At 37.5% G+C, this 72,089-nt stretch overlaps 2 protein-coding genes across 2 annotated transcripts; one reads left to right on the forward strand and one right to left on the reverse strand.

Annotated features, from left to right (window-relative positions):
* The first annotated feature begins 35,034 nt into the window (after positions 1–35,034).
* On the forward strand, positions 35,035–35,942 carry LOC145819624 (uncharacterized). The gene has a single exon (XM_082913560.1). The coding sequence runs from the start codon at positions 35,150–35,152 to the stop codon at positions 35,903–35,905; it is 756 nt and encodes a 251-aa protein (XP_082769686.1). The 5' UTR covers positions 35,035–35,149; the 3' UTR covers positions 35,906–35,942.
* Positions 35,943–37,018: 1,076 nt separating this feature from the next.
* On the reverse strand, positions 37,019–42,431 carry LOC114296737 (glyoxylate/succinic semialdehyde reductase 1-like). The gene is made up of 5 exons (XM_082915067.1): positions 41,035–42,431; positions 39,563–39,644; positions 39,311–39,481; positions 37,939–38,112; positions 37,019–37,586 (listed from the first exon to the last, which is right to left on the reverse strand). Exons 1-4 carry the CDS (start codon positions 41,070–41,072, stop codon positions 38,041–38,043), a joined length of 363 nt encoding a protein of 120 aa, XP_082771193.1. The 5' UTR covers positions 41,073–42,431; the 3' UTR covers positions 37,019–37,586; positions 37,939–38,040.
* Between the last annotated feature and the right edge of the window lie 29,658 nt (positions 42,432–72,089).

The following is a 72,089-nucleotide window of genomic DNA, read 5'->3' on the forward strand; positions in this document are numbered from 1 at the left end:
GGACCCGCCAAGGGGCGCTGCCCCCTGGACCCCCGCGAGCTGACCGGGCAGCTCGATCCCCGTCATAATCAGCGAAGTGGCAATCTTGAAAACAATAGCATCACAAACTTCTCTGAATGGCACAATTCGGGTTGGATTCGCATCTAAACACTCATAGCCTCACTGAAATAACAGTGCGAAAATAAATACAACTGAAAGGAGTTTTGTCAAACGGGATTGCCAAGAAATAAAACCTAACAGTCATGTTGGTGATGTGTAAATATATATATATATATGAAGTTTTGTGGCTGTGGCTATGATTTGATGTTGCATTTTGTAATGGTGGTGATGAGTAAGGTAAGGTAAAGTAAGGTTTGGGATTGGAAGAGAAGTTGCAAGGGATGAAAGGATAATTTTGGCATTTTAAATCTTTCTTTTGTTGAAGTCATCATTTTCACTTTGGTTAACTGACGATTTACTAATAAATGGACCTAACTGTTGTACATATTTTAAAAGGGAGGGATGGCGGTGAGATTTTTATGATAAAGAGGTGTTAGTGTGATTTTACAGAAATAGAAGGGGTGTCAATGTAATTTGCCCTTGACCCAATGGTAGCCCTTTCTTTTCTAGTTTTGACATCTTGGTAGGTATCTTAATCCGGACTGCCTATAATTTATCCCCTCTGCGGCTCAAACCGCAATGCTACACCCATCTGATCCCATATTCATATAGGTGTTTCGTATTCCGTACTCGGCATGATGGCTAACTCTAATACCAAATGATACAAACTCCTAAGTAGGGTGCGTACTCAAAAGACTTCTAAGTTATATGGATGGGATTTGTGCAACTGATTTCATGTTTCCACAGTGCTCAAATGTTTTTAAATTTGGACTATGGCATTACATATATTCCTTGTATTTCTATGTCGATAGAAGCTTTTGTGTGAAGTTTTCAAAAGGAATACATCCGGAGCAACCAAATAAGGGATATAGGGAGACAAAAAAATATATGAGACCCACCTCATATTATATCTAGTCCCATACTCATATCTAACCTTTATATCCAATAAACAAACGGGGCTTAGGATTAATATATTATATCTAACATTAATAAATATGCCCATGGATTCCATTGGTTGACGAGTACCATTCACCAAACATTGTATAGAGTTAACATTACATTTAAATAAATGTCATTGAGAGTGTTCACATCCCATTAATTTGATTCTGGGGCAATTTTATGGTATGTCGTGCATATCATATTTAAGGTTTTATTTTTTGGTTATGTATTTTTTTTTTAGTTATATAATTTTGTGTTTATAGTTTTACATAGGTGAACTTCCATTTCACTAATATTAAAATAATAAATTATATTATAAATATGTAAGTGATCTGACAAAAATGGGTAGCACAAATTCGAGTAAGTGATCTTAAAAAATTTGAAACAACACAAAATCACGTAAGTTTTCACAAATTCATGTAAATAATCTCACAAAAATGCGTAAGTTAACACATTTTTTGTAAGTGATCTCATAAAATTTTTGTGGAAGAAAAAACTACGTAAGTTTTCACTAAATCACGTAAGTGATCTCACAAAAATGTGTAAGTAACATAAATTCAAGTAAGTCATTTGAGAAAACTTTGCTTTCAGAAAAATACACAAGTTTTCACAAACTCCTATAAGTGATCTCACAAAAGTGCATTAGTGAACACAAATTTTCCGTAAGTCATATCATAAAAATTTTGAAAAAATACAAAAATGCGTAATTTTACACAAACTCATGTAAGTGATCTTACAAAAATGCGTAAGTAACACAAATTCAAATAAGTCATTTGAGAAAATTTTGATTTTACAAAAATTCGTAAGTTTTCACAAAATCAAGTAAGCGATTACACAAAAATGAATAAGTGAACACAAATTTCCTGTAAAGCATCCCATAAAAATTTTGAACAATATAAAAATGTGTAAGTTTTCACAAACTTATGTAAGTGATCCCACAAAAATGAGTAACAAACACAAATTCGGGTAAGCCATTTGAGAAAACTTTGATTTCACAAAAATACGTAAGTTTTCAAAAACTCACGTAAGTGATCTCACAAAAATGCGTAAGTGAACACAAATTTCCCGTAAGTCATCTCAAAAAATTTTGAACAACAGAAAAATACATAAGTTTCACAAACTCACGTAAGTGATCTCACAAAAATGAGCAAGTAACAAAAATTCGAGTAAGTCATTTGAGAAAACTTTGACAAACAAAAAATCAAGTAAGTTTTCTGAAAATCACGTAAGTGACCTCACAAAAATACATAAGTAACACAAATTTGAGTAGTTATTGGTCAATTTATTCAATCAATTGACGAATCTAATTGATTGGCCAATTGATTGGTTGTGTCCAAGCCATCTGATCAATTGCCAAATCGATTGGAGTGGCCAATTTTTCCAATCGATTCTTTTGTAAAATTTTAGATGTGCAATCAATTGTAAAATCGATTGGTGGTGGTCAAGCCTTCCAATCAATTGGAAAATTGATTAGGGTGGCCAATCCATCCAATCAAATGCACAATCAATTCTTTTGCACGGTGCTGGACTGTCATCGACAAATATTCAAGTTGGAGACAGTAAGTGTTACCTGAAATAACGAGGGCACGTCAGTGGATGTCGGTGTATGGTGACGTTTGTGCAATATGATGGATAGATTGGTGATCTGATGGAAAAGAGGCTTATAACCACTTAGAAATATGGAAGAACTATGAGCTAAGGGAGAAAGATGTCGCTAGTGGCTTCGTTGTTGAGTAACAAGTGATTGTCACTAGATTTTTAATTAGTTAAAGATAATTTCATTTTTTTTAATTATTTTGTTGTCTAATTAATTCTAAAATATTAAATTACTAAAATTTTGATATTGTGTAATTAAAAGTTGATAGTAATAATTATTTCATTGTCTTCAACTAGTGAAATTTTATTATCTTTAAATAGTGAAATTTTATTATCTTTAAATAGTGAAATTTAACCTTAATATTAGTAACAAAGTGAAATTTCTACTTAAGGAGTAAAAATTATAAAATTAAAACCAAAGATGGACTAGCGAGTAAATGGAAGAACTATGAGTTAAAAAGAAAGATATTGCCAGTGATTTCGTTGTCGAGCAACAAGTGATTGTCACTAGATTTTTAATTAGCTAATGAGAATTTAATTTTTTTTAATTAATTTGTTGTCTAATTAATTCTATATTGTGTGTAGTTACCAAAATTTTAATATTGTTTAATTAAAACTTGATAGTAATAATTATTTCATGATCTTTAACTTGTGAAATTTCATTCTCTTCAAATAGTGAAATATAGCCTTAATCTTTGGATGAAATTTAACTATTAGCAAGTGAAATTTCTAGTAAATGAGTAAAAATTATAAAATTAAATGTCAAAGATGGACTAACGAGTAAATTAGTATATTTATTGAAGGGTTTAATTGTATCACTTTATAGTTTATATAGTAAAGTAATAATTCATGATAATTTCAGTAGAGAGGAGTAAATTGATACTTCGTGATAGCTTTAGGACAGTCAAAAAATAGCAGAAGAGAGGCCTACAATGACGTAGAATAGCAAAAGAATCATGAGTTTAATGAGAAAAAAGTATGTTTTGATCCCTTTGACAATTGCCTCTACAAATTTGAATTTTTCCATTGACAAAATAGAGACAAAGAGACGTAAAGAGAAAGGTAGAAAAAAAAAATTTTAAGGCTCGTGATGGATCTAGATGAGTGTTAGTAGATCTAAAATGTTATTGTTGCAACAATGGTGATGGACAATCATGAGAAATAGTTTGCATGGTATTGGATTATCATGAGACAGAGTTTGCATGGTGATACACAATCGTGATGGATATACAATTATTTATTTATGAAAATAAAAAAATAATATATCTATTTTTTAAAAAAAATTTGAAAAACTAATACTATGTTTGATTTAGAATTGCAAAAATTATTTTTGAATTTTCAATACTTTTTTTTTTGTTTTAAGTGAATTCTATTAATATTTTAATTTTTAAATTCAGTTAATCTAAATATAATTAAAAATTAAAATATTTATAAAAAAATCTATAAATACAAAAAATATAAAAATAATTGATTTTTTTTTGTATTTTTAAAATTTATACTTTTAAATGTATCTAAATTTTGTATTCTTTTTTCTCAAACTGAGTATAAAAAATATTTTCACCAAATTTTACCTTAATTTGAAATTCCTACTCAAATTTTGGAACCTCTCAAAATTTTTCTCTAATCCCTCCTACGTTTCTCATGTCTCTCTCTCTCTCTCTCTCTCTCTCTCTCTCTCACACACACACACACACACACACACACACACACACATACTCACAACAACTTCCTTGCATTCCTCCTCCCTCACAGACGATTTTGTTTTGGTTCGGTATGATGCTTTATATTGAATCCTCCAAATATCATTACAAGAAGTGGGTTGAAAATTCATTGATTTAAAAGTTCATAGTTTGGGGAAGGTTTATAGTTTAATTTAGATGGAGTAGTTTAATTCACAATGAACAAATTCTTGGAAGTGTTTGAACTGATCAAAGTAATTTCGATTGATAACATCATCCTTCTTCATCTTACATCTCTACATGTAAAGGCATTGCATTTCGCTTCTCTTTTCTTTTTCTTTATTTTTATTTATTTATTTATTTATTTTTATAATGGTTCCCACGATTAGAATTGCTTTCCATTTTGTGATTATTGATTTACAGGTGTGGTGTGAGCACTTTGAGGTTGATGAATGAATTATAGCTATAAAAGGTAAATTCATAAGTTAATTATAGTTGCAATTTTTTATTTTATTTTTGCAAACTAGTAACTAAGTTTTGCCATTTCATCTTTTTATGGTATTGGTTTTTTGATTCAAAAAAAAAAAAAAAAAAAGGAGTTTGACTATAACTTTTGTTTTTATCTCTACTTTTGATTTAATTTTAATTACATTTGTGCCAAGAGATTTAACAAAATCAAAAGTAGAGATTTATCTCGACTTTCTATTTAATTATAGTTGCAATGTATGGAGGGATTGCTTTTCGGAGATGATTTGGAGTAGTGATTAATTATGTATGGAGGGGATGAGACACTAAGTATGGGAGGGATTGATTTTGGGGTTGTAGTGATCATAAGGTAGTAACGGTGAGGGGCCTGAGATTGCAACCAAGTGGAGAATGGTTGGGTACAGGAGGGTAGTAAGGTTGCAACTGTTACAGATGTATATACATATATTTTGTGTGTCTATAAAAATGTAGCTGTTGAAGCTGGATATTGTAGAATAAAATTCTCTTTAATTATTAAAGCTTTGATATGCATACATATATTTGTTTTAGTTTAAAGCTCTTTAATTGTTGAAACTCTCATTAATTGTTGAAATTAGATTTTGCCTTTTGTAGTATAGAATTGGATGGTTGCCTGTTGCTAATTACAAAGGCAATGATTGGAGTTTTTTGTTGTTGGGTTTGCATGCTTACTGTATATTCATATACACTTAAGCCTACTGTGTTTGAAGCTCTGTAAATTCATATATTCATAGAGCTTTTGTGTGAGACAGGTTTAGACAAAAATCATGACCTTCTTGCCATTCTCATCCTTTACCTCTGTTTGAAACCCTTCTCTCTCTTTCTCTCTCTCTCTCTCTCTCTCTCTCTCTCTCTGTGTGTGTGTGTGTGTGTGAAACCCTTTTTCCTTCTACAAAATTTCTATATGGTAGTTGTTTAATTTGATGGTGGGTTTTGTCATGTTGGTGATTTGTATATATATATATATATGAAGTTCTGTGGTTGTGGCTGTGATTTGATGTTGGGTTTTGTAATGGTGGTGATGTGTAAGGTGTAAGGTTAGGGATTGGAAGAGAGCTGCAAGGGATGAGAGGGTGATTTTGACATTTCAAATATTTCTTTTGTTGAAGTCATCATTTTCTATTTGGGTGATTGATGGTTTACTAATAAATGGACTTAACTGTTATACATATTTTAAAAGGGAGGGTGCACAATGAGATTTTCGTGATAAAGGGGTGTCGGTGTGATTTTAGAGAAATAGAAGGGGTGTCAATATAATTTGCCCTTAACCCAATGGTAGCCCTTTCCTTTATAGTTTTGACACCTTGGTAGGTATCTTAATCTGGGTAGCCTATAAGTCGTCCCTTCCATGGCTCAAACTGCAATGCTGCACCCATCTAATCCCATACTCACATAGGTGTGTCATATTCTATACTCGGCATGATCACTGACTCTGATACCAAATGATACAAACTCCTAAGTAGGGTGCGTGCTCGAAAGACTTCTAAGTTATATGAATGGGATTGGTGTAACTAATTAATTTCACGTTTCCAAAGAGCTCATCTAAATATTTTTAAATTTGGACTATTACTTCACACATATAACTTGTATTTCTATGTCGATAGGAGTTTTTGTGTGAAGTTTTCAAAAGGAAGTGAATGATATAAGTAATAGAAATGATTATATATCATGGATAAGAAAAAGCATATCATTATAAAAACTTGAGTGATCAACAATAAACATAGCACTAACAGGATGAATAGGAACTAGATCATAGACATCAATTGATCCATAGAGGAGAGAAGTTATCAAAATCTGTTTCATATACAAAATAAAACTATCTTTTTAAGTCCTAAATAAATAAATTGAAGTACTCAAGTACGGCTAATTTTGCTCCGAAGGCAGTTTTCTTTGCTGCTGCCTCGCACGCTATATGCGCTTCCATTTTTGCTGAATCCCAAAGGATTTTTGGAGTGCGACGATGAACAATTACGCTTGTGAGCTGCAAAGTGTTCTCTAGCAAGTATGTGGCAAGTTCTAGCCCAGCTCGATGCCTAAAAAGCCCAACTAAATTTATGTCTCAAGGCACTGATAATGCAAACCTTGGTGGTGTTTTGATTCCAGAGGGAAGTTGGGGTCAATTGTGTAGTTTAAATCCTGCTGTAGAATAGAGACAAATGATGCATATCTGTAATATTTGGGTTTCTTTATGAAACTCTTTTATACATTTCATTATCAATAATACTCATTGCATAGATGACTGTAGACACCCCATTTTTGACCGTCCTCAAGACTTGGACGTCACCGTTTGAACACACCGTGATCTTCCATGTTTGTGTTCGTTTGGAGTTCCCGGAGGTCTTGGCTCGCGCGCCTTGCCTCAGGATCCCCGAACTCGACCGTTTAGTGTCCGGTTTCACACCGAACACTTGTGTTTTGCCTTGGAGAGGCAGGGTAGGGCTTGTAGACCATCCCCACCCACCACCGGCAGTGGCTAGAGGCCACCGGCTGGTTTTTGCTGCCACCGGCAATGTATATTGCCGGCCGGCACTATTTGTTGCCGGTCAGCACTATTTAGTGCCGGCCGGCACTCTTTTTGGCCAAGATGGAATTTTTGGCCGGCCGATTGCTGTTCATCTGCTTTTGCAGATATTTTTAGACAGCTGTCTTGCTTTTGCTCCCCTCCATACACGTGTATGGAGGGATCTCCCTCTTGTAAAGCTTGTCTTGTAAGCTTTACAAGACATATAGAGGGAGGCTCTCTCTTGCAACAAAAAAAAAGGCTAGAGAGGTTGGCGAGTTGAGATTTTGGAGAGCAAAAACAGCCATTGTTGAGCTCTTGTTCTAGGGTTTGAGTTAGATACACTTTCTATCTCTCTTTCCCTCTCATTTGTGCACTAGGTGTTTTGTGTCTTACTATTGCACACAAACACCTAGTGTTTCACCTTCCTTTGGCTCTTGAGGTTCTAAAGGACTGGTTTTGAGGTTTTGGTGTTGGATTCAAGCTAAAGGAGGCCATTGGAGCACCATTTGTGAAGAAGGCTTCAAGGGTGAGAATCTATCCCCATTTTCCCCCATTTTTGCATTGATTTTATACCTATCTTAGAGCTGTTTTTGTGCTTATTGTATAACATAAAAAAGTTCTGTTTTTAGGCCCTCTTTATTGTTTATTAAGAGTGTTTTGTTGTTTGAGGGTTGTTGACCACCCTTAGGCCTTAAAAGGCCTCATTTTGAGCCATTTTGTGCTAGCTCCGAGATTTTGGTGTTGGGGTCTCTTCACCACTGAAATCTTGAGGGATTTCAGTGGTGAAGATGATGCCTTGAAGTCCCAAGAAGGAGAGGGCCACCCCCTCTCCTTGTTGTCCTTGAAAAGGGCATATTTTGGCCTCTTAAGGAAGCCTATGCTTGAGTGTGTGTTGAGCATGTTTAGGTTGTTTTTCATGCTTATATATCCATAATATAACATGATTTTAAATTGGTTTTGGTACTCCATGCACGTTTAGCATAGTTGCCTTGTAATGCCTTGTTTATGCCTTAATGTGCCTTAGGTTGTTAGCCTTTGTGGGAGCATGTTTTAGGCTTAGTCTTGTGAAGATTATGTGCTTATTTTGCCATGTTTTAGGTCTGTCCATAAGTGTTTGGGTCGATTTTGGCATGCTTGATATAGCTCCTTTGTATTTGGGCTTGTTGGCCTTGAGTATGTGCATGTGTAGCATGACATCTTTGCATCGAATTGGTGATTTGGGGTCCCTCCACATGTTATTTCAGTCCCATTTCCATGCTTGTTTGATTGCCTTGCATGCCTCTTTAATGCTTTGGAAGCTTGTGTAGCAATGTTCCATGTTTTGGTGTCTATGTATGCCTTTGTATTTGAGCCACTTAGATGCCATCTAAGGGGTCCTTTGGCCTTGTTTTGACATGTTAAAAATCTGTTTTAGTAGTTTAATGCATGCCATGTTTGTTGTGATAAACATGCTTCAAAGCCTCATGACTTGCTTCAAGTACTTGGACCATGCTTGCATGCACTTGCTTGTCTTGTTTAATGTGATTTGGCATCATTTTAATAACATGATTTTAGAGCTCGCGTTGCATGCCAATTGTTCATGATCGCCTCTTTCAAGTGTGCTTGAATGTTGCTTGCTTTGTGCCTAAGTGTTGGGCCTTAACATGTGTATGTGTGCATGTATGTTTAGCCTTCGTTTTTGGGCATTATGGCTACTGTTTTGGGCCTTTTTAGAGCTGCCTAATCCATGTATAAGTCCATCTTTCCATCTATTTGCATTGCCATATGTATGCTTGTATGCTTGCATAAGTTTGTTGCCATGCCATGTTGCATCCTTAGCTTGTATGCCTAGGTTGCATTACATCTTGCATGCATGCCTTGTTCCTTGACTAGTGATAGGAATTGGGCCTTGTTTGTTTGATTGGTTTGCATTACATTTGAAATCAAAGTTGCATACTTGGTCTTTGGGCCATCATGCATGGAAATGCGTGATTGGTGGTCCGAAAATCGAGGCACATGCCCCTTTGAGTCATTATCATGATAAGGGACATGGTTGGTGCATATATGCCTTGAATTGTGCTGCCATGCTTTGTCTTGCCCTCTGTTGCTGTGAGTTGCAGGTTCTGCAGGCTTTCTTTGCCGACCGGCAGTGTAAGGTGCCGGTCGGCAATCTTTTCTCTGCCGACAACTTCAGTTTGTGCCGATGGCTACATACCACTGCCGGTGGTAATTCCACTCAGCCGATGGTACTCCCCAGTGTCCAGGGATGTAATCCTGAGGTTTTGACAGCCTCCAGAGGAGTGAAGGAAGGAAAACAGAGGCAGCTTATGCATGGCGGCGCGTTTCCCGAGACGATTTTCCTGTTTTAATTAATTTATTTAATTTGTTAATTAAATTAATTAATTTATAATATTAATTAGCTTGCGTAGTTAATTAATTTGTAATATTTATTTGGTCCCTCCGAGCGAGGGCAAATCTGTAATAAGTGTGCGTGAGTGGTGTGTATGTCTTCCAACCACACTTCTTTCTTCCCTTTTACTTACCTGCTTTGATGGTTAGTATTAGGGCACGTTTAATTTAGCATACCTTATGCTGCGCATGCGTGCATCCATACATTTGTATTGCATACATTAGGCTCGGTACATCATGCTAACTGCATTTGTACTTCAAATTCTAAACTGAATATGTGATAGTTGTGCATTTCTCACATGCCATGTTTAGGATAGCCGAGCCTATTCTAGCAACACTTTGTATGCGATGCATTAGGCACTTAACATGGACTTGGATCATGCATGTTTGCTAACGAGTTCTTTGTTTTGGCACGGTGTACGATGTAAGTATTTCCGCTTTAGCATATCGCATGAGTGTGAATGTTGCCATGTCAGCATGCTTAACATGTGGCTAGATGCTTATATGTTATAAACTGCTTGGATGCCTGTGGGTGAAGGTTGGATTGTTTGAGTTGGAAGAACTCATTGAAATCCGTGTTTTAGCCTACTTGCGAGTAGCAAATCCAAAACATTTTCCAAAACAAACGGATATGCAATGCTTGTTTCCAAATTAGGCAATCTAGTCTATACTTGTTTGCTGCGCGCATAACATAGTAATTCTAGGCTAATAAATGGAATAAGAACACATAAAGTTTTCAAATACGGATATCACGGTTAGTAGAGGCTGGTCTTCGGACCGGGCGAAAGGGGGTGCTCATAGCTGACCTTCCCCGATCGTACCCAAGCTCCCGAGCCGAGACAACTCCAGTGATGACGGACTTGTGGCCTTCGGCACTGAGTCTGGGTTTCCTAAATTTCCCCATTTTAAAATATTTAGGTGGCGACTCTGTATCTGGCAAAGCAGTCCATGTTTGGCACTTCTTTTCAAAAAAATCTGTTTCTCAAAACGATTTGCCGGATTTGGACTCTTTGGTTCAGATTAAGAACCGTGATACAAATCGAGAGTCCGAACTGTAGCGAGGTTCCCTCGCGGACTTGTTACAATGACTACTTGCCAACAATTATCAATCAAGCTAATTAGCAACAATAAATTGAAAAAAAAAAAACGGTGATAAAATTAGCCTAAATAAGTAACTAAGGCATTATGCTAAGAGCTTGGACGCAGTGATATGAAAATTTTATATTGTTTTTCTTTTATCACTGATTTCAAATTACTTTTTTAAATTTGTAATGCTTGTGTTTCCAAAGTGTTTTTAAAGCATATCTAAGTGTAGAATTTTTTTTAAAAGAAGACATGTTTAGGTAAGCGGCCTTCAAGTGTTGAGCAGACCAAGAGACCAAGAGGGACACGTGTCTCTCCTCAACTTTTAGGAAATTATATTTTTAGCTTAAATTTTGAAAACATTTTATGTGTATTTTTATTTTTTTGTGGACATTTTTAATATTTTCAGCAATTTATTTTTATATACTTTTTATACCCATTTAATTTAGATACACTTGAAAAATAAATCATTAGTGAAAAAAAAAAATCTTTTAAAAGAACACTAAATACTAAAACATACAACAATATTAATATATTTTTGTATTTATTCAGTATACTTGTATCTATGTTATGTGCATTTAAAAAATAAAAAATTTACTCAAAGTATTAAAAAAATTTACATAAAACAAGAAAAAAAAATCAAATTATTTTTGAAAACTAAAGTCAAAACCAAACATAGTATTTCTTAATGACCCAACCAATGTGAGAGTGGAATTGAACTTAGCACTCCCTATAATGATCTAATATTAGCCACTGGCATCTACAAACTTGAAGGTAATTTTATTTAAACATTTAAAAGCAATAACAATCATATTGAATTTTTTTTCAATTATGACTTTGAGGGTTTGACGAGAGAAATTAAAAATATATATATATATATATATAAGGAGAAACAATTGATAAGATTTGAATTCTGAGAAATGGAAAAAGAAAAGAGCCAACTATCCTCCAAATACAAAAAGTGCGATAACGTTTCCCCCTCACTTTTTTTCTCTTATATTTTCCATTATAATCAAACAAAAAATAAGATTACGTTTCCTTTTTCTTTTCATTTTTCTCATCAAATTCTCAAAGCAAACACAGCTTAACATATTATGGATGAGGACAATGTGGATGGAGCATAATATTGCACTGCTCACATTTGAAGCTATTTTACTTGCAATGCGTTTTCTTACAGTAAAAGCTCTCGTCTGTCATTGAACATGGATGAGATGGCATGAGGGATTGTCAAAGTAAAGGGGATAGATTCGATGGTGTGAGGGACGGTCGAAGTTATGGGTTCTTCCCTACTTAATATTTGAACTTCCTTTCTCTCTGCACAAATGCATTTGGCACAAGCAGACAGATCACAATGGATGTAGTGATAGAACCACCACTTTGGGTCTATTTCTTCCTCACAAAATTCACAGATATACTCATCGGGTCCATCCTTAATGGGTGCATAAATTAGGGTGAAGGGATGATGTTCATCATACCTATGCTTAATTGTATCTGGTAGCACGACACATGTGTAGTGTAAGTTGAAATCGCAAATGTCACATCCAAATGAGAATATATAAATCCAACGATCACATGCAGCACAACCTGTGGCGAGACATTCTTCCTTTATGAAGAGGGGATGCTCATGAACTTTATGAATGATGGCTTTAGGTAGGAAAGCACACTTAACATCGAGAAAGTAATTATTGGAACAATTCATCTCCATACATCTGAAGGCAAATCCATTGCAAAAATATCTGCAGCCGAAGCAAGTGAACAATTCTCTAGGTTCAAGGGGTTTTTTGAGGAGGATGAGCCGGTGTGGGTGACACAGATGCTTCACTTCATTTGGTAGCCTAGCACACCATTTGTGTAAAAAGATATCACATAGACCACAACTGTAAAATGGAGCCAAAATTTTTCGCACACATGCATTGCATATTTTTGTCCTTATTCAGCTCATTCAAGACAAGTAGTTCGTTCTCATAGCACAAATTATTGTCTCCTTGCGCATCGAAAAGGGTTAATGGATGATCATGACTAAAATGTTTGAGCTCTGCTTCTCTCTTATTGTCTCCGATGCGGATTTGCTTCAAAAATAGGTCAATTGCACTAATTGAGTCATCAACCATTGGCAAGTGAATCAAATTGGCCTCGTCACTAATCTCGTCCTTGATTGCACTTTCTCTTTCCCTAAATCCACAAAATAACGATAGAACACACATCAAATGAGGAGAAAAGCATTGTCAGTAAACTTTTTTCTTGTCAAAAAACAGAGAATAAAAATCAAAATCAGGGTCAATGTGAAAGCATACTTTGTCTTTGTTGAGAAATTGAAATGAATGCAAAAATGGCATCCTATACAAACATATAACCAAAACCTTTCTCCCCGCCATTGAATTTTCACAAATTTTGCACACGTATCGACTAAACTTGGAATGATATTTCTCACTAGGATAGATGAGGTGAGAGCGTGAATGTGATTGTGGTGTTTGAAGGTTGGTATTAATGAAGCACAATCCTTATGGATCCAAAAACTGCATGTGTCACACATATAAGACATGCCGTCACGCTTTGTGCCACAAGCATGACATTTGAAGGAGGCCGAGCTGGACAAGAGGCTTAATGGGTGTTTCTGACTTTCATGTTTAAGCTTATGTGCTTTCAAAGCACAACATATGTCAAGGTCGAAATTGCAGATCAAACAACGATAAATCAATTCTTTCAAACCTATATCATAGCCATCACATCTGAATTTATTGGCCACTTCTTGGAGGAGGGTAAGCAGGTGCTTAGGGTGCATTGGGTGTTCCATCTCTACGGGTAGTTATGCACAGAATTTGTGCAGATAGATAGAGGGAGAGCAATTTGTGCATTTGTATGCTGCTGAACCTGTGATCTGCTACATAAACACATCGCAAGAAACTCTCCCACCGTCATCTTTCTTCTTTTCTTCATTAAGGATCATCAACTGATGTTTACTGCTAAAATGTTGGCCTCTAGTAGCACATGGGGCACCCACGTTAAAATTGCAAGGCGAACATAGATAGTACAATCCACGTAATCCTTTGTTACAAACAGCACATATTGTAGGAGACTTTGATTGTTGGAGCATAAAGGAATGGGCGTGGATCGGGAGTTTCATCTCCTTTGGAAATTCAGCACACAATTTGTGCCAAAAAAAAAAAAAAAATTTTCCAACTGAATGCAGAACCAGAGATCTTTTCGCAACACACATTGCAGACAATTGCCTCACCATCGTCGTTCACTTCACCGAGGATCAATGGATGTTCATGGCTAAAATGTTGAAGCTCCATTTCTCTCTCTCTATCTCTCTATCTCTCTCTATATATATATATGTGGGTTTTTGTCTGTGTTTGATGATGGTAAGTTCAGACCAATAAAAGCTGTAGTGAAAAAGCACAAGTTTAATTTTCCAACAATTCTTGAGAGCTATTTTCCACTTGGCACTGTCACGCCCTCAAAATAAACCCATTATATAAATATCATTGACATGCAATATTTAAAGAAAACAATTCATTAATTCATTCATCAGAGTATTACCAAATAAAAGCATTCCATGTAACATCAAATTCAATGCCCTACGGGCTAACATCATTCCAAGCCAACACTTGGACACAAAAATATGAGTTCTAACTCAAATACAAGTAAAGTCCTAGGCTTGAATGTTTACATGTACTAACAAATAAAAACAATTAACTAAAGATAGTCTTCAAACTCCAAAAGCCAAATCCTCCCAAGCTAAGTCCTTGGAGGTAACTTATCACCTGAACCTGAAAATGATGTTCCCGTAAAGGGTGAGCCACAGCCCAGTAGAAAAATACTAAACCAAATATAAGCATTGAATAAAGCTATAGCATTCAATAGATGGTTAACCAAGATAATCAATTATAACTTAACACAGTCCCATTATAACTTAACACAGTCCCATAACACTAATGTCTATGACATGTTTCAATTCCCATTATTATCAATATGGCTCAGAATCTGGCCAAACTTACAACAGTGAACTATATATCATATTCACATTACTTCCAATATCACATTACTTCCAATGTCAACAACACAGATGAGACTCAGGCTCATATCAAAACACTTCATACTTCCCGTTTGATACACATTGTAGTGCTGTATCAATAACATGTAAAAACACTTCAATATAATAAGCACACATAATAGTCATGCTAATGGAGTCCATCCCCTATCTCCTCCCAAACAAAATCCGGTTTAGAGGTCCATCCCCTATCTTCCCCTAAACCGTGGAGTACATCCCCTATCTCCTCCCAAACAATATGCATATGCAATGCTCAATCAATACATGTAATTTCTGTATTAATTCAATAGTCTAAATTTATGACTTAAACAAATTGATTAGTTTCAATTTTCCCTAATCCACATGCAATGTCTACAACAAGCACGACTATCCTCCACCGATAGCCCAAACAGTTATTTCTAGACTGGAAATAAATATATCAACAATTCATTAGGCGAGTGATTTTAATTATCCAACTACACCATTTAATCAATGAATTCCTCAATTTCATGCATTTAACCAATTTTCCCAATTTCCTTAAATTAATTATACAAATTAATTTATTAATACAACTAGGGTTTTTCCCAAAATTACCAAAGTACTCCCAACATATCAAAATACCAAAACACCAAAACTTAGAACAAAACTTATAGGATGGAGTAGGAAATGCCTACCTCGAAGAAAATAACCCGAATGGAGAAGACGGAGATGATGACCCAAAAACCAAAGTGCTCCAAAACTACAAACTCTCAGATTAAAACGAAGCTCTTGACTCACTCTATCTTTTTAATAAAGCAACTAGGGTAGAAACACCCTAAAAGGTGATGAAACCTAAGAGAGAAGGTGAGTAGAGGGAGAGAGAACTCGGAACTAGGGTTTTAGGATCAAAAGAATGTAAAAAAAAAACGTTTTAAAAACCGCTGCTGCGTATATAAACCCGACAGGCTCGCTCGAGCGAACACTTGGTCGCTCGAGCGACCAGACACACGAAACCCTTGCTCGAGCGAAGAAAAACTCGCTCGAGCCAAAAACTCGATGCTTCAGGTTTACAACCCAGAAGCTCGCTCGAGCGACTAAATTCTCGCTCGAGCGAAGAACCACACCTCGCTCGCTCGATCAAAGAAAAACTCGATCAAGCGAAGAAACACTGCTCTCAGGTCTATACTAGACGCAACCGCTCGCTCGAGCGACCAACCCAAAAACTGGACAGCAACACTTGGTTTCCAAACCCAACCAACCTGAAACAAACCTGCCCAACACATCTTATAACTCCAAATGAGAAAATAAAGGACGACAACAACAATTATACAATGACAGAATCTACGGAACCTAAGTCCGGATACAATAATCAAATGGGAAAAAGCCGGGGTTGCTATAGGCACAATAATTGCAATGTCAAGTTCAAGGCTTTGTTTCGGAAGAAAAAATCGGGGGTTTTTGTCTGTGTTTGATGATGTAAAGCTGTGTGAAAAAGCACAACTGAAATTTTTCAGGTTATAGTCTCGTCGCTCAGAACGGCTAACAGGACACCCTGGTGATCTCTGTAAGGGGTGCTACCTTAGACCTACGGGAGGATAGGGAGGATTTTCCTGTAACAAAAAAAAAAAAAAAAAAAAGAATTATGGGTTCTTGACAGCTATTTTCCGCTTGGCACAATAATTGCAATGTCAAGTTGGTGTTTGTATTTGCCTTACCAACTTGAAAAACAAAAATGCTACATACCACTAAAAGTGGTGCTCTAAAGCACCACTAATGAGTTGGCATCCACTTAATAAAAAAACAACAACAACAATGCTATGGCAGTGAATGGGGCCCATTGTCACATCATTAGTGATGCCACTAATTAGTGATCTCAAGTATTTTTGCTTGAACAATTAGGGAGGAGATATGGAGTAAAATGAGAAAATCAAAGTAGAAGAGGATATAAGAATAAGAAAAGGAGAAACTACACATCTGTGTAATTTTTCAAAACAAAATTTAAATCAATGGAAAATTATATAAACATTAATAATTGAATTTATAATTTTTTTCATCAATATGTAAATATTTTGTAAACTTTCCGCTGATATGTAATTTTCTCTTAAGAAAATGGGATAGTCTGTGATGAATCTTTTTTTTTTCTTTAAAAAAAATTAATAGAAAAAGAATAGTGATAAAAATGGGAGAAGTCTACAACTTGCATCTCCCAAAAGGTACGCATCTTATATTTTTTGTGACAAAAGTTATAAATATCTGTGGTATGTCATACGATCTTGTGGTAGAGTTATGGATAGTAAATTTATGTGCACTCTAAAATTATTAATAGTTAAATTATGACATTTCAATATTTGAATTTGATTTTCTATAATAAGAAAAATTGTGACATTTTTCTATTTATGTTACTCAGTTTTGTGCAATTGTTTGTATGTTTTTGATGATGTAAGTTGAGGATGGTATCAGAGCAACAAAAACTTGAAACATGAATGAAAAAGGAAAATAAAAAAAAAAAGAAAAAAATTACAAAAGGAAAAAAAGAAGAAGCAAAAGCTAAAGTTAAAGTGGAAAAGAAAGAAAGAAAGAAAGGAAAAAAAAAAGAAGAAAAAAAGCAAAAGCTAAAGTTAACATATCAATAAATGGGTAAATTATATATTTGATATTTTTCATTTTGTCCTTTAACTTTTTATTTTGCCTCTTCATATTTCAAGTTTTTTTATTTTTTGTTTTATTTACTCTAAAAACTAACTTATGCCCAAAATTAAATAATTCATCATCATTCTAACAATATTCTTGTAAAGATTGGTGGCCCATCCATGGCTTCCTCTATTATTATGTAGACTGAAAAAATAAAGGCAAAGATAGAATATAACAAGAAAATAATTATTTTACAACTATAGCATGAAGGATTTTAAATAATCATTTTACATTGTTATTTTAAATTATCATAATCCATCAAGGTAAAATTTTCAAATTCAATCTTAAAATCCATCTCAACTATGTGTTTGCATGATTATTACTCAAATCTTTTTATTTTAAACCATAAATCTAAACACAACTCTAAATTTATTTGTAAAAACTATTGGATGCATGTATTTCTTAAATCGTCTCATAGGAACAAATCACGTATATTTATTGTTGGACCGAGTTCTATTATTTCTCTTAAAATGAATCGGTAAAGGTTTCACTTATCACTACAACAAAATGCACTTTTGGCGACCAAATTTGGTGACAAAAAAAAATTTAGTCGCCAAAAGTTGTGCAATTGGTGACCAAAAAATTTTTTAGTCGGCAAAAGTACAATATTTAGCTACTAAATTTTTTTTAGTCAAGATATATTGATTATTGGTGACTAAAAAAAAATTTAGTAACCAAAAATGCCACAATTGGCGACTAAAAAATGTTTTAGTCGCTGTATGATTAGTTTTGGCTACTAAAATTATTTAGTCGTCGAATGAAAAACAAAAACTTACTTTTTATCTTTGGCGACACAAAAGTTTGGTCACCAAAAGTGTTTTTTCAGCGACTAAAAAATGTTTCAGTGTTTGTATAGTTAGTTTTGGCTACTAAAATTATTTAGTTGCCAAATGAAAAACAAAAAATTACTTTTTATCTTTGGCGACCAAAAGTTTGGCTGCCAAAAGTGTGTTTTCAGCGACTAAAAAATGTTTCAATCGTTGTATTGTTAGTTTTGGCTACTAAAATTATTTAGTCGCTGAATGAAAATAAAAATTTACTTTTTATCTTTGACGACCAAAATTTTGGTCGCCAAAAATTTGTTTTCAGCGACTAATAAATTTTTTAGTTTCCAAAGAACTATAATATTTGGAGGGAGACATTTCAAATTTTTGAGGGATTTATAAAATTAATTGGTGAAAAAAAAATTTGGTCACGAATTGTGTAAAATGATATATATTTTCAGCACCTCTCTCTTTTTATTTTCAGCGTCTCTCTCCCTCCCCCCTCTCTTCTCCTATTCTCTTCACCTCCCATCGGCATCGATCTTCATAGATCTGAGTATCGACAATCTTTGCATGCCGCTTCCTTCTCCTTCTCCTCCGCCGATCTTCACAAATCGACCACTGCCACTGCGAGATCCAGAGGCTTCATCGCGGAGAAGAACTCTACTCCGTTGATGCTCCGTCTCGCATATGTTTTCTCTCTCTCTCTATATATATATATATATATATATGTATATATGTGTATCTATAGATCTTCGACTGAAAATTGATGATATGGAACCTATGTATAGCATGTTTTTTTGATCTATGCTTGTAATTGTTGTGAATTTTCATCCTCTTCTTCTTGTCTATTGTGCAATGAATTTAAACTTGTCTATTTCGAGCTCTTCTCTTGTTCCTCACAACTGTTTAATGATGTGCCCACCATGTGCTCGACCATATGCCGAAATGAAACACACAAATTGACAATCAGATGTGAAACTTTTTTTTTTTTTTTTTTTTTTTTTTTGGGATTTGATGGGGTTGTGGGAAGCTTTTCTCAATTGGCATCGGAGTTAAGTTTTTCATTCACAATTAAATAATTTGATTTTGATATTTTTGATTTGTTGCTTCACAGTTTGATCCCCAAATAAGTTTTTTGGCATTGGGTGATGTATTATTGGATTCATGGCATAATGGGTTTTTATGTTTGATGAAATTCTGGGTTTGTCTCAGTTTGGTCACTTAGAAACTGTAAGAGAAGAAATAAATTTAATGAATTTTTGATGTGGGTCAATGGGTTTGTTGATACTGATGTGTTTAACAAAGTTTTGTTATATTCACATTCTATTTGGAGTGTTAGAGCTGCATTCTTTTGTCTGAAAATTTAGACAGGTTTCTATTTCTAGATTTATATATGCATTTTCCACATATAATTGCTCTTGCAACTATTGATTCAATACAAATACCACGATTAAAGTTACCATATATAGTTGATTTACGCATAATAATACTTGAAGAGTTGGAGAAAGTTTAAAATAATTCTAAATTTTATTAATCAACAAGCTCCCTTATGTTAAACCATTGCAGTACTTGGTTTTTATAGAAAAATCAATCCTAAAATCCTAGGTATGTGCTTCTACATCAGGTACTAGTATGAGAATAACAGAGTAATGGATGTTTCTTCTCCTGATGTGAGCTCACCGTTACAATATCAGCTTTATGGTAATGGAAAAATTGAACTTGATGTGCCTTCAAAGGGAATTCAAAATCAACTTCTTGAAAGACAAGTCATTTTTTTGGGGGGTAGCCTATTATATGCATTTGTGCTGCTTAGCTTCTTTCATTTGTAGTAACTATTTAAGCATCTTCTTTCTAATTTTTCAGAACTCAATTAATTAGCATTCTTTTGCTCATCTTGCTATCCATTTGTTACTCTGGGTGGTGGTTCACATGTTTTATTTGAAGTTTATGTTCATGTTTGTGTCATTGGATTTCTTCTTAATCTTTTTCCAAATTTGGATTCTTTGCTTAAAACATTTTTGTTAGATGAGAAATTAACAGGTAGATGAGAACGACGAAGAGTTGCCTGATTTTTGCAAATTCTATGAAAAGTGTCACAAGTTGAAGAAAACGAATGACTGGATTGATCCTCGTTGTGGTGACCTACATGTAAGAATTCAACAATAGATCAATTGTATGTAATGATAGTTAATACAATTGTTTATCTTATTTTTTTTTTAAATTTATTTTTTATTTTTATTTTTACAATGACAGAATGAGATGTTTACCTTATTCTGGATTTGGGATCGGCCCACGACCCATTTCTATCATATCCGAAGCTGCATTAAGAGCACGTGATAAGGAGATGGAGACCCTGAGATTGGAGATCCGAAACATGTACACTCGGTATGTTTTGTTATTAAGATTTTATTTAATTTGGATTTTAATTGTTGGTTTGGATAGTATATGTATTTGTTGGATCATACTATTTTTATGGATTCTTATTTTCTTTGATATGTACGGCTATTAGTTAAGTTTTGTATATGGTTGGAAATTGAATGCTACAGGTTGTGGAGAAATATTTTTATTGAATGATAGAGAATTGAATGAATGTATGAATGGATGAATAATTTTGTTTATGCACAGGTTACAGGTGGCGCAAAAAATATTATAGAACAAATTATAAAAACTAAATGAGACCTTTTGGCAACTAAACAAATATCATAGGTTGCCTTTTGGCTATCAAAACTTTAGTCGCCAATTGTAAAAAAGCGAAACTTTTGGCTACTAAACTTTTAGTTGCCAATTGTAAAAAGGAAACTTTTGGCTACTAAATTTGTAGTCACTAATTCTCAAAAAAAAAAAAAAAAAAAAAAAAAAAAAAAAAAAAAAAAAAATTGGCTACCAAATAGTTAGTTGCCAAACATACATGCTCAATTGGCTACTAAATAATTTAGTCGCTAAAAGTAAAAATATATATATTTAATTATTTTTAAAAAATATATCGCCAATAGGTCACTTTTGGCTACCAAAAAAATTTTAGTCGCCGATTGTCTTCCCTGACTAACTATTGGCGACCAAATATATTAGTCGATAAAAGTGATTGGCGACTAAAATAAGGCTTTTGGTGACTAAGATTTTAGTCACCAAAAGTAAAATTTCTTGTAGTGTATGTCTTTAATGATATTCGATATTGCGCTCGACACGCTTATTTTTAGATCGTGATGATGCTTTTGCGCATGAACCCATGACAGCTTGGCTCTGAAATCGCTTACTGAATCGAGTTCCACCATCTCTTCTAAAATCAATTGATGCTAGGGAAGCTTTCACTCATGCCTTTTATGACATTCGATATCACGCTCCACATGTCTATTTTTAGAACAGCCATAGAAAGCAGCATTGTGCACTAACAATATAATTATTAATTGTGCAACATGGAATTTACTTGGATTCTATTTAAGTTGAAGATATTATGTTAAGAGATTGAGCCTAGATAAGTTACCAATTGTTGTTTGAATTAGTTTTCAAGACAATTAAATTTGTTTCGAGTGCACAAGTTGCCTCCGTTCACTAAAGTTGACTATGGTGATGGTTGAAGGTGGCGGTTGGGGTATAGCATATAGAGGGACTGTTTGTTACATCTTTTTGGGGGTGATTATAACTTATTTTGATTTGGGAGTTTGTGCCAGACTGTTTGAGGCAGCTTCTACTTATAGCTTATTAGGCAGAAATAACTTAAATAAGTTTAAAAAAAGCTAATTATTTGAAAACTGGGGTAGGAGTACTTTTAACTTCTGCTTTTTGATTATCAGTTTTTAACAAAAAACAAACTCCAGCAAATAGGGCCAGAGTAGAGTTAGGGTTTGAAAGAATACAAATGTAACATTGTTGGAAAATCCTCATTTAGCGGCGTTTAAAAAATGGTGCTATAGGTGTAAAAAAACGTCACTAATTCTTTTTGTGATGTTTAGTACCAAACGTCGAAAACGTAGTCGTCGTTATAGCTTTATGGCTTTTAAAAACGTCGTTATATTAGTAAAGGCGACATTTTTTAAAATGCCGCCAAATGTCCTACCTAACAATTTCATGACGTCACTATAATATTTAGCGACGCTTTTTAAACGCCGTAACATCTTTTTTAAAAAATCTGACCGTTAGTATTTAGGGTTTAAGTGGCGTTTTAGAGATGCCGTGATATCCTCTTTTTTTTCTTCTTTTTTTTTTTTTTTGAAATTGTGCTAATTTTATGTGATTAAACTAAAAAAATACTTGTAATAAAATTGAATAGCACTAATATGAAATAATAACTCCCATTCAAATATCAAACGTATCATTAATTCACTTTTCCATTCAATTTAATATCCAATCACCATTACCCACAAAATAACATATCCACAAATGATGTTTTAACATTACCCACAAAATAACATATCCAAAAATCATGTTTTAACATTAACCACAAACTAAAATATGCAAAAAAACATGTTTTAGCATAGAAGTTGTAGTCTTCACTGGTCTACATGCCTGCATCAAAACATAAACTGGAATCAAATTCATCAAAGTAAACACAAATTGAAGAATTTTTACCCAATACTTATAAATAGTACTTAAAACTTGAAGAAGCACTAACAAGAAGATTTCATCGCATAACAAGAAGATTTTATCACATAACAAGAGCTAAATAATTAAACTTAATTCTAATCAAGTCTAATTAATTTATTTTAATTATTTTGATTCAAATAAAGTTTTAATTAAATTTGACATATAGTTCTAAATATTCTAGTTAGCCTATTGAACCAGAAGGAAAGAATCCCAAAGCTAACTTCCAAAATACGTACACATGATCAGGGCAAGCCGTTACTCTTTGATAGAATTTGCGATGAAACAAACAAGCCATTGAGAAAAATCTACACATCAAATTTCAATGCTTTCTAAAAAATGAAAACATTAAAAAGAAAAACAATGTCAAACAATATGCCGAGTATTTCTCTCAAAGCCTTTATTCAGATTTAGCAGTATCTGTAGAACTTGGCAAGCTTTTGTTTACGTAAAACAAATGGAAAGATTAATGTATCACAAGTTTTCAAAGATGCACATGAGAATATACAAGCAAATTTTGTTATACTATTTGGGACTTGGGAAGTAAAAAATCATTTTACTTTCCTCTTTTTCTTTTTTTTTTTTTTAATCAAATTCAAGATCCAAGGATAATATTAATGAAATATAATTAATTAGAATAAGTAACCCAATTAATTATCAGGTCGGATTTGGATAAAAATGGATCCATTGGCAGGCATACTTGGCTCCCTAGATGCATTAGAAAATATATTGAGCTCCAAAAGCAACCATAAGCTACTTATTTAGCAGTAGCACCAACATAAATTTGCAATGTCATTGAGGTAGTGCAATGGAAAAGGTGATGGTCAAATGCACCTGCATATATCACATATCATTTTCACTCTCCTTCTCCAGTTGAGTCTTTTCTTTTTAGCCCACTCACATGGATTAAATGATACAATGATCCCATTTCCATGTATTCAGTCACCATGGACAGCCGAGGAGGCTTTGTGCAAGCACCAAGGAATAAAATAATTGCAAAAAAATGTATTATTTTCTTCATATCACTGCACTATAATTATTTCTGATATGAACATCAAAAGAAAAAAATTCAGTGTTTTTTCCATTCACAAATCCTACAATGTAAAGTGTAAACATAATATGGCAGAGTTAAGTTGATCAAACAAATGCAGGGCATTACCGTTTGGGTGGCATAGCTGGTTGTGTATGAAAAGAAGAAAAGAAAAGAAAAGAGAAAGTAAATCGCATGGACAAGAACAAAGTGGAGGAGGGGAAATATGAGAAGCTACGATTGCAAATAGATCAATTAAAAAAAACCTTCGAATAGATATTTCATTGCAGAAGTCTTCGATGCTCTCAACAGTTAAATCTTGTTCAAGAAAAACTTTAATGGAAACATTTGTCCCATTCCAAATGCCACAAAAAACTTCTCCAGAAAACCCTAGAAGATTCAAAAAAAAAAAAAATTCTGAAAGTTAAGTACCTAACACAAATGTCACATTTTGATGTTTATAGGTTGCCAAAAATCTATTTATGGGGTTAAAGGTTTGGCGTTGAATTCAAGTTTTACGAAAATAATGCGGGCTCATTTGAAAGGGACATAGAGGACCAGGATGATAAGCAACAAAATCATGTTTCTTTAGTGAGAGAGTCACAAAGTAGAGACAGTTCTAATCACCAAGAGACGACGCAAGAATTTAATGTAGCTGCCGCCAGGCTGTCTTAATATATATGATGTACAAGTATTCTAGAATAAAAACATGGACAAAACTAAAATACAAACATGGACTTAAATGTGAAGTTCTCCATTAAAATGTATTTTGTATAGTATAATTAGAACTCTATTAACATAAGGCGATTTAAAATTGAAATGTGAAGTGGAAAGGTCACTACAACATATAAGAGTTTTAGAGATCAAATTTATTGGTCTCTAAAGTGAAAATTTTGTTACAAAAGACATTTAGGGACCAATTTCTATCGTCGTAAGGATAGTTACTAAAAGGTCGTCCTGAAAAGTCAGAGATAAGGCTTTTAGCGACAAAATTTTGAAAATGTCACTAATAAATACACTTTTAGAGACAAAATAATTTGGTCTCAAAATGATTTATTTTTTGAGACAAAAAAATTTGGTCCCAAAAAGATAATAATTCATAACTAATGTCCAATTTTCATTGCTAAAAATATAATAACGACACTTTTTGCAATAAAAATATTTGGTCCCTAAAAAATAATTTTGTCCTTAAATTTTAGTCTCTAAAACCTTAATTTTTTTGTAATGGGCGGTCTTAGTAAAAATAATGCACGAGTTCCTAAAATGCATTTTTGTGTGCAGTATGAAGTATAATGTAGTCTCATCAGTTGTAGACTATACAATAATAACAAAAATAGTGTATTTAATATAAGTGTTTTCACAAATTTTAGATTTTCTTTGCAGACTTTTGATAGGGCAGTGCATACCAAATTTTTGTGTTTGATAAATAATGAATAAGTAGCGTTTTTTTTTTTTTGATAAGTAAACAACTTTATTGATGAAGAAAGTAGAAAATATTCCACCTTACAACAACAAAGATGGGACAAAACCCAAGATTGGGGAAGAACCAATCGAAACAGAAAAAAAAAGAAGAAGAGAAACAAACATAGCAGTAATTGTAAAGCACAACTGTAGAACAGCAAAGGCAAAGGCAGAACAGCAAAGGAATGGCTGTTGAAATCTAAGCAGCTAATGCAAGGGAGCAGGTGTAATATTTGGTTCCTTATGAAGATAATGACATGGAATGTTAGAGGTCTAACAAGACCAAAAAAAAGGAGGAAAATAAAGGCAATGATAAAAGAGGGAGGAATGGATGTAGTGTTATTACAAGAAACAAAAAGGAGTAGCATGGATGAAGAGTTCATTAAGCAGATGTGGCCATTTGAAAAGATGGAGTTCATGGGGGTGGATGCAGAAGGTACTGCAAGAGGTTTGTTATGCATTTGGAATCCAGATAGATTCAGACTTGAGGAGTGCTACAACTCAAGACAGTTTGTTATGCTTTCAGGAATTGCTAGAGTGGATTTTAAATGCACTATAGTCAATATTTATGCCTCAAATGATGTAGTTAAGAGGAGGTGTAGACACCCCATTTTTGACAGACCTTAAGACTCAGACGTCATCGATTGAGCGCTCGATGGTCGCGCATATTTGTGCTCGTTTTGAGTTTCCGGAGTTTTTGGTTGAGTGCCTTGCCTTGCCTCCGAGCCTCTGAACTCTTTGTGTTTTGGCTCGGTTTGTGGACCAAGCCTTGTTGACCTTCCTTAGAGGGAGAGAGAGAGGTCTGTAGACCACTTTTCCCTTATGGAGACTAGTTTTCGATTTCCGGAGCCTTCAGCCGGGCGCCTTGTCCCGGGACCGCTTAACGTTCTCCTCTTGGCCTGGTTTTCGGACCATGCCTTGTTGCCTTCGTCTAGAGGGGGGCACAGAGGTCTTGTAGACCACTTTTTGTGGCCGTAGACCACTTTTCCCTCCTGTAGACCACTTTCTGTCCTCGTAGACTAGTTTTCGAGGCTTCCGGCTGCGCGCCTTGTCCCGTGGACTTTCGTCTTTCATCCTTTTTGGTTTCTTTTTGGCACAAACCTTGTTTTTCTTGCTTGGAGGGTGGAATAAGGGTTGTAGACCAGTTTCTCTCCCTGAAAACCACTTTTCTTCCCCGCAGCCAGTTTTCTGGTCAGCCAACTCGTCTTGGTGGTCTTTGGACCACCTCGGCAACCATGCCACCACCTTGCTTTTTGTGTGCAGACCACCTTCCTCCCCCACTGCTGACCAGTTGGTCTCCCTGCAGACCACTTGTGGTGGTCGGCCAACCAGTGTAAGTAAGTGGTCGGCAACTTTTCTTCAGTTTCCTGCAGATATTTTCCTGTCAACTGTGATAGCTGGTGAGCACAGAAACCTTCCTCCATGCACGTGTATGGAGGGATGGCTTGGAGCTCTTAGCTTCCTCAACAAGCTTGTTGCTTGATTTTCTATGAAAGGGAGGTCCTCTCTCCCTTCTCCAGGTTCAGAAAAAAGTTGGCTAAGAAATATACATACATCTTTATCTCTATATTTCTTTCTTGCTCTACATTTGTGCTTGAAAGTGCCTTTTCTTCACATTTTTGCACACAAACACCTACTCAAACACCATACTCTTGGAGCTAAGGCACCTAGAAGCTGGTTTTCGTGTTTTTGGATTGTTTTTGGTCAAAAAAAGTTGCTGGAGTTGCAGCTTTGAAAGTGTTCTACAAGGGTGAGTTTCTAACCCCTTAAACCTTTGCTTTTGATTAAGCTTTTGGCCCTATTTGCATGATGTTTTAGGCCTAACTTCCTACTGCAAAAAGTTCTGATTTTTAGTGCTTAACATGTTTGTTTGAGGTCTCTTTGATGTTGGGGGTGGTCTACCCCCTCTTGTGCCTTGTTTGGCTTTGTTTTTGTGCTATCCTTTTAAGCTATTGGGATCACCTCTTTTTGGCCTTCTCACCACTGAAACTCAGAGGAATTTTAGTGGTGGAAAGGGTGTTTTGAGGTCCCAAATAGGAGGGGGTCATCCCCTCTGCTTGTATCTTGGTTGCTTGCCATTTTGGCCTCATGTTTGAGCTTGGTTTTCTAGCATGTGATGGCTTGTTCTCAACTTGTTTTTGGGGTTATTTTGACATAGCATACCTCTGCTTTAGCTTGGTTGAGTCACGCCTTGCATGCATTATACACTTGTAGTGTAAATTTTGCATACTAGCTTTGAGTGCTTAAGGTTTTAGCTCACCTTTCTAGCATGTTCTGGCCCTATCTCAGCATGTTTTTGGTGTTGTTTAGCCATGCCTTAGCTCTGTTTTGGTTTGGTTTGATAGCCTCTTGCATGCTCCTTGCACTTGTAGTGCATTTCCATTCACTAGCCTAACATGCATCATGCTTTTGACCATTATTCTAGCATGATTTTGGCTCTACTCCAGAAAGCTTTCACTCATGTTTTACCATGCTTGAGCTCTGTTTTATGTTGTTTTGTTCATGCATGCCTTGCTTTGTATAGCCATAGTGCATTCTAGCTCATTAGCTTTGAGTTTCCAAGCCACTAGCATGCATCGCTTGGGCTATTTACATGATTTGGAATCATTTGATATGTATTTCAGTATGTTTAATGTGGTCAGACATTCACATCTTTCACTCTTTCAATGCTTTGGAGGGTTGGTGCATTATGCCTTAAGTATGAGCCTATACGCATGCCATCTTTCCTAAGCATTTAGGCTGCCATATCAGTGCATTTTTTATGTTATTTTGACATGATATAACTCTGATTTTTGTTGATAAAGCCATCTCATGCTTGGTTATGGTAGGCGTAGTGTAATCCTCCTTATTGGCTTCACATTTGTCATGCTTTATGCCTTCATGTTTTCTTGTCTTAGCTCTATTCCATGCATGTTTCTAGCATTGTTTTGACATGTTTTAGGATTGTTTTGGATCACCTTGGCCTTTTGGGGCTTGCTTTGTATAGCTGTAGTGCAAGTGTCTATGCTAGTTTCAAGCTTTGAGCCTCCTAGCATGCTATGCTTGTGTTGTTTGAATGATTTGGCATCATTTCACACCTGATTTCAGAGCATGTAGTGTTGTCACACTTACATGATTGTCACTTCATGATCATGTTTAAGAGTTGTGCTATTATGCCTAGTTGATGGGCCAATGCATGTGCATGCATTTTCTTGCTTTCCATACTAGCATTTCAGCAATTTGGCCACTGTTTTGGGCATGATTGAGGTCTGTCCATATTCAGTTTAAGTCCATTGAACGTTGTTTTGCATGCCCCTTGTGAGGTGCCCTTTACTAGCTTTGATGCTTTAGCATCCGAACATGCCATGTGTGCATTCTCCATGTGTTAGAATCTTGTGCATGCCATTCTAGCATTCATAGAAGCGCATTTAGTTTGCATGTTGTGGCATTGCATGTTATTGCATTGCATTGTGTTGTTGCATTGCATTGTCCTTGCATGCTCACGCTGCATTGCATTATGCTTAGAATCATGTTGCATTGCATTGTGTTTGGATAGGGTGTTAGTCCAAACACGAGAAACGAGGGACGTTTCATACTTGAAGTGATGAAACGTGCCACATTTATCGGTCGCCGACCTTCTTGATCATGCATGATAGAGGCTAAGGCCCTTATGTGATTATGTGTGCATTCATTGAACATTGAATTGTGAAATCTTGGCTTCTCGGCCATCATGCATTGCGATGTTCGATTGTTGGCTCAAGAGTCAAGAACCGCACTCCCTTGAGATCATGAAATGATAGGGACGGTGGTTGTGCACACGTATCTTGCAAAAACATTGCTGTACCCCTTCTTGTTCTCTGTTGCAGCAAAATGGAAGTGCGCAGAATTTTCTGGTCGGTAGACTAGTAAAAGTGGCTGGCCGACCACTTTTTCTGGTTTGCAGGTGCATTTTCCAAAACGATTGTCGGATTTGGACTCTTTGGTGATTTATCAGTCTTACATTGCACTTTGTGAGACTAGATTCAGAACCGTGACATGACTCCGAACTGTAGTAGCTAAGAACATTGAATTATGCCTAGTCCGAATTGTGTTAAAGGAAGTTAGCTAATCTGGATTCAGATTAAAGAGGAAATTAGCTAATCTCAGGGCCCATCTTAAAAGATGGAATTCTGAGGTTTTTGGAAACGTGGATGTTCAATTAAAGAGGGCAGAGGAGGAGTATCACAAATTTGATTTGGTAGCTGAATCAAGGACTCTATCTGAGTCTGAAATGCTTAGAAGGAGGGTCGTAAGAACTCTAGTGTGGAATTTGAGTAGGAGAAAAGAGAGTTTATGGCATCAAAAATCTAGAATTGTGCGGGCTAAGTGTGGTGATAAGAATGCAAGGTTTTTCCATATGATGGTAAGTTCTAGGCAAAGGAAAAATATGTTGGATTCGGTTGTGGAAGGGGGAGTGAGGTTGGTGGAACCAGATGAAGTTAAATAGGTAGTGTTTAATTACTTTGCAAAAAGATTTACTGAGGAGTGGTGTTCAAGGCCTAAACTCTCTGGCATATTTTCATCTATCAACTCTAGGCAAAATGATAATTTGGTAGCAGCATTCACAGAGCAAGAGATTTGGGAAGCTATACATGATTGTGATGGGAATAAAGCTCCTGGGCCAGATGGGTTTAACATGGCTTGCTTTCAGAAATGCTGGAAGATAATGAAGAATGAGATTTTGCAGTTCATGACTGAATTTCATGAGAATGGTAAGCTCGGTTTCAGGTTTGAATAGTTCTTTTATCACTTTGATACCAAAGAAAGAGAACCCAAGTGATTTAGGTGATTACAGACCAATCAGCCTTTTTAGTTCAATTTATAAAATTTTAGCTAAAGTCTTGTCTAGAAGGCTAAAGGAAATAATGTCATCAATTACTAGTGAAGTCCAGTCAGCATTTTTGGGGGAAAGGTTTATCCTAGATGGCGTATTAATTGCTAATGAAGTGGTGGATTGGCGGAAAATTAATATTGGGCCTACCCATTTTAGATCCTCTCAGGCTCTTCATAAGCCCTCGTGTGCATATATTGGCATCAAAATTTTGAATGCTCCCATCCACCTTCTCTCTTGACTTTTCCACAGACTTCATTATTCCATCACAGCCAGAGCCCCCACCTATTGAGTTTCCCAAGCTTTCATCTACATGGCCCAATGAATAAGTAGCATTTGAAGCACATACATGCTATTAGCAATGAACTGCTCACACTGGAGAACCAAAACAAAGTAAATAACGTGACAGTATTTATAATCATTGAGAACACATATAAATGGTTGCTGTAGGTTTTTAGCATGGAATTTATCCAAGAAAAGCTATTCTTACTAGTATAACGTATCATTTTCTTTTGTCCAAAACTTATTCTGTTTTCATATCATTATCCAAAGTGAACCACCTCATCTATAATGTATAGGGATGGCAATGGGGGTTAATGGGGTGGATATTAATTCCCCATCCCCATTCCCCTATAATAAATTTTCCCCATTCCCCATTCTCCATTCCCCATGGGTATCACCCTCTCCATTTCTTAATGGGTATGGATTTTCCCCAACCCACTTTAATCCCCATTTTTTATATATATATATATATTTAATGTTAACAACCTTTTTTTTTTTTTTTTTTTTTTTTTTTTTTTAAGGTTCACAACAAAAGCTAAATATACATTCAATCTTTTTTCTTTCTTTTTTAATATATTTAATGTTAACAACTTTTTTTTTATTTTTTTTATTTTTTATTTTAAGGTTCACAACAAAAGCTAAATATACCTTCAATCTTTTTTCTTTCTTTTTTAATATATTTAATGTTAACAACTTTTTTTTATTTTTTTTATTTTTTATTTTAAGGTTCACAACAAAAGCTAAATATACCTTCAATCTTTTTTCTTTCTTTTTTAATATATTTAATATTAACAACTTTTTTTTTTTTTTTTTTTTTTAAGGTTCACAACAAAAGCTAAATATACATTCAATCTTATTTTATTTTGTTTGGTTCAACAACAAAATCAAATACGCATTAATTAATTAATTAAAAAGTTTGTTTTATAATAATCAAATATATAATTTTGAGACAATCAAATATATATATATATATATGTTGTATAAATTGTGAACCTTAAAAATAAAAATAATTCCCTATTATTTCTATTCTTTATTACCAGTTTTAGCAACCAAGTTTTGAATATTAGTAACATTCACAGTTAGTTTTGTAATTTCAGGTGATAATTCCCCCATTCAATTCGGAGAAGTTCAGGATGTTTATAAATTTATTTAGCTTACTCGGATGTAATTTATTTAGTTCAGGATGTAATTTCAGGAGAAGCTATTTGAATTTTTAAAAAATGGTTGTGAATCTTAAAAATAAAAATAATAATAAAAAAAAAGATTGGATGTATATTTAGTTTTGGTTGTGGATCTTAAAAAAAAAAAAAAAAGAAGAAGTTGGTTGTGAACTTGAAAAAATAAATAAATAAATAAAAGAAAAAAGATTAAATGTATATTTAGTTTTGGTTGTGAATCTTAAAAAAAAAAAAAAAAAAAAAAAAAAAAAGCAACATATGGGGAAATTAGTGGGTACCCATCCCCAACCCGTCCCCTGTGGATATTTAAAGAATATCACATACCCTACTCATGGATAAGAAAAAAGGGAGAAAATCCATGTATTTGGGTTGGTTCTCCATGGATACCTACAGGGTAGGTTATCCATTGCCATCCCTAATAATGTACATTTCTGAATCATACTAGGAATTTAAAATATATAGCAATGAACTGTTTAGGTGCATAGAAAACCAATCAATAATTTATAATCCATTCTAACAAAATATTTTTGTATCTTGCTGTCACATTTTTGGCAAAAAGCAGAGGAAATGGTGAACTTGTGTGTCGGATAGATTCAATCCTCTTTTGTTTATGTCACCATGTTATTTCATGACATTGATCAGTAATTTATCACCAGGGCAAATGAACTTTTCACCACCTTACAGTAAGTTACATCTAAAAGTAATCGGTTTATATAATCAACGTAAAAGTCCCAACAGAGCAATCAAATTTGATTTCGAAAGAGAATAAAAGCTCACATACTAAGAGTACTCTCATCACCTTGCTTAAATAGATAGAGATTATCTTTCAAGTATGTTGCTTACCAATCCCAACACGAATTCCAGCAGTCAATTCAGAGAAATCAATGTTCCACTGTTGAAAAGGCAACAAAGGCTTGTTCAGAATCTTTGATGATTCAAGCACGTATTCTAGGTCGAGGTTATCTCAGCACTTCCTGTGAGTACTGCTGATTCACACATTCCAGAAGCAAGTCTCCTAGATAGATGAGGAGATGAAGGTAATGAGATTGCTTTCTGAGAACTCATCTGGGTCCTGTGAAAATAATATGCTGTAGACTTTTCTCCAGACATTTCATCATGATGGAAATTGGAAACCTGAAGTGTTGAAACTCATAAAATAAAACTTGAAGGCATTAAGGGCAGGCAAAAATATTAAATGTGCACTAGGAAGCAACACCATGAGGGAAGTACATATAGTAAGTTCAACAAAGGAATTGACCAGTAGAATCTGAAACAAATGCGGATATAAACATACCATACTTGAAAGTATTATATAACCCAACATCTGTAATGATTTGCAAAAATTATATGATGAAGAAATACGTAGCAAAAGAAAATTGAAGAGAGAATGAATATGAATTTGGCAAGGCAAAAATATGCACTTTTGTAAGCTTGCCAAATTCCTTCAGCGATTTTGAAACTAGTGAACATGATTTTGAAGAGACAATGAGCTATAGAAATCAAACAAAAAGAAACAGAAATTTCTGACAGATTTGTAGTGATTAAGAAATGAAAGTTAACAAAGCTGAGCTAATTTAGAAAGCAATGCCAACTTTTGGTGATAGTTGGAGACTTGGAGGCTAGCTGCAATGGCTGAGGAACAACTTGAGCAAGGAGTATAATCTAAGTTGTAAGAGGTAGTGGAACTAGTAGCTGGTAAGGTTGCCGATGATGGTAGATACAGAGATTTTGGTAATGGATTATTGAAATGGTAGGTGAAGATTTTGGTGATGTGAGTTTCAGTGGTGGTGGTTGTGTTATGATGGGTCTGATCCGGGTAAATGACAGTAGTGTTGGGTTGGCAGTTCAGGTGGTGCCTCTAGTGTGCTCAAATTGATCTTATTGCAAGTGTAGCAGGTCATAGAAAAATGCTAGGGACCCCACAAATCTTCATTGTACAGTACCAAAGCCACCAGATTTAATCTCATCTGACAACGCTACATTTTCAGCCTGTCATCGGCTTCTCTCAACCTGCTCCTCAGGCACCTCCGAACCCTATGCTAATGCCTATCAAGCCGTTCCAGGTTCCATCTATCTGTGTGTGTGTGTTTGATTTGAGCGAGTCAACCATATATTGACTCCTCCAGATCTAAAAGGTTAAAAAAATCTATAAAATGCTTCATATTTTTTGGCATTCTTTTAATGGTGTATGTACACACCTCATTTTGATCGGTCCTAATACATGGACACTTTCTTTTTAACATCTCAGGATGAAAATTGAAATATGTCATTTTATGAATTTCTCAGCAGAAAAATCAGATAGAGGCTTTAATCCCAAACCTCACCCATTTTGGCCAAATTATTTTATATTTTTTATTATTTTATTAATTTATAGTATTTTATAATTTTATATAATTTTATGTGTTTGTACATATTTTTAGGTGTTTTTATATAAATTAGTATAAATAATCTATTTTAGATATTTTATAAATAAAAAATAATAAAAAAAAGAAGAAAATAGAAAATAATAAAAAAAAGAAAGAGAGGTGGGTGTCGACCTCCCCGCTGGATTCAAAGTTGTATATGTATATATATGTTTAGACATTATTAAAAGGGGAACATGATACAGAAGATAGAAGAGAACATATTATTATTTTGAGGGTGGGATTGGGGTGGAGCACAATGAGAAGATAGATTAAAAAAATAGAAGATGGTCATTTGGGTGGAGGATGTTTTTTTTGAAGAGAGGGTTGAATACATTATCATAGAGGATGGAGAGATCATGGTCAGCAGAGGAGTGGGCGGTGCAGAATATTTTTAAAGAAAGATAGAATGATGGAGAAAGACGTGGTGTGTATGATGATGGGAAGTGGGAAGAGTTCTTTTTTTTTAAAAATATATATATATATATATATATATATATATCTAAAAAAAGACGACAATCTCTCTTCTTCAATCTGGCTCTCACACACTCTCATTCGACTCCATTGCAAATCACTGTGGATGACTGGGAGTCTGTTTTTAAAATTGTTGGCTTGGAGATAAGCAATGGCACCCAAATCCAAGAGTGGCAAAAGCCTTTCGTGCTATGAAGGTTCTTGGCATCAGTGAAGAAAAAGTGAATCCAATCTTGAAAAAATCTTTTAAACTTGTATGACAAAAACTGGAAGCTTATTGAAGAAGAAAATTACAGAGCCCTCGCAGATGCTATATTTGACCAAGATGAAGCGCAGAGTGTTTCAAAAAAAAAAAAAAAAAGAAAACAAGAGAAAGAGAGAAGAGGTGATACAACAAAAATGAAAAAGACCAGGGGAGAGAGGTAAAAACGGATGGTGACATAAACAGACATGAAGATGGTGAGCTGAGTTCAACCATTATTCACGACTCTCTCTCTCTATGAAGTCCTTGAGCAGCAGCATCGGCATCAGCACACAGTACCCTCTCTGAGGAGGACGGTTTCGAATGGGTATGTTGGGACTGGGAGAAACAACTACATGAAAAGTAGTAATAACAACAACTGCAGAAAAATTTATGAAAGGTTGGAACTTGGAATCCTGTTTGGTCATCCCTCCGCCTACCGGTAAAAAGCGGCATGCAATTGTCAAATTCCTGGGTGGCGCCTTTATTGGAGCAGTTCCTGAAGTTACATACAGCTATCTACTTGAGCTTCTAGCAAATGAAGGCTATCTTATCATTTCAGTGCCTTATAATGTGACATTCGATCATGCTCAAGCTGCTAGAGAAATTTATGAGAGGTTCATTGCATGCTTGGATAGAATTTCAACATCTGGATTGCCCAGTGCCAACCTAACAGCTACTGAATTTGTTCACCTTCCACTTTATTCCGTTGGCCATAGTAATGGTGCACATCTCCAACTACTTACAGGAAGTTATTTCTCGGAGAAGATACCAAAGGCCAATGCCATAATATCATTCAACAACAGGCCAGCGACAGAGGCAGTCCCTTATTTTGAGCAGTTAGGTCCTCTTGTTAGTCAAATGGTGCCTGTTGTGGAATCATCTCCAATTTATTCAATGGCTAGGAATGTCTCAGTTGCTGTTACATGTTCATGGTTGATATTCCGAAACCCAATCTCAGCTATGAATGCCTTTGGTTGTGGAGTGACGCTTGTGGGATGCACATTTCATGGTTATGTGAGGCACTTGCTCGCCCAACAGCCGCCACCAGTAACAACCACTAGTAGGCCCCACTGTCCATGTAGCCTGAAGGAGTTGGTTCCTTGGGTTTTGCTAAGCCTAGTTGGCCGGTTAGCTTCTTTTGGATAAGACGGTGTTGTCTTCCAATGTTAACCAACTTCCCGTGGTTTCCAACGCATATGAAGCTTTTTTTTTATTTATTTTATTTTGAGTGTATTGTGAGGTTTTTATTTAGTTGTAATATTCTTCTCTTTCCCCCTCTAAGTTGATTTGTAATAATTTATTCAAAGTGTTGTAATAATTCCCTATCCCCGCTTCTTTCTATCCCATTCTTTAATCGCTTTCCTTAACTATACATATGTATATATCTTACATGCCATGTCATCCATGCTTTTATATACATGATTCATGCATAGATCCGGCTAAATTTGTATCTTTGTGCTTTAATTGATTATTACATGATTTTGTGCGCTATATCATGTTTTGTAATGTTTCACATGTTATGTTTTAGAAGCCGGATCTTTAGAAGCATTCTTGTGTATATATTGCATTAGGATTTTATATATAAGATCATGTATATTTTACTAACTTTGTTTTGTAGCTGTTCGAGGAACGTCAATAAATAAGTAAGTTTTTATACTTTAACATCTCGTTTATGTGTGTTTTTCTTACTATGTTTAGCATTCTACCATGAGACTATTTGCTTATGTGATATAACTCTATCACTACAACAAAAAAGGCTTTTTAAGACGTGCAATGCACGTCGTAAAAACCCTTCTACGACGTGTAGTGCGCGTCATATTATGATCAGTTATGGAAAGTCATTCACTTTCAACGACATGCTTTATACACCGTTAAAAACTATTTAATGGCAGATTTTGTACGTCGTTATTACTTTTTCTACAACATGTTATAGTAAGCCTTTAAAAACTATTTAACGACAGATTTTGTGCGTCGTTACTTTTTTTACGGCTACTTTTGCACGCCGTTAATTGGTGAGACAAATAACGAAGTTGATTGCGCGCTGTAAAATATATAATACGACGACTTATTATGCCTGCCATAAAATATGCAATTTTTTTTTTTAATTTTTAAAATTCAACAGGTTCTATTTGACCAATTTTGTACAATCTGACAAATATTACAAATAAGCACCACAAAACATCAATCAACCACCAAAATATTGTTTGAAACATCAAAAAAGAAACTATATCCCTAAAATATAAACATTCAACAATTGTCTATACATTTCAAACATTTGAAAACTATATCCTTAAGTTCTAAACTATACAAAAAGTTTAAACCATCCAAAACTATGCATATCTAACTTTCTAAACATATCGACAACTATTAAGAAATTATCTAAACATATCGACAACAGTTCCTATAGCAGTTGCAACTACAGATGCAGCTGTAGCAAATCCACTTGCTCCTATTACAAGGACGAGGGCGCCTAAAAAAGCGCATACAAGATTACCCCACAGCCCCATACATCTACCTCAAGTCCAGCATACAATTTCCTAAATATAACCTATGAAAATAGATGAATTTATTAACCTTGGAAATTCAACAGTTACTTAAATACAAATAGCGTTCAATTGAAAAATCTCACTTACTTGTTTCAATGTCTTAAATTATATTCCATAGATGCCATACCTCTGAGGCTGCATAATTTGGGCTTCCACAACTTGTTTTCAGAAAATGACCATCCCGCATGATATTGCTCATACCAAAATCAACAATCTTCATATTGTACTTGGAATCTAGAAGCAGGTTCTCGGGCTTAAGATCTCTATGAACCACCATATTCCTGTTGCAGAACTCTACATTAGAAATTATCTGTTTCGAAGTATCAGTATAAAATAATGTTTTAAAACAAATGATTTCCACTCATTTTAGATATAGCAATCACTTGAAGAAATCTCTCATATAAGAATTGGAAAATGAAAAATAAAACAACTGAAAAATGAGGAAAATAAACATAATGGTCTCTGCGATTCCATCATATCTGTTACTCTTTTCATTTCTGTTTAGGCTAAGTAGTTCAACATGCCACTTTCAACAATAGTTATATGCAGCCAATCCAGAAAATTTAAACATATTTTTATTGAGGGTCATGTTTTAAATCAAATTAAACAAAGCTTCAATATCAAGATACCCACCTAGGCAGCAGCATAAGGAAATGGAGAGTACATTCTAGCTGCTCTCTCTCTCTGTAGAATATAGCTCTCACGATTGAAACTATTGGTTGTACTGAGGAAGCGTTATTGACTCCAACAAACAAGCATGAAGGATAAAAAGCTCCCAAGACAACATATAAGTTCTGCGTTGAGTCCCTGCACAAGATTCAAAATATATATAGGGTAACACTTTGAACACCACATTTCTAACAGTTCAGCAGATAAGAAAATTAATAAAAAAAAATGTTTGGCATCTCCATCAATTCTAACAAATAATTACAAGGTAGCTGCCGTAGAAGGCCAGGGCAACATTATCCACATTTATAACAAAGATCCATATCCAAAGAAAAGACCGTTGAGCCCAACATTTGTGAGACTAACGATACAGCAAACTCATCATTTGCCAAAGTTGGTTTCTAGATTTTGAAACAGCTCATCCTCAAGAAAGCCTATCAAAGAAATTTCAAGTTCAACATAGGCTATCATGTCTTTTCTCATAGTATTGACCCATTTTATTCGAAGATGTAAAATTCAGCTAGCACTGACTCAGTCATATCAAGTGATTGATACAATTAGTTTCTCTCAGAATTTCTTACTCTTAAGTCTTAAGAGGCTGAATGGTTTAATCAGATATGAATTTACATATAAGAAATGAACAGAGGATAAACCAAACCATACCAAACCTGGTGTCCCAATCAATTGGGAATGAAACAAGTGAAGGGTCATTGTTCAAAATTAGATTTCAAAAGCAAGAAATCACACAATAGAGATAGACAGCTGAAACAAAGTAAAATGTATGATCAGTATAGTTAAATTTCATTTAACAACTAGAAGAAATAATAAATTACCTTTTAGAACCCATGCCTTAAAATACTGAGCCAAGTATCAGTTCATTCAATGTAGTAAAGAATATTCTCACGACATTGTAAGATGGACTTCTCCAATATACAAGGTTTTGCTTCCAGAGGCAATAAAAAGCTATGAATGAAGACATATTTTAGGTACAAGAGGCACCAATTGACAACTTAGAATTGTTAGGAATTGTTTCTAATTTTATTTATTTCTTGTTTTTTCCTCATTTTCCTTATTTGGTTATGGAATATATGGGATTAAGTAAAGAAGAAAATTACCTTTAATTGAATGACTATTGATTAAGAGATAAATATGAAACCCTAGAGTGGTTCTCGTTTATTGGTTCTATACCAATGAACTTTTTTGGCTAAACTATAAGGATAGATAATAACATGTCTTCGGTTGTCTATTCAGCTCATTGTTAAGACCACTAAACACATGCTGCTCACAATGAGCATTATGTTCAGATAAAGGTAACAGAGAAGCAAACAAATGGCTTTACCTCATTGGCAGCAGTTGCCATTGGCATTGATACTGCATTTTGATCACCGAGGGCAAGAGCCAACCTCATGTCCTTCTGCTGATGTTTTAGAGGAAATGCAGGGAAGTAACTCTTTTGGTTCATAATGGATCCTTTCATCTCAAAAATTGGATTAGCTATTGCACCCAAGTCCTACCAGAAAGCAGGCAAGACATCAAGAGTCGACTCAAAATTAACAGAAATCTGAATAAAAAGATTTTAGTTTTGTCTCACCAACACGTCAAGAAGAGTTTCGAGGTTAAGTCCACCTTTGTCAACCAATATGAGCCCTTCGGAAAATGCATTCATCATATTCCTAGCCAATTTCATCCTCCATAATTATACAACATACACAAATGCACAAGCAAATGTCTAAACAAGAACATAATTGCAAATGATCAAAATTATATATCTACTTTTGACACCACAAAGGCCCTTTAGTATAGTATTTGGATAGCTTTTTAAAAAAACAATACATTTTTTGGAAACAAAAATACAAAATAAATAAATAAATAAATCGCATTGGAATTAAGAGCTAAATTTTTTGAAAACAAAAATACAAAAATTTGCATTTAGTTGAAACAAATAGTTCTATTACCACCACCATCAATGGCCTAACCCTGATTTTTTCCTCATAACCATCGATGGCCCAACACCACTACCAGCACCTAAAATGGTTGATCACCACCATAGAGGTTATGAAGCAGCCATGCATGTCAATCTATATCAAAACTACCCTTACTAGGATCGCCATGACACATCTATTGATGCCATTTTCAATATAACACATCACATCATTATTACCACTATATCCCATACTACCACAGGCACTTCACTATTGACATACCCATCATATCTAGAACCACAGCGACCATCAAAGACCTATGACTACTATCCTCACAGTTACCATGATGGTTACAAACAAAGTCATGCTTCTCTATTTGCAGTACGATATCATTTTTGCATCGCAATCTACCAAATAAAATAAAATATTAATCCAATAGTACTAAATAAATTCTAAACAGGCACATCAAATATAGAGAGAGGGTGGTGTCTTTCACCATAAAGTGTAGCCATTATGAGGATAGTAAATGAATGTATCAACCAATCCGGTGATTTAAAATGAAGGCACCCTCCAATGCCAAACAAATCACCGTCATCACTCAAATCTATTGTAGATGATAGGTTAAAAGTAAAACATCCAATATTCTTCAAACCTTCCGATGTGAATTTTATTCAAGCACATGATAACTGTCAAATACATGGTGAGAAATTAAATTAGAATTTAAAACTAAAACCAACATAATTCCAAATGTTCAATACCAAAAAAAAAAAAGAAAAAAAAGGAAAGAAAAAGAAAGCAGCAACTCCAAATTCAATAGCAAAGACAAGCAGTAATCCCATAAGCAAACAATAAGCAATAATCCCATGTAAAAGTATATCTAACAGCAGCAGCCACCAATTAAAATAGCAACATTAAATACACAACATCATTACTAATTTTGAGATCATATTTTGCGCAATACTTCATTGAACCAATAGATTTAACAATTACATTGTCAAATTGTTCAAAATACGCAGCCTCATACTAAATTTCCCATATAACTGCTGCAAAGTAGAAGAAATCCAGAAGCCACAAAAAGAAACAAATCCAACGGACCCTATAAATCACATGCAAAAGATGAATAGAAAAGGGCAAATCATACCTGTCATTGTCATAATCCATTTGGGCAATAGGTATCATTTAGAACACTTAAATTGATAAATGAAGGCAGACACATTTTCCTTCTATTTATTTTGCAACTCCTGCAACTCTAACCACCTCCGCATCCTACCTAAGTAGTGCAGATATTGTTGGTGGCCTTGTCTCCCCGGATATGTTGCTCCCTTGTCCGCATTGCCATACACAACAGATTTCCCCAAACAATTGGTAGAACATAGGAAGATTTCAATTAGGTCTAACCAACCATGGAAACATAATCATATGTTCTTTCCAAGCATATAAAAATGAGTAAACCAAAAAAATGAAAAAGAAAAATGAAAAAAAGAAACTAGATCTTTATGTTCTTTTCCTAGTGGAGAGGTTGGGTACTCAAAAGGGAAAATCAACAATGTTAATATATAACTTACATCAAGAAAGAAATAGTAAATTCTTGGTTATACTTTCGAATTTCTGCCTTAAAATTGCACACACATATAACATAATAAATCATGAAAATCATGCCAAGAAAAGACAAGATATTAGCAACATCGAAAAGAATATTCAATTGATTCTTGGAAAAGAAAAATAAATCCTCAGTTAGCAATCTAAACAGCCAGTTAGCAATACAAAAGAAGCCTTATATAAAGTTAAAGGAAGTACCAAAAAGAGACTATTGTGGACCAAAAAGAAAGTATTATTATTTATGGCAAACATTGCAAGCCGTAAAAATTCATCATTATTAGCATTCACGGCCTATGCAATAGACATGCCGTGGTTGGGAAATTATTTACGACATGTAAAAAAAATAAGTCGTAAAAGTGAGAAACCACGGCTTGCATTTACTGTATGTCGTTAATGTGGAGCCGTAAAAACTCAGTTTTGCTGTAGTGTATGATTGCCGAATGCCAGTGGATGGAGGTTGTATCACCTAATTTGGAATGATATTGATTTTTATATTTGCAAACTCAATTTATTTGGGTTGTACATTTTCAAAACTCTTTCAAAATTACATGAAATCAAGTTGTTCCAAAGTGGGTGACATAGTATATACTTGTATGCTTCACATAGTAAATTTTTGTATTTATTAAATAATCAGAATATGAACATATAAAGAAAATAAAATTCATATCATGGTTAGTAAAGGCCGATCTTTTGATCGGGTGAGCAGAGGTGCTCAATTAATGACCTTCCCCTCTCATACCTAAGGTTTCGAACTGAGACAACTTTGGTTATGACGAACAGTGGCCTTAACACGAGTCATGGGTTTCCTAATTTCCAAAAATATTAGGTGGCGACTCTAAGATCTGATGACGCAATCCATTTGTGGCAATAATTTTGTAATAAAATGGATTTTCTATAAAGTTGTCAAATCTGGAATCTCATCTATGTTTCACATTACACTAGTGAGACTAGACCAAAGAAATCGAGGGTCTGACCTATTTAACGCCCACGAGTACCCTTCGGGCATGTTACGTTGTCAGATTTTCAATTAGATTACAAATCAGCCACAACCCCAAAATCTGGAGATGAAAAGCCAGTGAAGTAAAGCATGTTGTTCTTTTTTTACATAGAAGTTGTGGTATTTGTTATGCAAGGGACCAGACCATTACTTTTGGAGCTAATTTTTTGCTTATAGCACTTAAAAGCATGAAATATATTGTGATGCATTAGATAAATTACCTATAAAACTTGAGAATTGCACCGTTTAGAGCTGAATAAACTTGGAAAATGAATAAATTTACTTGTCCGTAACTGGTAAAAAAAGTTATCCCTAATCAAAACATGGAAAGAAAATGAGAAGTCAAAAGAGGAGAACAAGTAAGAGATTTTTTTTTTTTTTTCAAATTTATGATGTTATTTCAGAGGTAATGAGAAGTTTTCTTAGCAACCAAATTGTTAGCAAAAATCTGGTCTGGCCAAATCTATAGAGAAGATTCAACAGAAATACCAAAATTTCACACACAACAACGGATCAAACAATCCTGGTTGGTGTCCTATGCCTTGACAGTTTCAAGGACTTCTTTAGAGGTTGTAATATGAAGAAACAAGTGTGAATAAACTGAAATTTGCTTAAAGAACAAGTAAACTTGCCACTTAATTATAAGAATTAAATTATAAGTTCAATGTGCATAACAATCGACAGAGGAAAACTTGGCCACAGAGGCTGAATTACAAACAAAATACTCCCAAGTACAAAAGCTACTGATATCTAAGTTAAGTTACTCCTAATTCCACATGGGTTATGAATTTTTGTTGATCCATTCTCCTTCGAATTTCCAGCCTTTATACTACTGGCCCTGCCACTTCTTTTGTTGGCACGTGTCCCACCATGGAGTAAGTTGCTTCCACTTCTTGCACAACTGCCCATGATCTCCACAGCCGTTTGTAACTGCCTTTTTGCTATAGCCCCCCTCTTTCTCTTGCAAACAAACCACATGTCCTACGTTACTTACATGCCTAACTTCATGGCTTGACTCCTAGGCCACGTTTGGCCACATCCCACTACACCATCAGATGAATTGACAGAGAAAACTGCTTCTACCACCCCTACCTCTTTAACTGTTTCACTTCTGTTACATGTTCTGCATTTTGGGACCCACATCCCGCTATAAACTCGTGGTCTTCACCCCTAGCATCCATTGAATCAGCTCTCTATATTTGTTATGCTTGTTCGACGGAGAAAATAAATTTTAGTGCCAACAATGCCCCCCTCTCGAGACAAAAGGATATTTTGTCTTGAATGAATATCATAAAGAAAACTTTAAAGTCTGGACATTTATCTTCTTTGACGATTCATAATAATAAATATTTAGGCCCATAACAGCATACCCATTTATCAAGGCCTAAACATTAAAACGCAGATACTAGTAAAATTGATCTTAATGGGTGAATTAAATAAACCCAACTGTTAGAAACAGGCCCAATCAGTAATTAAATAGGCCCAAACCTTAGTAATAGGTTGAATAAGAGGGTCCACCAAAAATTATTTGAATGCTAGAATTCAAACTATCAATATTCTCATTTCCTCCATTTTACTTTGCACTTAGACTCTTCAACCTCTCTGCTTCAAAGCCCTTTTGCTCACATACTTCTATGGCGCCTAAATGAGTTCAAACCAAAGAAAACAAATATGAACTTTACCTATGCAACATTTCCCAACTAAGTTCCACTAGCTACTCTGTCAACACGTCTTCAACAGCTGTATCATTCTACGTAGCAACAGCTCTGCACAAGGGAAATTAAGTCCTACTTTCACTGCAACAATTCCTGACAAAGTTACTCATTATTACCCTATTACAAACATTGAAGTGATGCTTTTCCATAAAGCGAAGCTGGCTTGGTACCATTGGGACTTAAGCCCTAACCCTCTACACTCATGGCAAAAACCTAACCCTAACTGGAGGCCATAGGTTCAACGAATGATGGTGTACGACATTGATCTCTAGAAGGCTTTAGGTATTTACGATGCCATTCGACTATCTACTCTAGATAAATGGGCCATCAGTGCTGCTACCTGTTTTTGGTCTTTGTCTTGCAACTCCCTCATCTTGAGGTGTGGTATGATCTGTCCCACCATCCTTGATGTCGTACATTTAACTGGCCTTCCTACTCCTGGCCAACATATTAGTGCACTTTTAACTCCCAAGACACCTATTAAACTTGATACTGACCTTAGCTATGGAAAATTCCAAACCAAAGATCAACAGTTTGGTCTTGAACCCACTGATGAAGAGAGAATAACTTTTTATTTATTGTGGCTTTCTCAACATTTCTTATGTGTCCCTGGTTTTAAAATTGCTAAAGAATATTTAGCCTTTGGCACTTGCATTCAAGAAGGCATAGAACTAGCCTTTGCTCCTTTTCTGTTAGGCACCCTGTACGGAGGTCTTTTTTCTTTAGTTGATAAGGAGATTGATCATAACTGCGGTGGCCCCTTCTGGCTTTTCCAAGCCTGGCTTTATGCCTATTTTCCTGAATCAGGCCTGCTACCCAGACTCCTTATCTCTCACCATGTGAAAGTTATGTTGAATTATTCCTTTTTTTTTAGACCAGCTACATCCAATTCCTTTACTAAAGTGTTCACCACTCTCTTTGAACTACCTATTGACAGGGATCCCCAACTTTTTATTCCCTTCCAACACTTTCATTTTACTTCATCTAGACTTACATATATTAGTGTTGGGCCTCATACCCTGGATGACAACTGGAGACAAAAACAAAAAAAAAATTGGGCTCAAATCCTTACTTCTAGATATATTCTGGTGGGAGGGTCTATCTCTACCAATAAACTCTCAAACTGCAGCTTTGACAGCTACAACCCTTGCTAATGGGCCAGGCAAATGGGTCTGTATCAAGCTGTTCCTGGCCCTTATTTCCATCCCACAATTCATGAACAAGTTGGGGCTAGACTTCAGTTTAAAGATCATTCAGATGTGGAGACTCTCTTAGCTGAGAATCAGAAGTTGCTTGACCAATTTAGCTTTTACTACTGCAACACCACACCCTACCTTACCACAAGAATGGTGGCTTCTTATGAGTGCACTGATCTTTGACAAGGAACTTCAAGTCTATCTCTAGAATGTGCACCCAAACAACAGGAAATGAGTAAAAATGAGCATTGGTAAACACTTTTGTCTCTTTTTTCTCTATGTCTATTAAAAAAAAAAAAAACAAAAAAATTTGGGTTTGTATTGGCACTAACTTGCCACTGTCATGTAGACAAGTCTCTTATTAAGACCACTTCTTTGGCCATAAAGATGCCTGCTCAGGCTACTCTAATCTCTAAAAACAAAGGCAATGCTCCAATGAAGCCATCAAAAAAGTTCAAAGGTAACCCCTTGAACACTACCAACTGTGAAGGATTCATACCTTACAACCAAGGTGTTAAGATTGAAAGAATAACTAAGAATAGACAAGAGGAAATTCAAGAGATTTTGTCCTCTCAACCACAATTGGAGGGTGGTGCAGCCCTTGAGAGGAGGTCTAAAAGAAAGCAAGAACAACCAGCTCCTTCTCAATCCATAGCTCATGCTGCACCAATTCCTTTTTCTCTTAGTAGTTCTTCTTTTTCACCTATAATGGTATAGATTTCATTCAAACATTGCCAAACCACCATATATCATGTTTAATGTACTGACACTTTATTCACTTTTCTTCTCTTCAGACATACAAGAGGAGAAAACTTCTCTCTCTAGCTGTTTCTCATTCGTCTCATGAAGAGTTGCCTGAAGTCCAGAACCAATTTGCCCTCTTTTTTGTTTGAGAATCAGACCAACCTGCCCTCTTCTTAAGCAAACTTAGAGCATCAACATCCCCACCATGAAGATCAGACTGGTCAAGAGAGAGCAGGCCTAAGAGAACTAGAGCATGAATTAGCTCAAATTCTATTTGACATTCCTCAACAGGTAGCTTTAGGGGATTTGCTGGCCTTTCCTTTTAGAGGGGTGCGCTTTGACTCTAATGAAGTCATTAGTTTTCTTGGTGTAGCCTCTTTTTCAAAAGAATCAGAAGCCCTTGACCATGCCAAAGAAACACCAATTGACTTAACAGACAACCTTGATAGCCACATATCCCCTGTCGATAGAAGTTCACCAGTCTATGAGCAAAATGATATCATCCACCAAGATGACCATTTTCCACTCTATAATCAAGGGAATGAGGTTGACAGAGCTAACACTTAAGTCTTGGACAATGAGTCATCTTCAAGTGACATGAGGACTCCTCATGAGGGAGTTACACAACCTATTTACTCTCCTCCCACCTCTATACAACGACCGATGGAGGAAGTACCTTCATTCCATCTATCTTCAATAGTAGATGCCCCCTTACCAGTCTAGATTGAAATTCCCATTGATCATGGGATCTTACCCAAACCAATCACCATGACATGGGAGTTCAAACCTCTTGCAATTCCAGTCCTGTTAGAGAATCTATCATTAATTTCCTTAACACAACAATTTCTGAAATTCAAGTATTTCCTTCACAGGTGAAATTCTCTATGCAAGTATTTACCTTATCCTTTATTTCCTTTGCCTTATCATGCTTTTGATCATGCTTTTGATTACCCAGACAGACTGGCATATCCACTCACAACTTAGTCATTACTGACATAAGGGTACAAACCACACCATCTTAGGGACCCTCAAGAGAACTATTGGCCACTTCCAACTTGCCTAACACTGAGACTTCTACTATGCCTTCAACAGAGGTAACACACTCTTAAATTGTTTATTTTTCACAATTTCAACCAGCTACTCACTTAAACTCTCTATTGCAATAGCCCAAGGTTGCTCCTCAGCAAGACTTACTTTTGGGCATCTCTAATGTTCAGCAAACTGTTGCCAATCTGACTGTCAAAGAAAGATTGAAGCAGCTATCTAATGAAGAACAACAATTAATAGGCCAATTCATCAAAATACTTGGCTAACCTCTGGATGATTTGGCTCTTTCTCATACCACAACTCTGACTGACTGTTTGGAAGCCATTGCACCTTTAATGTCTTAACTTTTTGACCCAGACCAAGTGTAGGCTTTCCAAAACTTCCTCTCAAAATTTCCACATCACCTAATGGCTGTCAACCAATTCCATAATGAGCCAAAAAACCATTGAAACCCAAGTGGATCAAGTGAGAAAAGCAATCAATGCTCTAATTGAGGCCTCTACCAAATCACAAGCCCTTATTACTCAACTTGCTATCCTCACAGTAGAAGAAGCTCAACTGGAGGCTCAACTAGCACATGTGAAGGCTCAGAAAGCTCCTGTTGAACAAGAACAAGCCAACCTTTCCTAACAAATTCCAACCCTTCTCGTTCAAGCAAAAGGTGGTCCACCTGCCATTAAACAAGCTCAAGCCGGACTTGGACAGAATAAAATTAGGCACCAAATTGCCCTTCAAGCCTGGAGTAGGCTTTCAATGTATTTTCAAAAAGATTAGGCCGAATGTAATTATTTTGATCGTACTCTTGACACAATCTTTAATGAAAGATCTATCACATTTACTCTGGTTTTTCCTGACTTGTCACATATGCTCATTTTCAAGCTTTTATGACTTCTTCATGCATTCCCACATAGTTGGATGGTATTTCTTTAGGTATTTGCCATTAATAACCCTTATGTGTGGCTCACCTTCTAAAAAGGCACGATGATAAGCTCCTCCTCTAAGGACCTTGTTTATTTTAAATGGACCTTCCCAATTTGGAGACCACTTGCCATATTCTAGACATTTTAAACCAATTGGTAAAATGGTTTTCCATACCAACTCTTCTTAAGAAAACACTTTATTTTTTACCTTTTTGTTATAACCTCTCTCAACTTTCTTTTTCTGGGCTATCAAATGATTAAAGGCCATAATCTTTTTTTTCCTCTAAGTCTTGCAACTCGGTTACCATAGTTCCAGTATATTCATCCGTAGGGATATCTAAATGTTTAGCCAATCGACTAGACCTAACTGTCACTTCTAAAGGTGACACAACATCATGCCCATATGCTAACTGATATGGGGGTTGTGTCTATGCTATCTCTCTTGAAATTTCTATAAGCCCAAAGTACTTCTAACAAGAGATTATGCCAATCCCTAGAATTGTCCTCAATCATCCTTTCTAAAGTGTTCTTGACAATCTTGTTTGTTGCTTTAGCTTGCCCATTTGCCTTGGCATAATAGGGTGATGAATTCAACATCTGAATACCATATTCCATGGTAAACCCTTTAATCTCATCCTCATTGAACACTGTGCCTTGATCGACAATAATAGATTGTGGTAAACCAAACCTATGAATCATATTCTTTTTTAAAAACTCAATGACTTGGGTTTGTGTCACCACTTTTAAGGGCACTTCTTCCACCCATTTGGTAAAATAATCATGGCCACCAATAGGTAAGAATGTGTTTTTGAAGAAGCAGGGAAAATCTGCCCAATTAAGTCCATTGCCCATCCTCTAAAAGGCCAAGGCTTCACAACTGAATGAAGGTTTGTAGCTGGTACTCTTTGAATATTGCCATGTTTCTGGCAATTCTAACATCCTTTTGTATACATTATGCAATCTTTTCTAATAGATAGCCAAAAATAACCATACCTGTTAATCAACCATCTCATCTTATCACCAACCTGATGGGCCCTACAAATTCCCTCATGTGCTTCAACAATGGCTTTCATTTGGTCTAGCTTACCAATACAAATCAAAGTCAAATCATCATGTGCCTTCCTAAATAAATCATCTCCCATGATAACATAATTTAACGCTTGATACCTTATTTGCCTACCACTCTCTTCACTTGGATTCAGCAGGCATTTTATTAAAGGGAACCTCCAATCTTCCTCTGTCACATCTAAAGTAAAAATTGGCAAGAAATTTCTGCACCTATCCCTAAGTGCAGAAAAGTTTCTTCTCTTAATTCGAGCCACCCTTTCTTGAGCTCCCTTAGGGATTTTTAAGCCATAGGTTGCTCAAGCCATCTCATTGACCTCTTTATTCTCCAGCCTATATCTATGTATGAATGTGATATGGCCAAAGAAACTGATTAACCATTTAACTTCAGTTAAATACTCCTCTAGAGCACTACTCACACACTTGGACTTACCCAAGACTTGTTTAATGACCAACTATGAATCTCCAAAAACTTGAAGGCTTCTAATTTTGAATTCTATAGCCAACTCTAGACCAATTATTAGGGCTTCATACTCAGCTTGATTACAAGGCTAAATATGTTGTCCTTCCAACTAAGCACAATGCCTGCTCCAACTTCATTATCTATCTTCGAACCAGCAAACTTCAACTTCCATGGTTCATTTTCCACCATATTGACTTCATATAAATCTAAATCGACAGATGTACATGGGTGTTCTATTAGAAAATCAGCCAAGGCTTGCGCTTTGACTGCTTTTTATGGCACATATTTGAGACAATATTCAATTAATGCTAATATCCATTTGCCTTGTCTTCCTCTCAAGATTGGCTTGGACAACATATATTTAATCACATCTGTTTGTGCTACCACATACACCTTTGTAGGTAGCATATAATGCCTCAGTTTAATAGCTGCAAATTAAAGTTCCAAACACAGTTTCTCAATAGAGTTATACCTGGTCTCAGCATCATTTAACCTTCTACTGAGGTAGTAAATGGCTTGTTCATGACCTATATCATTTTCTTTAGCTAATAGACAACCCATCGATAGGTCAGAAGCTGAGATATACAACTTCAAAGGCTTACCTGCCACTTGGGGCATAAGCATTAGAGGGTTTGCCAAGTATCTTTTGAGTAAATCAAAAGGTTCTTGATGGCATGATTCCCACTTAAACTCATGGTTTGACTTGATTTTTATCAAAGGAGAAAATGCTAAAGTTCTCTTAACCAAATTGGCTATGAATCTCCTCAAAAAATTTATTTTTCCAAGAAAATTTTGCAGCTCTTTTTTGTTGGTTGGAGGCTTTGCCTCCAAAATTGTTTTGGCTTTATTAGCATCCACTTCTATCCATTTGTGGTGTACTACGAAACCTAGAAGATTTCCAGTAGATGCCCCAAATGCACACTTTAAGGGGTTCTTTTTAAGTTTATAGATCCTCATTCTTTGAAATGTCTACTGTAAATGTTCCAAATGCTCATCAAAATTATCAGACTTGATGGCTACATCATCTATGTAGACTTCTAAGTATTTTCCAATTAAATCATGGAAAATGAAATTCATTGCCCTCTGGTAGGTTGCTCATGCATTCTTTAATCCAAAAGTCATGCCTACCCATTCAAATGTCCCCAAAGCACCAGGACACCTGAAGGCTGTCTTATGTATATCCTCTAGGTTAATGAAAATCTAGTTATGCCCAGCATGACCATCCATAAAGGACAAAATTTTGCACTTGGTTGCTGAATCTACTAACAAGTCAGCCACTGGCATAGGATATTCATCCTTGGGAGTTATTAGATTCAGGTTCCTAAAATCTATGCACACTCTCAACTTTATATTTTTCTTCATAACAGGGACAATATTAGACAGCCATTCAACATACCTAGTTGTTTTAATGAAACCTGCTTTGAGCAACCTTTTGATTTCATTTTTGACAAATAAGGTGACCTCATTGGTCATCCTCCTTGTGGGTTGTTTATAAGGAAGGAAATTTCCTTTAATTGGGAGCCTATGCTCTAGCAATGTTCTATCTAATCCAAGCATTTTTTCATAATTCCATGCAAAGCAATCCATATGCTCAGAAAGTAGGCCAACTAGCTTGCTCTTACATTCATTAGATAGATTAGCATTTACATAGATGTGCCTTTTATAGGCCTTACTCCCTAAGTTATATTCCTGCACGTCTGCCTTGAGGTCATCAAGCTTGGCAAGAGCAGCCTTCAGATGTTCCAGTTGTGCCTCTTTATAACTCAGAGGGCTATTGTCGATAGCACATTCTGCCCAGGAACAATTGGGCAAACACTCAGGGCTAAACTTACTTTCTAAGAAGAAATAAAAAAGCCTAGAAAAAGTAGATCTAATTACAATAGCTGTCTCGTCTAACTTTTCTTTTTCTAACTTGCATTACTCGTGATCTTCAGTAACCTCGTCTATCACAGGCCTTTTATGCTTCTGCATTAGGCTTGGCTTGGCCAATTCCTAGCCTATCTGCTTAAAAACTTCCTCAACGAAAGCCTTGAACTCCTCATTAGTCTAACCTTTCCCCTTGAACTTAACCTCTTTCTTATCAATCACAATTGGACCCAAATCCTAATCATACAGCCCAGCTTCTATGTTGATAACATCAGCAATAAAAGGATTAGCATTTGCCAGTAAACTTCCATTTCTCCTTTTTTACCTTGACCACCACTGGTTAAATAGATCAGTGCCTGGTGCAGAGAATATGGTACACAACTATTAAGGTGTATCCAATCTCTACCTAGTGGTACATTGTAGTTAGAGGTAGAATCTATTACAAAGAAAGTTGTTCCCATTAACCTAAAACCAACCTGAAGCTGGAAAGCCACTACTCCTCTGGCCTCACATGATCCACCAGCGAAATTACTTATATTCACATCAGTAGGAAGCAAGTCATTGATAGATTTCCCAATAGCTTTTAGTGTCCTCGAAGGAAGAATATTGACAATAGCTCCATTATCAACCAACACCTTTTCCACTCGCACTTAATCAAGATAAGCCTTGACATATAAAGGCCTTAGATGCCTGATAACCTTGTCTTCTGGCTTTTGTAGCACAACCTTCCCTCCATTGACAGACCTTACTGCCTCAATTGATATTGGTAGCTTGGCCTGTGTCTTAGTCATCGCTATTTGAACCACAGGCTTAATCAAGTCTTCCACATCACCAGCCAATTCATCTGGTTGGTCAGGCTTGGCTTGGAACCCATGAGGAATAGCCATAATCATATTGCACTCCTTAGATGGAGGTAAAAAACCATAGTGAATGACAGCCATCTTCTCCCCAAAGTCACCACCAAAACTATCTGACTTGACTTCATCTTCTCTAACTCTTTCATTAACATTCATATTATCAATAGCCATCTCCTGGTCCTGAACTCCTTTTATTGCCACATCTTTCTCATTGTTGTCATCTTCATCAGACATTAAATCCTTCTACAACTCTTTTAATTTTTGCCTCAACAAAGCCTTTTCAAAAAGCTTCCCAACAAGTTTGTCATCTGTCTTTTTCTGGCTCTATTTTCCTTTTCAAAATTTGAACTAGTTGTACTAGATGAGCTTTATAAGTTGAACCCTTCACTTCCTTTTCTCTAGTACCAGGAACCAATCCATCTCTAGTACATACTAAATCTTGTCTTCTAGCTGGGTTATCCCCCGCAACTGTAGACGGAACTTTCTATGTTCCCTCCTTTTTTGAGTTCTTGTTTCTCCTATTGGTCTCCAACCCATCATGGGGAACTTTGGATGAGACACCCCTTGCCAACCTAAATGGGATAGTACTGGAGGCTTTACCATCCTTGGTTGAACTAGCTGCTCATCTGGCCTTATTCATGGGCCACGATTGTAATAACCCGACCCTCTTATATGCTTTACATCCCTAGCTTTATGGGAAATTACATGTTTAATGTGAAATTCCATGCAAAGTTATGCTTACATGTGTGAATTATTTGATCATGATTTTCTATTTGTTGATTATTGGAACACATCTGTTAAAATTAAAATGTTAACTTGGAAATTTAAAGCTGTAGAGACGCGATAAACTGAAATTGAGTATGTGAACATGCTAGTGGGAATTTTTAAAGCTACTTGGGAGGTTTAATTGAAAATTTATTTTGTCTGATTCGCTAAGGCTCGTTTGTCAAGTCTAAAAGCTAAAGACTTGTTTATGTGGTATATAAATCCTTTTTTTTTTTTTTTTTTTTTGAACTCATCTCCTTATATGTATTGAGTGGAAATTCTGGAGAGCACCTAAGAAAGAGAGAAGGGAGAGAAAAGAAAGGGAGCAAGGAGAGGAATTTGGAGGTTGAAGCAATTGTTGGATGAAAGTAAAGATTAGCTTCTAAGGTATGTGAGAATTGGCTAAACTACTCTTGATCCTCTATATATTTCTTTAGAATCAAGCCTTGGGATAAAGTTCTAGGGTTTATAGAATATTATCATAACTTAACTTATTTATGGGATTAGATACCTAATCTTGAATTTCGGCCATAGAAGGTGAATATATGAATTTGGGATGTGTTTTGAGTAGCTTGAGAGGGTACACTTTCTAATCATCAAGTTTTACATGTTTTGAATCCTTCATATTATATTCCCTTGATAAATCATGGAAAGATGAAGTAATATGAAAGTTAAAGGAAGCTATAATTCACCTGAGTTTAAGATTCATGTTTATTACGATTATATAACAGGTTGTTGAAGTGTAATTGATTGAACCAAGCCTTGAGAATGCCTTGAAAAAGGGCTTGAATTTACTACGTTTTCGGACTGCCAAACAAGGGTACGACTGCATGTGCCGCACGTACGGGAGGTCTACCTGCCCGCACGTATGGCAAGGACTTCCGCACGTGCGGCCCAAGTTAGAAAATTCTAAAGCTTTCTTTCGCTCTTCTCGACCCTCTGAATGTGTTGTTATGTCCATTAGATGTTCCTATAATGTATTTAATTACACGAAACGTAACAAAACGAATAATTGACAATTAAAAGGACACTAAAAATAGTGACGTGCTTATGATTTATGCGATATATGTAGGGCGTCCGCAGGAGGGGACCATCATTCACCTGCATCACAGTGAGTGATAGTAGTATAATGTTATGCTCTGTTCACATTTTTTGTTTATATATGTTATTCAAGATCTTATTCACTTTTGTGAGCGCCTTATGTTATATGCGATATGTTTGATATAAGTTTGAACTTTGGCATGTGAGATATGGACCCGAGTCGTTCTGTTTGCTATTATAATGGTGTAGACGCGCCCGTGGGCCCCATGCTACAGCTCGGACTCGAATTGTCACGGTTCTTAATCTGAACCAAAGAGTCCAAATCCGGTAAATCGTTTTGAGAAAACAGATTTTTAGAAAAGAAGTGCCAAACATGGACTGCTTTGCCAGATATAGAGTCGCCACCTAAATATTTTATTTTGGGGGAATTTAGGAAACCTTGACTCGGTGCCAAAGGCCACGTGTCCCTCATCACCAAAGTTGCCTCGGCTCGGGAACTTGGGTACAATTGGGAAAGGTCAGCTATGAGCACCCCCGCTCGCCCGATCAAAGATCGGCCTCTACTAACCATGATATCTTGTTTTGAAAACATTATATGCTCTTATTCTGGTTATTAGCCTAGAATTACTATGTTATGCGCATAGCAAACAAGTATAGACCAAATTGTCTAAATTGGAACAAAACAGTTCATGTTTGTTTTGAAAATGGTTTGCTACTCGCAAGTAGGCTAAAATGTAGATTTTGCCACCCTCAAGTGGGCTTTAGAAAAGATGGTTTTGCCACTATCCAGTGGGCTTAAAATTCGTATCCAATGCATTGTTCCAATTTAAGTAACCCAACCTTTACCCGCAGGCATTCAGGCAGTTATAACACGTAAGGATGTAGCCTCATGGTAAGCATGCTGTCATGGCAAACACTCACACTCATGCAAGATGCTAAAGCATAAAAGCTTATCTAGTACTCCGAGCCAAAACAAAAGCTAATTAGTAATCAATGCATGATCCTAGCTCATGTTAAGATGGCTAATGTAACACGTACAAGATGCAACTACAATAGGCTCGGCTATTCTAAGATGGCATGTGATGATGCTACAAATGTAGTCAGTATGATGCGCCGAGCCCGGTGCATGTAAGACAAATGTATGGATGCACGCATGCTATCATACTGTATGCTAATTGAAACATGCCCTAGACTAACCATCGAAAGCTAGTAAATAAAAGGGAAGAAAGACGTGGGGTTGGGAGACATACACACACTCACGCACGCTTATTACACAATTGCCCTCGCTTGGAGGGTCCGAATAAATATTACAATCTGAATAAATAATACTAAATTAATTATTACAGAATTTCTAATTAATTAATAAATTAAATGCAGAAAGAAGGTGGCCACAGCCCCGCCTCGGTATGCGTGAATGATGCGTGCTTGACTCGTCTCACCCGAAAACTCGCTGCCATAGCACTGTTGCCTCTGTTTACACTGCCCTGCTCCTCTGAAGACTGTGAAAGTCCCCAGAATTGCTCCTAGAGTGTTGTGGAATGTTATCGGCCAAAAGAATATGCTACCGGCCATGGGAATACTCTCATCGGCTAAATAATGTGCTCTCGGCCAAACATTCTTTGCCGGTCGGCACTCAACACTGCCGGCCGGCCAAATCTTCCTGCTGAAACCTGCAGTTGACAGCAGCAGAGGGCAAGCAGTGTATGGCATGGAATCTTCAAGCAAATGTATGCATGGACACACTCCCTATCATGCAATGAACTCTAGGGAGCATGGCCCTCGACCGTCGGGTCATCAATTGCACATTTCGATGCGTGATGGCCTAAGAGGCCAAGTTAGCAAATCAATGTCAATGCATGCAACAAACAAATGAAAGCTTCACGCCCTATCATGTAGGGATCAAGGGCGTCGGCGACCGAGGATTGAGGCGCGTTACATCACTTTGAGTACGAACGCACCTCATCCCTCGTGCTTGGTTTGACACCCCAAACCAAGCAAAATGTAATGCATGTATGCAATATGGCTCGAGTATGCAAAATGACTCAAGCTAGCAAAGCATGTCAAATGTAAACACCAACCAAACATGCAAATATGCAATTTGCTAAGCATGCAATGCTACAATGCTACCTGGATAGACAACTAGGCAAAATGATAATCATGTAATAATGCATTAACTACAAGGATACAACAATCATGCAATGTGATGATCATACTACAAGACACAAATGCATGGACTTACACTAGGATGGAGGAACCTCAGCCACACCCCAAAACAGTGGCCAAAGGTACTAAAATGATGGTGCCAACATGCAAGACAAGCATGCAAACCAATGGGCCTAAGACTAAGGCATAAAAGCCAACTTTCAAGCGCACTTAAAAGAAGACAAACATGGACATTAGACCAACAAAATAAGAGCTATGGCATGTTAGAATGAGCCCCAAAACCCACTTAGACGGCATCCCAAATGTCTAAACATGGTGGCAAACACAATGACCAACTCTTGAGGCACAAAACTACAACACTTCAAAGCACTGAAAGAGAGCCAAATGCATGTGTAAGACCACATTACATGGACTGAAATATGATCTCAAATGATGCCAAATTATGGGAATAAGCCAAGTAAAGCATGCTAGTGACCCACACATCCAAGGCTCTCAAGCCAAAATGCATGGTGGCTATATCAAACATGGCAAATATGACCAAATCAGTACCAAACAGTCCTTAAGCATGGCAAAACATGACCTAAAGCTTCACAAAGCTGAGCCAAAAACATGCAAGCATGATGGTTCAAAGGCAATATGCATTTCTAAGCAAAATAGAGGAATACAAGGCAAGTGTATTATGCATGCAAGGGGTCAAGAAACCAACATGGGACAGAGGTAAAACATGCAAAATAAACACCAAATAACCTCTGAAATAAAGCCAAACAAAACTAGGCATGCATGCTACCTTTATAAGCCTTAAACACAAGCTAAAGAGACACAAAGGGAGAGGGGTGTCCCTCCCATATGCAAGACCTCAAAACCCCTTCACCACCACTGAATTTTAGTGGTGAGAAGGCCAATACACCAAAGTTCCAAGGCTTAACAAAGAAGGCTCAAAATGAGGCCAAACAAGGCCCAAGAGGGGGTGGACGACCCCCAACACCAAAATGGCCTTAATGAAACATATTAAGCATGCAAATATGAAACTTTTTTCAGTTTATATCTAAGCTTAAATTAGCTTTCAAATATGGCTAAGATATGGATCAAAATAAAGCCTTAAAAGGGGGATGAAGCATACAAGGGTGTAGATGACCTCTAACAGAAAAATGTCCTCAAACAAACTTCAAGAGGAGCTCAAAATAAGACCTTTTCCAGTTTGTGACAAAGCTTGAAAATTCCTGCAAGTATGGCTAAGCTATGAAGCAAGATAAGCCTTAAAAAGGGAGATGAGTGTGTTACCCTTGTAGCCAAGAACTCCAGCAGCCTTTGGTCCCAAAAACCAGTCCCTTAGCCTCTGAAAACAAGCTCCAAGATGCTTGGATGGATGATGGAGAGGTTAGGTTATGAGGTGTGGGGTAATGGGGCCAAGAACCTTACACTTTGAAGCTAAAATGGAGGAGATATAGAGGGACAAAGAGGGATATATGTGTATGTGCCCTAACCTAGTTTTGAACCTACTATATGGAGAGGGGAGCCGTCCTTTATAGAGCCAAGCAAATAAAGCTTCTCTTCGAAGCTTCAAACCAAGAGCAAAGATCCTCCATACACGTGTATGGAGGATCCAGTCTGTGCCCTCCAGCTGGCACAACCGACATCCATTCAATTTGTAGAATACACCGGAAGGTCGTCGGCTAGCAAAATTGGTTGGCCGGCTACTTTAACTGGTCGGTCGGCCATCTATTTGGTTGGTCGGCCATCTATTCTGATCGGTTGGCCATCTATTTGGTCGGTCGGCCATCTGTTCTGGTCGGTCGGCAAGAAAAATCTGCTCTGTAGGTCCAACTTCAAACGGGCATAACTCCTTCATGTGAACTCCTTTTCAGGTCATTCTTGTGTCCAAATTGAAGCCCCAGAAGTAATATTTCCAATGGAACAAGCCTTGAATCAAAATTCCAACTGTACAAAAAGTTATGCTTGTTTTGGTAAAGGTTGCTCAGCTTCGGTCCAACCGGGATGATGCCAAACTTCAACCAATCATATCTCCCCCATCCGGACTCGGCTTTAGGAGATTCTTGAGTGCAAAACGAAGCCCCGAAAGTCTTCTTTCCGATGGTGGTGGCCTCATAGCTTAAATTAGAGTGCATAGATAGATAAACCTGATTTAGCGAGGACTGCCCGACTCTCTTTTAGAGATTCATGCCCAACTTCTTTCTCAACTAAGTTTCTTCTCTCCACTCCTCTTTTCTTCAACTCCGAACCTCCGAACAAGTTGTTTTGAAAGATTTTTCAAAGACTTCATCTCTCTTTCATTCATTTCCACTTTGTCCTTGCTCAGTTTACCGAAAAGCGCATCATTTGACAAAATGTGAGCCTCGGAACATCGTAGGAACTTTATTTCAAAAATATTTTGAAAGAGAGGATTTTAAGATGCAAAATCTTTTGGTCTAGCAATGGGGTGTGAGGTTTGGATTTGACGCTCTCCTTGCCAAAGAAACCGACCTTTTGCATAGCATAGCCTGCACATCTTTCACAACCAAAGAAAACCATCAGTAACGCCCAAGTCTTAAGGGCGGTCAAAAATGGGGTGTCTACAGTTGCCCCTCTTTGACAGAACTAGAAAGTCAAGAAGTGACGTGAGTGAATGTCAAAACCCAGAGACGACCCATTTTTGACGAGGCCGAAGACTTGGACAAACAAACAAAATACAAATGTAATTGGTTGAACCCACAGGCTGCCTACGTATCCCTTTACAAGGAATCAAACCAGCGTTGTTCAAGGGGTAGGATGCAAATGATATGCAGGAAGACTTTGATAATTGGACTTATACGCTACGCGAAGCCGGTCTGAAAATTAGACTTATACGCTACGCGAAGCTGGTTTGAAAATTGGGGATTTATGCCATGCAATGCAACACAAAAATGCAATGTAATAGCTAGAAAGTGAAGGTACCTTACAGGGGAAATTGGCAATGACCTACCTCATGCTGCTGAGGACCTTCCGCTTCTTCTTGGTTAAACTGCACGTACTACTTTTCTCCCTGGCTGTGGCCGCAGCTTTCCCTATTCACCAACAGGGTGACAAACTAGGTCAGTTCAGTATCCAGAATTGAGGTGCATACATATGCTATCTCAACTATGGGGCTGCCATACAGATTTCAAGCCGAGGATATACCCATGGGTATTTAAACCAGACTTTAGTCTCAGAAATCCCGAACCTTTGTGTTCTAGGCATGAGCCATTCGAACTCTAGTTTCTACCATCTCAGTTGGTCTCCTAGGAACTCACCGCAAACACAGGCAGGTGGCTATACCAGACCACCGGAAGTCGTTCGGGCACGACAAACACCAAAGGAATTACACCTTTAGAGGATTTAAGGTCTCCTAGACCGGAGAGTGCACAAGAAAGTGCGAGTGAAGAGTGAATGCACAAAACAATGCTAAGAAGATGCACAAAACAGTGCGATGCAACGTACTAACAAGTACAGGTTAGGTGCACAAGAAAGCATGATAGAATGCATGCAAAATGCAAGTAAGGTGAACAAAACAGTGCGACGCAATGCACTGACAAATGCTACAAGCATTTTCTATGCAAGATGAGAGAGAACATGTAATGAAATGCACAAGATAGTGCGATGCACAAGAGAGCGCGAGTGTAAACTGCACAAAATAGTGCGATGCGCAAGAAAGCGCGAGTGATAAACTGCACAAAACAGTGTGATGCGCAAGAAAGCGCGAGTGATTTGAAATGCACAAGACAGTGCGATACGCTAAACAGCGCGAGTGATTTGAAATGCACAAGAAAGTGTGATACGCTAAACAGCGCGATTGATTTTGAAATGCACAAGACAGTGCGATACACTAAACAGCATGAGTGATTTGAAATGCACAAGAAAGTGCGATACGCTAAACAGCGCGATTGATTTTGTAATGCACAAGACAGTGCGATACGCTAAACAGTGCGAGTGATTTGAAATGCATAAGAAAGTGTGATACGCTAAATAGCGCGATTGATTTGAAATGCACTAAACAGTGCGATACGCTAAACAACGCGATTGATATTCAATGCACAAAATAATGCGAGTGAGATACAGCCACAAGATGCACAAGATAGTGCTAGTGAGATACAAAGTGTAAGTGCCCAAGACAGTGCGAGTGAATGCATGTTCTATGTAAATGAGGTGCATTTTCTGTGCAAGTATGGAAGAGTGCATTTTCTATACAAGGAACAGGAGCATATTCTATGCAATATTGAAAGCATATTCTATGCAGAATCGAAAGCAAACATATTCTATGCATGAATCATAGCGATGCGCGGCACGCATGTAACAGAAGTGTATATGAAAGTGCACATTCTATCCAATGGAAGGGAATCAAACATGTACTCTAGTGCCTCCGATTTATCTCTCGAAGGGCTTTGTAACACACTCAGCTTAAAAAGGGCACACCCTGTTCATATTGGCGAGAGATAACATCTACTACTGCTTTAATTGCCATTCTGACTTGAAGCAGGCTTACACTTGGGGTCGAGATACACTCATACTCCAGAGAAATGGCGAGGTCTGAGAAGGTGCACCTGGAATGTAGTCTCAGAATTTGCCGAAGCTGAAACACACTAAAATGCTCCAAATTTTTCTTTTTTTTCTTTTGCTTTGCAGTCTGGAACCCACATAGCTTCAGATAGGTCCTTGTTTTACTGTTCACACTTATCGGGGGTGGACCCTGCAGTTTATGAAAGAAACAATCCTGTTTTGCACAAATGTTGAGAATGGCACAGCACTCTGAGCATAGAACGATTCATTCATTTTTTTTGAAATTGAGAAATGACAAAAAGTTTTTGACTGGGTATTGAGCCTACGACTGAACACAACACACAATGACTTGACAAAGAAAAACAAGAGGTAAACAACCTAAACACATCGAGAAACACTCGAAACGACTCAAAACAATAATCAAGACAAAACAAAAGACACGACACTCAGACGTGCACAGGGAGCCTGTTTCCTCGGGTATTGTTTCCCACCCTTTCTCATTTGTGATTCTCACATCACTCGGCCCTCAGGCTCTATTTTTCTGAAAAATCCCTTTTATCACTTTTTCTCTCAGCGCACATCTCTCTATTCTTCAATCTCTCATTTTAAATCCCTCCCCTGGGTGGTTGATGGATAAACAGAAAGTTGTGGGCTCTTGGCCCTAGCATTCCGCTAGATTCTTCTTCTTGTTCACAATAGTGAGTTTCTCCAAGAGAGGGGCTGCGCTACAACTGTGCGGGTAGCAAATCTGCAGCTGACATCGGTTGACGATGCTCTGCTGGGGAGTTTGGACGTGGTCAGATCTGTCCAGATAAAGGAGTGGAATATCCTGATCCATTCCAATTCGTGCTTCGCACTTGGTTTGATACCTTGTTGCTCGGAGGGTGTGAGAGCTGTTTGGCCCTTTTGTGATTAGCTTCAGTGGTGCCCTCTTCTGGCGAATACGGTGCCCTTTCCGGCAAGTATGGTGCCCTTTCTGGAAAATGCATTGACAACGGGGGAAGGACAAGAAGCCTGAGTCAATTGTGCCCCTAGTTCATCATTTTGACCAATTTTTTGTTTTTGGCTTTCCACTAAAATAATTTTGACCAAAATGAGAGTTAGATTAACATGCTTGTTCAATTTTCTGATTTAAAATCATGCAAATCAGGCTATAAGCACTGAAAATTTTCCTTTTTTGGGTCCAAGAAAATGGTCCAGTTTTGAAAAATGGAATACTTTTCGAGAAAATCAGTCAACCTCAGTAAAATTTCTCAAAAACTATTTTTGCAAACGGCCAGTGCTCAACGAGCACGGAACCTACTCTCAAGATGCACAACCTCGGATTTGGAAGCAATGGAAAATTGCCCCTTGCTCGAAGAGAGCTGCATGGCAACGGAAAATTGCCCCATATTTGAATGGCACCGCAGTGCATTGTAATCAGTCCTTAGAGCAATGATTACAACCGAACTCTCAGATACAGAGAAGACAAAGATGACCAGAACCATCACATAAACACAGTCAAATTTGAAATGTTTTATGGCTGGACTTTAGAATGAAGTTGCCTACGTATCCCAAACATAGGAATCAAGCCTTACGTAGTTCGGGTTAAGGTACACTAGTGTATTAACCCATACTTTTTTACGCTCTAACTTTTGCCAAGGCCACTCTTCTGGGTTTTCAACCTTGCGAGCTTTGTTTTTCCATTCTTTTCAATTCTTTTTGTTCTTTTCTTTTCTTTTTTATTTTTTCTTTTCATTTTCTTCATTTTTTTCTTATTTTCTTTTTGCATTTTTTTTTCTCTTTTTTTTTTCTTTTTCTTGCTCTAACTTTTGCCTGGGTCATCCGTCCGGGTTTTCGGCCCAGCGAGCCTCTCAAGGGTAAAAGTGTAGCTTTGTCTATATTGAATGGTTTGAGATCCTGAAGTCATCTGAATCCAGGAGAACAGTTGTTGTTCGCTGACGATGCAGGAGTCCATCCAATGGGGGCTGAATTTGCCCCTAGTATTATGGATAGGAACTCAGTTGTCCTTTAGCAATATCTTCTTCTTTCCTCCCTTCTGGGGTTTGGCATTCTTGCCAGTCTTCATTGATTTGCAAGATGATCCATCTTCGGCTCTTTGAGCACATTTGGCATTTTTGCCCCTAGTTCCAGGGATACTTCTGATCTAGCTTTGCAAGCTTCTTTTGGCGACATCTGATCTCCTTGATCTGACTTTTCTTGCCCCTAGTTCGAGGGCTGCTTCAAATATGGCCACACAGGCCTCCTTTGATGGTTGACCATTGACCATTCTGAATTTAAGTCCAAGGTTTGAAAATGAGGGGTCGAGTCTCGAGGCTGAGAGCGATCCTAGGTTGCACAATCTCAAGACCGATTCCACACAGGTCTTCGCAGGATCGCGCAAAACATTTTTTTGAAATCTTTTAAGAAAGCGACTAGTTGCTCACGTCGAAGACAGTGTGGGACCAATCTGGATCAAGCCAGGATCCTTCTCAGTACTCACATTAACAAGCATGATCTCGATCATTAAAGGCTTAGCATGCCTCTCTTTCTCTCAAATGATCAAATTTTTGCAAAACCTGAGGAATTCCTTCCTCTTCGTTTTCACCGCAGTGTTCAAAAAGTTTTGAAAAACTTAGGTCAATGCAATGATTTTGGGGTGCAGGTGAGTAGGCGAAAAGTACTGCCGTTTCATTCAAACTTTCTAGCACAACTGGCACAAGGCAGAAGCAAGCACAAAAGCATGAAAAACCACTGCTGTTTCATTCATAACTGTTGGTGTAACTGGCTCCATGGCAGAAACAGACTCAAAAGAAAGCGAAAAGATAGACACAAAACAAAATAGTGATGCCCAAGGTAACACCCCTGGAATCACCTGACTCTAACAAAACAGGACTGACTCGATACAACAAGACAGACCCAAAACAAAAAAAACTGACTCAAAACAAAGAGACAGACTCAAAATAACACAACAAAAACTGACCTAAATACCCAAGTCAGAAACTAGCATTCGCAAATGCTCAAAACAGTGCGTGCCATATGCCACATCCGGAGTAAGTTGAGTGCCACCCGCAGCTGGTTCATCCCCCGATCACATCACATTATCCCCCAGGTTCATTGATCCAATGACGATAGACTTTGCTGAGTTGGTGCGACGATGACCTTATTGTCAATCAGATCTTGTATTTCGCGGCGAAGACAGAAACAACTATCAGTGACATGGCCGACTTGCTGATGAAAGGCACAGTACTTGGCCGGATCACGGGAGGGAGGAAGTTTATCTGGCAGTGGTCGCGGCTCCAGGGGTTTCAGATCCCCTCTCTAATCAGGACCCTCAAGGCTACTGATAGAGACATGTACAATGGTGCGAACACCCTCTGGCCTCGAGGTGGGTGTTTTGAGGTTTGTGGAGTTTTGCTGGATGCACCAGCAAAGGGATTGGTAGGCGCTGACTGGGTTTGCTGATCTCTTCCGAGCAAGGGTTTAGAGCTGAAAGGAACATTCCTGGTACAACGGCCCTTCTCCCGGCTTGGCCCTTGATTCAAGCTGCTCTCAACTTGAGTGGTGAAAGTGTCATCCACAGCCTTTGTAACGACTGCAATCACTTGTTGTTTGTCCAACCCTTCGGCTTTCAAAGCCTCAGTAGCCCACAAAAGGTGTTCATGAGGATCCATGTCTACCCCTACCTTGTTCTTTCCACTGGCTTCCACTTTGCCAAGGGATTGGCCTTCTTCAAATGTAGCCCGTCCCAAGGTTGGAGAGCCTTTAGATATGAACTCCCTGGTACGTGATGTGGTCGATGATGGGGCCAAAATCCCAAAGGCCAGATCTGCCACAGTTCTCTGAAGGTCTTCAATCATTTTCATCAGCTCAGAAGTAGTGGGTTCGTGGGTTTGAGATGATTGGGGTTCAGATGCATTCATCATGCATAAGTCCAGGCTCTCTGGGATAAACACATTAGGCTTAGGTAGATATACTGGGGTGATGTATACGCTGGGGTCGTAAGGGACGGCCAGTGTGTGAATTAGATTGAGATGTGGATGAGGTACTTGGTCATTGGGGTCTGAAGGTGGAGCTATCGTCCGGTTGTCGATGAGATTTTGGACCTCATGACGAAGGCGGTAGCAACGGTTGGTGCCATGACCACGCTGCTGATGGTACATACAGTACTTGGAGGGGTTATGTCTGGCTGGGAGTGGGTCAGGCAGAGGTTGAGGATCCAAGGGTTTGAGATACCCTCTTTCCATCAAGACTTTTAGTGCGCTAGTCAGGCTCATATAGAGGGGGGTGAAAGTTCTGCCCTGAGCTCGGGCTGGGCCGGCGGTTTGTAGGCTTGGTTTGGTAAAAGGGTTAGCTGTGGCAACTGTATTGATTTCGGTGGGTTTAGGAATAGCGCTACTACCAGCATTGGTACTCCCTGAAATCACCCTCATTGTCGGTTCACTTGTTCTGGGAATGATCCCACTGTTGAACGCGTTCTCGACCTGAACCCCAGTTCATGCAAACTTTTGAAAGTGAATATTGGAGCGACTATAAACTTTTGCAACATATCATGCTCGAGGTTTCGTACCATCATCTGTACTTGATCCCTCTCGGAAGGCCGATCTGTCATCTGTGCTACCTTTGCTCTCCATCTTGCAACAAATTCCACAAAAGGCTCTGTTGGGTTCTGGCGGGTTGTTTTAAGCTCTTGCATGGTCATTTCAACTTGGGTATTGTAGGAATACTGATCGACAAAGGCCTCAGCCAATTCTTCCCAGTCTTGTTTCACTTTATCTTCCAACTTAGCGTACCAAGTGGTTGCTACACCCGACAGGGTTCTTCCATACAGAGAGAGTTTCTATGGCTTAGTCAGACCCATCGGCTTCAGGACATCCAAGAAAAGTCGGATATGTACCATTGGATCCCCAGACCCATCAAAACGGTCAATATATGGCATTTTGAATCTGTCTAGGAGCCGAACGGCAGCCTTGGTGTGCCCATCCTCAATGTCGGGAATGGAGTTAAGGCCCTGTGCCTTTTTGAATTGCTTCTCAAGGTTCGCAATCTTCACTGCAGTGGGATTGAGCTCATTAACATCAAGGGAATAAAGCCTCTCATTAGGCTGCACCAGGGGTCTGAGCACCTAAGCTTGAGTCAACCTTTCTCGAGGATTCGGACACTGCAAATCTTCAACTGGCGGAAGTGGGTCAAAGTTTGGCTGGGGTCCCAAAGCTGGATGTGAGACAGATGCCCCAGATGGACGCTACATTTCAATACTGGTCTCAGCCTACATGGCAGTTCCCTAATTTAATGTTGCTATCACGGCCACAAATTCTTCCGAACCCTGTGCCATCATGGTCTGCTGAGTCTGAACAAAGGTGATGTGACTGGCGACTGACAGATCAGATGAACCAGTGAGCCCTGACTGGCCTTTCTTTGCCTTGCCTTAGCGAAAGAACACTGGTTGCCCTTGAATTGAATTTCTGACCTAACAAAGTCTATCAGCACTAGTCGAATGTGCCCGGGGGATATCGGAGCCTTCCGAAGCTATGGTTCCCAGACTACGCCAGCAAAATAGAAAACAGACAGCATCTCAGCCCGATTTCACCAAAATACATATGAGCATACTAGGATGACTGTGCCTCCTACAGAATTCTGCCCCAAAATTCTGCCTGTAAACTGATACCCTCAGGTAAAACTGATTTCCCAAATACTGATCCTGATGCCCGCAGGCCTGATACTCAAACTTGCAAACTGATACATGCACTCCCTGTAGAGATACACTCTAGAGCACATAGCAAACAAGTGAGAGCCAAAACACCCCTATGTTGGGGTAGGGTTTTCCTGTCCTATTTTGTCAGGAGCTAGGGTTTCATTACGCACGCAGCGGTTTTAAACAACCTACAATCGGGTAAGCCACCTGTCCTAGCTTGGAATGGTCACTATGGATTCCGAATATGCACTAGGTCGAATGGTCGAAAAGAGTACCCCGGTAAAACCAGGGTTTGTGCTCCCATACTGGCAGAGCCCATAACCGGTCAGCCTTATGGCATGCTTTGACAAAGCAAGCCTCCGGTAAACCGCTCAGGAATAGCAGATGGCAAACACGGTGTCCTAGGCGCACCAATGAACATGCAATGCATAGAAGCACATAAGTGTAGTCAAAACAGGATATCATGCGTTCGAGTCAAGTTCTCTAAAGTCCCCAGCAGAGTCGCCAGAAACTGTAGACGCGCCCGTGGGCCCCATGCTACAGTTCGGACTCGAATTGTCACGGTTCTTAATCTGAACCAAAGAGTCCAAATCCGGCAAATCGTTTTGAGAAAACAGATTTTTAGAAAAGAAATGCCAAACATGCACTGCTTTTCCAGATATAGAGTCGCCACCTAAATATTTTATTTTTGGGAAATTTAGGAAACCCTGACTCGGTGCCAAAGGCCACGTGTCCGTCATCACCAAAGTTGCCTCGGCTCGGGAACTTGGGTACGATTGGGGAAGGTTAGCTATGAGCACCCCCGCTCGCCCGGTCAAAGATCGGCCTCTACTAACCATGATATCTTGTTTTGAAAACATTATATGCTCTTATTCCGGTTATTAGCCTAGAATTACTATGTTATGCACACAACAAACAAGTATAGACCAAATCGCCTAAATTGGAACAAAACAATTCATGTCTGTTTTGAAAATGGTTTGCTACTCGCAAGTAGGCTAAAATGCAGATTTTGCCACCCTCAAGTGGGCTTTAGAAAAGATGGTTTTGCCACTATCTAGTGGGCTTAAAATTCGCATCCAATGCATTGTTCCAATTTAAGTAACCCAACCTTCACCCACAGGCATTCAGGCAGTTATAACACGTAAGCACGTAGCCTCATGGTAAGCATGTTGTCATGGCAAACACTCACACTCATGCAAGATGCTAAAGCATAAAAGCTTACCTAGTACTCCGAGCCAAAACAAAAGCTAGTTAGTAATCAATGCATGATCCTAGCTCATGTTAAGATGGCTAATGCAACACATACAAGATGCAACTACAATAGGCTCGGCAATTCTAAGATGGCATGTGATGATGTTAGAACTAACATGTATTCAACTTTGGAATTGAAATACAAATGCAGTTAGTATGATGCGCCGAGCCCGGTGCATGTAAGACAAATGTATGGATGCACGCATGCTATCATACTGTATACTAATTGAAACATGCCCTAGACTAACCATCGAAAGCTAGTAAATAAAAGGGAAGAAAGACGTGGGGTTGGGAGACATACACACACTCACGCACGCTTATTACACAATTGCCCTCGCTCGGAGGGTCCGAATAAATATTACAGTCTGAATAAATAATACTAAATTAATTATTACAGAATTTCTAATTAATTAATAAATTAAATGCAGAAAGAAGGTGGCCACAGCCCCGTCTCGGGATGCGTGAATGATGCGTGCTTGACTCGTCTCACCCGAAAACTCGTTGCCATAGCACTGTTGCCTCTGTTTACACTGCCCTGCTTCTCTAAAGACTGTGAAAGTCCCCAGAACCGCTCCTAGAGTGTTGTGGAATGTTACCGGCCAAAAGAATATGCTACCGGCCATGGGAATACTCTCATCGGCTAAATATTGTGCTCTCGGCCAAACATTCTTTGCCGGTCGGCACTCAACACTACCGGCCGGCCAAATCTTCCTGCTGAAACCTGCAGTTGATAGTAGCAGAGGGCAAGCAGTGTATGGCATGGAATTTTCAAGCAAATGTATGCTTTGACACACTCCCTATCATGTAATGAACTCCAGGGAGCATGGCCTTCGACCGTCGGGTCATCAATTGCACATTTCGATACGTGATGGCCTAAGAGGCCAAGTTAGCAAATCAATGTCAATGCATGCAACAAACAAATGAAAGCTTCACGCCCTATCATGTAGGGATCAAGGGCGTCAGCGACCGAGGATCGAGGCGCGTTACGTCACTTTGAGTACGAACGCACCTCATCTCTCGTGCTTGGTTTGACACCCCAAACCAAGCAAAATGTAATGCATGTATGCAATATGGCTCGAGTATGCAAAATGACTCAAGCTAGCAAAGCATGTCAAATGTAAACACCAACCAAACATGCAAATATGCAATTTGCTAAGCATGCAATGCTACAATGCTACCTAGATAGACAACTAGGCAAAATGATAATCATGTAATAATGCATTAACTACAAGGATGCAACAATCGTGCAATGTGATGATCATACTACAAGACACAAATGCATGGACTTACACTAGGATGGAGGAACCTCAGCCACACCCCAAAACAGTGGCCAAAGGTACTAAAATGATGGTGCCAACATGCAAGACAAGCATGCAAACCAACAGGCCTAAGACTAAGGCATAAAAGCCAACTTTCAAGCGCACTTAAAAGAAGACAAACATGGACATTAGACCAACAAAATAAGAGCTATGGCATGTTAGAATGAGCCCCAAAACCCACTTAGATGGCATCCCAAATGTCTAAACATGGTGGCAAACACAATGACCAACTCTTGAGGCACAAAACTACAACACTTCAAAGCATTGAAAGAGAGCCAAATGCAAGTGTAAGACCACATTACATGGACTGAAATATGATCTCAAATGATGCCAAATTACGGGAATAAGCCAAGTAAAGCATGCTAGTGACCCACACACCCAAGGCTCTCAAGCCAAAATGCATGGTGGCTGTATCAAACATGGAAAATATGACCAAATCAGTACCAAATAGTCCTTAATCATGGCAAAACATGACCTAAAGCTTCATAAAGCTGAGCCAAAACATGCAAGCAAGATGGTCCAAAGGCAATATGCATTTCTAAGCAAAATAGAGGAATACAAGGCAAGTGTATTATGCATGCAAGGGGTCAACAAACCAACATAGGACAGAGGTAAAACATGCTAAATAAACACCAAATAACCTCTGAAATAAAGCCAAACAAAGCTAGGCATGCATGCTACCTTTATAAGCCTTAAACACAAGCTAAAGAGACACAAATGGAGAGGGGTGTCCCTCCCCTATGCAAGACCTCAAAACCCCTTCACCACCACTGAAAATCCCATGGATTTCAGTGGTGATAAGGCCAATACACAAAAGTTCCAAGGCTTAACAAAGAAGGCTCAAAATGAGGCCAAACAAGGCCTAAGAGGGGGTGGACGACCCCCAACACCAAAATGGCCTAATGAAACATATTAAGCATGAAAATATGAAACTTTTTTCAGTTTATATCTAAGCTTAAATCATCTTTCAAGTATGGCTAAGATATGGATCAAAATAAAGCCTTAAAAGGGGAATGAAGCATACAAGGGTGTAGATGACCTCTAACAGAAAAATGTCCTCAAACAAACTTCAAGAGGAGCTCAAAATAAGACCTTTTACAGTTTATGATAAAGCTCTAAAATGCTTGCAAGTATGGCTAAGCTATGAAGCAAGATAAGCCTTAAAAAGGGAGATGAGTGTGTTACCCTTGTCGCGAAGAACTCCAGCAGCCTTGGGTCCCAAAAACCAGTCCCTTAGCCTCTGAAAACAAGCTCCAAGATGCTTGGATGGATGATGGAGAGGTTAGGTTATGAGGTGTGGGGTAATGGAGCCAAGAACCTTACACTTTGAAGCTAAAATGGAGGAGATATAGAGGGACAAAGAGGGATATATGTGTATGTTCCCTAACCTAGTTCTGAACCTGGTATATGGAGAGGGAAGCCTTCCTTTATAGAGCCAAGAGAATAAAGCTTCTCTTCGAAGCTTCAAACCAAGAGCAAAGATCCTTCATACACGTGTATGGAGGATCCAGCATGTGCCCTCCAGCTGGGACAGATGGCATCCATTCAATCTGTAGAATACACCGGAAGGTCGTCGGCTAGCAAAATTGGTCAGCTGGCTACTTTAACTGGTTGGTCGGCCTTCTATTTGGTCGGTCGGCCATCTGTTCTGGTCAGTCGGCCATCTGTTCTGGTCGGTCGGCAAGAAAAATCTGCTCTGCAGGTCCAACTTCAAACGGGTATAACTCCTTCATGTGAACTCCTTTTCAGGTCATTCTTGTGTCCAAATTGAAACCCCAGAAGTAATCTTGCCAATGGAACCAGCCTTGAATCAAAATTCCAACTGTGAAAAAAGTTATGCTTGTTTTGGTAAAGGTTGCTCAGCTTCGGTCCAACCGGGATGATGCCCAACTTCAACCAATCATATCTCCCCCATCCGGACTTGGCTTTAGGAGATTCTTGAGTGAAAAACGAAGCCCCAAAAGTATTATTTCCGACAGTGGTGGCCTCATGGCTTAACTTAGAGTGCATAGACAGATAAACCTGATTTAGCGAGGACTGCTCGACTCTCTTTTCGAGATTCATGCCCAACTTCTTTCTCAACTAAGTTTCTTCTCTCCACTCCTCTTTTCTTCAACTCCGAACCTTCGAAGAAGGTGTTTTGAAAGATTTTTCAAAGACTTCATCTCTCTTCCCTTCATTTCCACTTTGTCCTTACTCAGTTTACCGAAAAGCGCATCATTTGACAAAATGTGAGCCTCGGAACATCGTAGGAACTTTATTTCAAAAATATTTTGAAAGAGAGGATTTTAAGATGCAAATTCTTTTGGTCCAACAATGGGGTGTGAGGTTTGGATTTGACGCTCTCCTTGCCAAAGAAACCGTCCTTTTGCATAGCATAGCCTGCACATCTTTCACTCCCAAAGAAAACCATCAGTAACGCCCAAGTCTTAAGGGCGGTCAAAAATGGGGTGTCTACAGATGGGCCTAAGGCCGTTCTGTATTTTGTTAGGCCTAAGGCCATTTTACTACTAGAATGGGCCTAAGGCCGTTTTGTACTACGATGGGCCTAAGGCCGTTCTGTATTCTATTGGTCCTAAGGCCGTTCTGTCTTATGTGGGCCCAAGGCCATTCAGTAAAGGAAAAGCGAGTGAAATTATGATTTGTGAATATGCACTGTTGACCTACGTTCATACTTTTTAATTTATTTGTACTACTATCATTCATTGAGCCTTGCTCACTCTACTTTCCTGAATGTTTTGTAGGTAACCAACTTGCGGGTCAACCCTAGGTCTGCCCAGAAGCCTGTAGCTGAACCCGTTTTGCTGCGTCGCCCAAAGTGACTCTTTTGTTATATTTTGGAAAATCCCTATGATGGCATGTTTTATTATAATTTTTGGGAACAATAGATATGTATATAGATATTGTTATTACTTAACTTTCGAGTTGATCCCCTTTTGCATTCTGTAATGGGAATGGTATATGGAGCGTTATGTATGTATGGTAATGCAACATGATCGTGGCAT

This window comes from Camellia sinensis, chromosome 2, assembly GCF_055761805.1.
Source record: "Camellia sinensis isolate YWXY chromosome 2, ASM5576180v1, whole genome shotgun sequence".
Taxonomy (NCBI): domain Eukaryota; kingdom Viridiplantae; phylum Streptophyta; class Magnoliopsida; order Ericales; family Theaceae; genus Camellia; species Camellia sinensis.

Coding starts and splice junctions, on each gene's coding strand:
- LOC114296737 (XM_082915067.1), bottom strand. CDS start 41,072: ATGATACCTATTGCCCAAATGGATTATGACAATGACAG. Junction 39,645..41,034: donor ATGGATTATGACAATGACAG/GTATGATTTGCC, acceptor GAAATTGGCTAG/GAATATGATGAATGCATTTT. Junction 38,113..39,310: donor TGGCAACTGCTGCCAATGAG/GTAAAGCCATTT, acceptor AATCTTGTGCAG/GGACTCAACGCAGAACTTAT.
- LOC145819624 (XM_082913560.1), top strand. CDS start 35,150: ATGAAAGGTTGGAACTTGGAATCCTGTTTGGTCATCCCTCCGCCTACC.